Source organism: Lathamus discolor, chromosome 7 (assembly GCF_037157495.1).
Source record: "Lathamus discolor isolate bLatDis1 chromosome 7, bLatDis1.hap1, whole genome shotgun sequence".
Classification (NCBI taxonomy): Eukaryota; Metazoa; Chordata; class Aves; order Psittaciformes; family Psittacidae; genus Lathamus; species Lathamus discolor.
The window spans coordinates 10,715,482-10,785,927 of NC_088890.1; the positions used below are offsets into that span (position 1 = coordinate 10,715,482).

At 47.3% G+C, this 70,446-nt stretch overlaps 3 protein-coding genes and 1 long non-coding RNA gene across 5 annotated transcripts; all 4 read right to left on the minus strand.

The window, feature by feature from the left end:
- Window positions 1-1,147: 1,147 nt before the first annotated feature.
- EDEM1 (ER degradation enhancing alpha-mannosidase like protein 1) lies at window positions 1,148-15,577 on the minus strand. The gene is made up of 12 exons (XM_065687359.1): window positions 15,055-15,577; window positions 14,900-14,972; window positions 13,270-13,373; window positions 12,435-12,606; window positions 10,145-10,328; window positions 9,440-9,614; window positions 8,774-8,894; window positions 8,132-8,302; window positions 7,472-7,545; window positions 5,940-6,036; window positions 5,295-5,480; window positions 1,148-4,432 (listed from the first exon to the last, which is right to left on the minus strand). Exons 1-12 carry the CDS (start codon window positions 15,438-15,440, stop codon window positions 4,343-4,345), a joined length of 1,833 nt encoding a protein of 610 aa, XP_065543431.1. The 5' UTR covers window positions 15,441-15,577; the 3' UTR covers window positions 1,148-4,342.
- Window positions 15,578-17,600: 2,023 nt separating this feature from the next.
- On the minus strand, window positions 17,601-35,973 carry ARL8B (ADP ribosylation factor like GTPase 8B). Its single transcript, XM_065687322.1, has 7 exons — window positions 35,695-35,973; window positions 26,137-26,217; window positions 25,439-25,512; window positions 24,930-25,023; window positions 24,217-24,284; window positions 23,932-24,002; window positions 17,601-22,563 (listed from the first exon to the last, which is right to left on the minus strand). The coding sequence occupies exons 1-7, from the start codon at window positions 35,917-35,919 to the stop codon at window positions 22,514-22,516; spliced, it is 663 nt and encodes a 220-aa protein (XP_065543394.1). The 5' UTR covers window positions 35,920-35,973; the 3' UTR covers window positions 17,601-22,513.
- A 5,892-nt stretch (window positions 35,974-41,865) lies between these two features.
- Window positions 41,866-51,215, minus strand: LOC136018250 (uncharacterized). Of its 2 annotated transcripts, none has more exons than XR_010614315.1 (2): window positions 51,003-51,215; window positions 41,866-43,011 (listed from the first exon to the last, which is right to left on the minus strand). It is a non-coding gene; the product is annotated as an uncharacterized LOC136018250 (long non-coding RNA). The 2 variants fall into 2 exon arrangements; XR_010614316.1 differs by lacking the exon at window positions 51,003-51,215 and adding an exon at window positions 44,240-44,397.
- Window positions 51,216-55,109: 3,894 nt separating this feature from the next.
- On the minus strand, window positions 55,110-60,067 carry BHLHE40 (basic helix-loop-helix family member e40). Its single transcript, XM_065687483.1, has 5 exons — window positions 59,782-60,067; window positions 59,606-59,675; window positions 59,381-59,488; window positions 58,698-58,821; window positions 55,110-57,686 (listed from the first exon to the last, which is right to left on the minus strand). The coding sequence occupies exons 1-5, from the start codon at window positions 59,859-59,861 to the stop codon at window positions 56,827-56,829; spliced, it is 1,242 nt and encodes a 413-aa protein (XP_065543555.1). The 5' UTR covers window positions 59,862-60,067; the 3' UTR covers window positions 55,110-56,826.
- Between the last annotated feature and the right edge of the window lie 10,379 nt (window positions 60,068-70,446).

Sequence of the window (70,446 nt, forward strand, 5' to 3'; positions counted from 1 at the left end):
AGTCCGGTTATCCACAGACTGGGAAGAGGTTCACAGTGCAGAATTCCCACCTGCACTAGGTTCTTCACAGAGCAGCTTAAGAAAGCCGTATCAGGAAACACCAGCAGGTAGGTTAGTACTTACCCAGACTCAGTCACCTGCTCACAAGGCCAACAGCTTGGTCCTGCCATGCTTCATTTCTTCTTTCCACATCAAATCACCACTTTCAGCATAGGCTGTCCCTCCAGCCATTATGCAGGGAGAATGAAGGGGTGAGGGGGCAGGCTTTTTGTTTTGGGAGGTTCTTCTCTAGCTTTCCTGCAGTAAGGAGCCATCCCTTGTTCCAACTAGATGAAAACCCATCATACATAAGAAGGCATCTCATGTCTAGTAACCAAGGCAGATGAAGCTGGGAAGAAAGCCCACCCGAGAGAGGAAGCACTTCTGCAAACCATTAACTTATTTTCCGTGTTATTGCAAGGACATGGCTGAAAAGTATAATTTCTCTTAGGGAAGATAAAAGCTATTTCTTGCACACCTCAATTATGTTTTCCTGAGCTAACCAGGTTTAAGGTGAAGACACAGCCAAGCTATCCTTGGAGACAAAGAATTGTCAAGTTCCGGCTGAGACAGTCTCTTTCTTCCTCCCCAGAATACCCAGCAGTATGCCTAACCTCTGACAAGTAAAGTACAAATCATTACAAGTAAAGTAATGGTATTTGCTGTAACAGCAGCAGTTAGCAGCGACAGTTCATCACTAAGGCTGGCTCACAGAACAAGTGGAATTCCCAGCCACCCAACCCTCTCTGCAGCACATAGGCAGGGACTTCCATTCTTCCCACACAGCAGGACTGACACAGACACCTACAACAGCACCAGAGAACTCAGCAGGGACTTTCTGTTATTTCAAAGAAGTCAAGGTCTTGAGCTCTTCAGATTGGCCAAGTCACAGAGGACTTAAATGAGAGTCACAAATCTGCTTGCACACAGGCTTCAGGTTATGCCTTCCTTTACTCACCCCTACTCCCAGTTCTACTCAGCTGCTGTTTTTCTGACTGGTGAAGGGCAAAGATCAGGTATACACACTCCCTGTGTTTGGGAAATCACCTGCAAGCTTCACAATGACCTTACAAGAACTATACTGTAAGGAAAACACACACAAAAGTGATCAAATACACTATTTTTTTAATGCAGATTCATAAAATTTAAGCTCAGTGTTGAAAATTCGGGACATTTCATGAAAAGCATTTGGTCCTCTTAAAGATTTCCCATCCACAATTAAATACTTCATGGAAAAACAACAATTAAGCATACATTGCATTTTTAATTAGGAAAAGTTGATATTGCACATTATACCAAGAAATACGAAAGTCTGTTTCAGCAAGTTATTCCAGCAGTGTTACCAATTTCATTTTGACATCATTGACTTACACAGAAGGTTCAATTTTAGTGCATAGTATGTGCCCTGCCATTAGAGTAAAAACATATCAAAGCATTTTTAAAACAAGGAGGAAGACAAGTTGGTTCTGTAAAGAATCCAGAGTCTTTTACCATGGAGTCAGCACCAGTCTCCTTGTAGACAAAAGCTGTTCCTATGAAAGATGACTGATCACCTTTCACCTTGCACATATTCCAATGCAGTTTCTAACCATATACTATTTGGCTGAAGCTGACCATATGCTATTTGGCACTGTAACTAATGGTCCAAGTCACTAAGGGCTGAAAGGCTGTGATACCTGCTAATACTGTTCCATTTTAGCTACCTATCACTCTATTTCTGGTGATATACAAGAAGGGAAAATCATGATGGCAGAACAGTTGTGCAGCTTCATTACAGCCGTGTAATTCGCCAAGGACAACTCTGAAGCAGATTTCTGTACATAACACTCAGCTGGAACCCTCACCAGGGCTCAGGTGCTACAGAAGGCACAAAACACTGAGAGGCAGTTACAAGTGCAAATGAAATGCATGTTCAGAGAGCTTAACTGCAAGGCAGGGAAAAATCATGACCAGCAGCCACCAGCACACCTAGGGCAGCATCTGTCACGCCATGACTTTAAATGGCCAGTTGTGGAACACTGCATTAGGCTTCCAGGCTACCGGGTACTTGTCATTTTAGAGCTACGATTAGAAGATCTGGCCCAGTAGCAGCATTTCAGAAAGCCCAGATATTTTTGCCTCCCTCAGTCGGCAGAAAGCACTTCCCTTCATACAGCCTCCTGCACTTCTTTACACGATTACAGACTGAAGTGTACCTGCATGCCCAGGCAATGTTTACTGGTCAAGAAGTTCTACCTTGAACCTCTCCAATACCTCTCTGGATCGTTAACACACACCTTGAATTTAGGTTTTGCTTTTAAACAGGCAACTAAGACATTCCAGTAACAGGTCTGCAAAGCCAATTCTGCAGGAGTTGGAACTGCAGCTGCCCCAAACATCAAGGCAAATGACTACTGCAATGTTTTGTGAAATCTTATGGTTCCCTCTCCCCACCTCCAGCCTTCCCTCCCATTCAAACACACACAGTAAGACTAAGAAAACACGACTGTTATTTTTTTGCCTGAATACAAGATCCAACTAGAATGGAATAGAAGAATCTACAACGAAGTCCCTGAGATGCATCTGTACACTAAAAGATTCAAACAATAACCTCTTCATCACGCCATATTTATTAGAAATGCTTTGAGTTGCAACATCTGGTTGATGAAAACCAATGTTGTCATAAGAACGTGAAAATACAGCAGACCAAGTTTGCCCTTATGTTTAAGCCTTCATTTAAAAATAATTAACCCAACAGTAACATTCAGCTACTTCAACTGTAGTCAAAATTAAAAAGCATGTAAGCAGCAGGGAGTCACTGGAGAAAAAAAACACCACCAAACCCAATAAAAACCCAAACTGTTATATTTAGAATAAGTTGTTTTGGCCTCACTTAGTTTTCAATCCTCTGCTTAAATTTAACTGCTCTTCCTGAAAGTCTATAGCTATTCTCAAACATAACTGAGCTGCAGTTTAAGAAGGTAGGATGCAGCAACAGCAGGTTCTCACCATTCCTCACCAGAACGAGAAGGCACAGATCACAGGTACACTGCACAGGTAGCACAGCAGTCAGCACTGGCAGCTGCTGCACCCACAAACCCATTACAGTGGCATACACTAAGTTTAGTCTTGTGGCACAGGGAAGTTGGCACAATGCAGGCTCAGACCTCTACCTCCATCTCCAGGATGATGCAGAGGCAGCCCCTTTACTAACTGCACTGACACAGAGAATAAACTCAGCCCAGATTAATAAAACTCAGAAACACTCTGGGATGGGCACAGAGGTTGATATTCTTCCAGTATGTAAAAAAAGAGATATTTAAAAAAAGAGAAGCCATCTCATACACAAGTCACTTTGGGATCCAACTGTATTTTGTAACCAGCTGGTCAGAAATACTTTATCCGTTTTGCCAAACAAGCTCAATTTTTCCTGCTAGAAAACAAAACTTAAGGCACTAATATATTAATGCTGACAGGAATGTGGAATAGTTTGTTCTTCATGTACTGTTATACCAGTTCTTAGCAGCATCTCTCTGGAAAAGGCACTAAAAACATGGCAGACAATGCAACTTTTGGAACTTCTGCTCAGCTAAGCTGTATCAAATCAGCTGCTTGGAAAGCTAAGTGGGAATTTCCCCTTCCCTCCCAACCCACTCCCCTATAAAAAAAAAGGCACCTGATTTATTTTATTACTGGTTTCTATAGCTACAGGCTCTTGCAACCATGCAGTTCCATGTAACTGAGGAATATCATGACTATACTGATAGCTTTTTACATGATCAGGAGTTACATTTTCAAGATACTATTCCAGACAGAGTGATTTTTTGTTTCAACAAAACCCACTACCAGTGGGTTCCTACCTGAGTAGTACTTAAGGTTGTGTATTGCTAGTCAGAATAACTCAATAGTTAAAACTTGGTGTACAAAATTGCACTTTCCCATTCCTTCCCCAATCCCAAAATAATTTCAAATTAAATACTAGACCCTTTTCTAAAGGGACATTCGTAACACAGCTACAAAGAGGTAGCTAAGTGGCACATGCCAACTTTTTTTTAAACATATTCAGCCTTCATTTCCAACATTTTGCATAGGAGGTCTTAAAGAAATCTCTATTCAGGTGGCATGTGAAGTTACCGCAGTTCAGAAGACTGAACTTGTAAGAGAACTTGATCTCCCTTCACGTCCATAACTGAAAACTAACAAGCATGGGGAAAGCCCAAGTGACTCCAGCATATGCAGGTGTGTAGCTGAAGAGGAGAGGAATGTCTACAGTCAAATCCCATGCTCCTCCTGACATACAGTAAAAGTTACTCTGAAGAACCATTCAGATCAAGCCCACCATTCGATCAATCTGTCTCATGTAGTTACTCTTCAATGGCAGCAAGTATCTCCTCTCATCAGGAACTCTGTTACACTGTTAACAAAATCAGAATATATGAAAATAGGCAATCCCATAACCTCTAGAATCATTACAGCATCAGTAACCCTACATTTCCTCCCAGTACAGAAAACTGTACCCAACAGAGCTTTTGTTCCTCACTTTCTCTTGCTCTTTGCAAACTTACCAGCACAGACCACACAAATGAGCAGCAAGTGTTTCCCCAGTGCAGGCTGCAAGCTGCGAAATACATGCCAAACTACTGCAGCTTGTTATTCTACTGAGACTTCCTTCACTATGACAACTGTGAACATTTAAAATAATGCTCTTTTTTTCTGTAGGACTGGGGGGAGGAGGAAAGGAACCATGCTAGAACTTACTACTAGAGACTTGAAAATACTGTTGTGTATTAAAAGCGTATCTATTTTGGTTGGTGACAGGCACTGGATCCATAGCTCTGTCCTCAGCTGATGCCTAGCTAATAAAGGTCACCTTTACATGCCTTAAATCCATCTTGAGGGAAGAAAAGTTTTGTTAAATACCCTCTGCTTTTCTCTTTCCCCATCACAGCAACACTGGAAAATTTGAAGGGCAAAGAACAGGTGAAGGGAAAAATAATGGGAAATAAATTAACAAAGCACAAATTAATTGCGGCAAAATGCTTAAAAGGGGACAGGTTTCACCTTCAACATAATCACCCTCACATTATCCTAATCCATTCTTTCTGCTACTTAGAGTGTTTTTCACAGGGACCTTCTCAGACAGTTGACATTTGTAAGGCAAACACTGCTGAGCTTTAAAGTAACACTTCCAAATGGCTCTTTTTCTACTGCCTAACACAGTTCAACATACATCCCTCCTCCAGCACGCAACCAGAAACAATTTGTGTATTCCTTACATTAGAGCTGAAGTTGACTGCCTTTAACTCATTAGGTTTAATTTTTTCTGTGTCGTCCTCTTCTCCAGGGAGGATGTCTTGCCACAGTGAGTTACGGAAACGTTCATCCACAGACACAATATGCCCCTCAGTAGTAAACATATACTTATTTCCAGATTTATGCACTGGATTTTCTTCATCAAACAACTAAACAAGAGACAGGAGAGACAGCTACAGTATACGTGCAACATTCTTCACATCCCATCAAGTTACAAAGGATGCACTCATGCATTTGAAGGATCAAGCAAAAAGCATACCTCTTAGTGCTAAATGGCCAACTGCTGTTAGAGCAAATGGAAATAGATAGTTTTAATGCAAGTGATTTATTTTAGCAGTTAAAAGGGGAGAGGCACAAGACTTCTCACACAACTTAAACTGCCCTTATTTTTTTACACTGCACTATACAGGCATTGCTGGGCTGGCATTCACTGTTTCTATCCACTCACAGATTTATTTGCTTTTCTGCACTAAAGGAGATTGAGTGCCAAATCCTGATGGGGAGGAATGGGAGGCTGCTGTGAGGCACACAAAATGGCTACAAGTAACAATTTAGCTCAAAGCTAAGCAGTAGATGCAAAAGTATCCTTGAAATGAACATACACGTACCAGATATAAGTATTTACATGTTTCACTGAGAAAAAAGCTCTCCATTCGATCTTCCTTTGTCTTCTCTACAACGTGGTGCAATGTGGCATAGCCACACCTGCAAGATGTAAGATTGGTTTGAGTTTAGTTCCTACACATTCTGCTCTTGAAGTGTTCCCTAAATATTCCTTAACTTCAGACCACTCCAACTGTCACTACGGGTGAAGTTAAAATGAAACAAGTCTTTTTTTCTAGTAAGCACTGATTATTGTTTTCTGGTGTTTTGATGAGACTGCAATCACTGACCCTGTGGTTCACCTACTCCATTGTGCAGATTTGTTAAGTCTCTCAAAGAAGCAAGATACTCTCACAGTACCCAGAAGAAAACAGGGTATTTCCCCATTCTGAGCACATGGAAAAACCCAGGTCTGGAAGCCTCATGTCATAGAATCACAGAACCGTTAGGGTTGGAAAGGACCTCAAGATCATGTAGTTCCAATCCCCGTGCCATGGGCAGGGACACCTCACACTGAACCATCTCACCAAAAGCATTGTCCACCCTGGCCTTGAACACTGCCAGGGACGGAGCATTCACAACTTCCCTGGGCAACCCATTCCAGTGCCTCACCACCCTCACAGTAAAGAACTGCTTCCTTATATCCAATCTTAACTTACCCTGTTTAAGTTTTAACCCGTTATCCCTTGTCCTGTCACTACAGTCCCTGATGAAGAGTCCCTCCCCAGCATCCCTATAGGCCCCCTTCAGATACTGGAAGGCTGCTATGAGGTCTCCACGCAGCCTTCTCTTCTCCAGGCTGAACAGCCCCAACTTCCTCAGCCTGTCTTCATACGGGAGGTGCTCCAGTCCCCTGATCATCCTCGTGGCCCTCCTCTGGACCTGTTCCAAGTCCTTTATGTAAAGGTTTCTTCCCAAACTACCCACTCTTAAACACACACACACCCCCAACTTAACATATGAAGCTTGTAATTCTTTCAGTCAACCCCCTACACAGCACCTGAACGCCATTTAACTGCAGATCAGTACTGGTTTACACTCTCCTATGGTTAATACAGACTTGTCTACAAAATCAGTAAATACCAATAGTTGAATAAAAATTCTCTATCTTCCATGTGAGTCTCTCAGTATTACAGTCAGGATTCACTGCTACTGTCTTGAAATGAAAGCCAATATGCAACAGCATCTGCCTTAAAGGCCATCCTTCCACTTTAGTTATACATCATGGGGCCATGATGTGAGAAATATATCTGTAGGATCCATAGAAAAAAACACTAATTTGCCCGTTTTCAGCAACTGATCAACAGTGCATTTTGCAAAGTAGTGATAAAATTCTTAAGCCATAAAGTTGTCACTGGACTGTAGTTTCATTTTCAGGTAAGACAGAAATCATTACTCAATAAATACATCACCACTTGTGGCTTTCATGGGTTTTCTGGTTTACATACATTTGGCAGATCAGATTCTATAGAATATTTATATAATAAAATATATGTGCATAGCAGTGAGAAAAGACAAAAGAACATTGAAAACTGACTTTGCTTTTGTATATTTTTCCAGACTCTGCAGAATATCCATCCCCACATGAAGGTAAAACGGGTTCTTTGTGGCCTAAATAATGAAGACAGACATGAGTTAATCAGTAATTTCAACAAAGGCCTAGTACTATCAAATTCTCATATATTATAGTAAGCTTATCTTTATAGGAACATGACTTAGATTACTATCTGCAAGCTTCTCACACTTGCTTTAGTGCAAATATCAATACAATATGTAGTAAATTCAAACATTTTGGGTAGCTTTCTCGCAGCCACAGTTATTTTAGTTTAGTGTATCTCCTGCCATCTGGAGACTCTGCCTAGACTATATAGCAAGGAAAGCTATTACATTTACTTCAGCTATTTCTGTTAAGAAGTCACAAGTCTCCACCTTGTAAAAATCTGCCAACAGTTTCTTTAAAAGGTCATTTAGCCTCCTTTTTGTCTGTCCTATATGAGAAGTGTTACCTTTAAAGCAAACAACACAGGAACTACAGTGCGTAACAATCTAGTGCTGAAACAGAGACCTCTGTGTAAGAACAGGCAGACCCAAAAGCACCAGGTTTTAGCAGGCCAGAGGCTAGGGGTAGAAAAAGTGACTTTCTGAACAAAACCATTTTTGTCAAAATATGAGCTATAAGCACAGAAAAGTCAAGTACCTGATAAAGAAGATACGTGGATTCCACCAACTCTGGTCTTAGTGGATAAAAGGGAACATCCGGCGCTTGCAATTGCCAGTTGTATCTTTCTGGGAGAGCTCCGTATCTTTTCCATATAGCATAATAAAAAGCATGGAGACAAATAGCATCCTCCACATCTCCTATCAATACCTAGGCATAACAACAGCCATAAACATGCAGGCTTAATACTGCAAGCCAGCAAATTACTTTTCCCTCTGTATAAGAACATGCCATATAATAAAACACTCCCCTCATAAGGCGAGACAAAAAATCACCAACCCTCTCCCTCCCCACAAAAGAAAGCTAATACATTAGTTCCACTGCATCAAAAGCTCTAGCAGAGCTCAGCCTCACAGCATGGTATGCAAATGCTAAGGTTAAATGAAAAAAGATAAAAGTATCTCAAGTCTAGTAGGCAGCAGGCCAGGCCTTCCAATATTGTTATGCTGATGCAGAAGCTGAACTGCCCTAAAACTGCCTTATCAGAACAGCCAGATGTAAACCTGCAGGTTGAAGCTCATCTCAAGAGATGCTTAGATTCATTCCCAGCCTAGGATTAGAATGGGCCTTTCTGACACCTCTCTACTGTGTTGTGCTGTCCTGAACAGAATGGCAGTTTACCTGTAGTCCAGGAAAAAACGCTTGCAAAGAGTCAATCCACGTGTTCATCAGCTGTCCTGTGAACATGTTTACGTTAACGTACAAAGGAGGGTCACCTTCACCTTCATTGCAAGCTTCTCGACTGCCAAGTAACAATAAGCGCATGTAACTATTCACTATTTTAGAAGAACACAGTGCATGTTTCATTTCACAGCACTGCCACCAGCAAAGAGAATAAGCCACACATTTGTCATGCTAGGTTCAAACCCATTTTGAAAAGAACAAAAAGGTCAGTCACGCTCACAGACAAATTCATTCATAAAGGTACGGACATCATATCCTAAAGTTATGGCAGCAGAATCTCTACCAGAAAGTCAAGGTAGTCTAGATCAGACCTTTAGAATTACTAAACCAACCAATTTAATGTATTTCCTTTGCAGTTCTACAGCCTTATCTCAGCTTCACATTTACTAACTTGGATGGTAACCAGATTAGCTTCTTCACACCAATGACCAATGGAGTGAAAGGAACATTAAAATTTATTTCCACAGTGACTACCATGGAAATACGATTTTTTTAAAGAAAAAAGAGAACACTGATTTCTAGAGCATGCCACAAAACACTATACAATCATATCTCGCTTTGGGTCATTGCTTAAGGAATTGACACTCATATGAAATAACATACCCTCTTCTTAAGTGGTTCTGAATGTTCCGATAAGCATCATTGAACATCTCCAAGTCTTCCTTTTCTCCAAAGAGGATGTAAGACTTCAGAAGGTATTCATAGAATGAATCCGACCCTGCTCCCAATCCACTTTGCTTTCCAACCCAATGACCGGTCTGAATATTGACGACATTTCCTTTCAGAACAGACAAAAAGTTAAGATTTAAGTTGACAAGCACAGCACAGAAAAGTAATCAAGAACCAGCACTTGGAAATATTATCTTCAAATAGTCCTGAGGAATGATCAAAGACTACCATCAAAATGAAGTGTTACAGTGCATCCATTCAAGGACCTAGCACACACATGCAGTTGGTTTAAGTACTTTTAGTCATCTGCCAATCTAAATTATATTAATGGGGATATAAATGCAAGAACCTCAGTTTCATTTCCCAGTTTCACAAAAAAATGTGTCTTTGGAGACTTGTGTCCTAAGAACCCATTCAGATACTTCATTTTTCTTACAAAATTACACAGTGCCATTTGATCAACACAGACCACAAGTACACAGGGAGAGTATGACTTAAGAGCTACAGAGGAAGCAGACTGACAAGGTTTATGATACGTCAAAGAAACTCATAGCACGATGGCATTCTGCTAAAGGAAACTGAGGTAGGTTAAAACATGGAGCCAGTCAACACAGCATCTCATCAGAGGAGATTACCTACCTAGCAGCCCAGTGTTATTGCTCCTGAGACTCCAGAGTGCTTTGACAGCTCTCCTGGCCACCCACTCAAATGTGGAATCCCCAAGCAGCCTGCTAAGGATCCCAAATTCCACCAGCAAGGAACCAGCTCCTGCAGTACAGGTTTCATTATTGCTGTCTGGAGGTACCCCATTCTTCAGATTGACCTGTGAAGAGGGTGAGAGTGCAAACGGCGATAAGGCAGGCTGCACCTCGTGCAGTTGTGCTCTCATCTGCAGTCTTGCATTTATTAGAAAGCCTTTTCACTACATTTTGCAATACGTAACATGCAAGATGTATATATTTAGAAAGCCAAAGTATCACTGCTTGGTTAAAAAACTTTCCTGAAGAAATCCTGAAATTCATCTTACAGCTTTAACATCATGCTTAATGGGGGCAATGCTAATTTTGCTCCTCTCTTACTTGTTCATCATCCCAAAGTTCAGACCACTTTTTCATCATTTCTACTAAACGTTCAAGTTCTTCCAAGGGTGGTGGCAGTGCTGTTCCCCGTCTTTTAGTGCTCTTGAAACCAAGAGTTTCCTCACTGAACACTCCTGAACTTCCCCATGCAACAAAATGTTGAAGAGAAATTACACCACCCTCAACTGATTTACCAGACTTTGAACAGAAATGAAAACCACCCTCAACTGATTTACCAGACTTTGAACAGAAATGAAAATCCATGTTTCTACAGGCTGACAGCTCTGGAAGAAAAGCAATGCTGCTGTGCTCAAAAACCAAAAGCAGTCAGGTAAGTGCTAACAGTTTAGTGTTGTTCCACTAGAGCTGACATTCTTCTCCTTGCAAACTGTGTGTTCAAGGAAAAGGATACGGTATTCGAGAAAACCACAGTGGGACTGAGTGCGCCCTCAGCAAGTTTGCTGATGACATCAAGCTGTGTAGATTGGTTGACACACTAGAAGGAAGGGATGCCATCCAGAGGGACCCCGACACGCTTGTGAGGTGGGCAGATGCCAGCCTCATGAAGTTTAACCATGACAAGTGCAAGGTCCTACACCTGGGTAGGAGCAATCCCAGGCACAGCTACAGGTTGGGCAGAGAAGAGATTCAGAGCGGCCCTGCAGAGAAGGACTTGGGGGTGTTGGTCGATGAGAAAATGAACATGAGCCAGCTTCAGTGTGTGCTCGCAGCCCAGAAAGCAACCATATCCTGGGCTGCATCAAAAGGAGCGTGACCAGCAGGTCAAAGGAGGTGATCCTGCCCCTCTACTCTGCTCCCGTGAGACCTCACCTGGAGCATTGTGTGCAGTTCTGGTGTCCTCAACATAAAAAGGACATGGAACTGTTGGAACAAGTCCAGAGGAGGCCACGAGGATGATCAGGGGACTGGAGCACCTCCCACATGAAGACAGGCTGAGAAGGCCGGGGCTGTTCAGCCTGGAGAAGAGAAGGCTGTGTGGAGACCTCGTAGCAGCCTTCCAGTATCTGAAAGGGGCCTATAGGGATGCTGGGGAGGGGCTCTTCATTAGGGACTGTAGTGACAGGACAAGGGGTAATGGGTTCAAACTTAAACAGGGGAAGTTTAGACTGGATATAAGGAGGAAGTTCTTTACTTTAAGGGTGGTGAGGCACTGGAATGGGTTGCCCAGGGAGGCTGTGAATGCTCCATCCCTGGCAGTGTTCAAGACCAGTTTGGAAAGAGCCTTGGGTGGGATGGTTTAGTGTGAGGTGTCCCTGCCCATGGCATGGGGGTTGGAACTACATGATCTTGAGGTCCTTTCCAACCCTAACTATTCTGTGATTCTATGATTCTTGAGTACTCACTGAGCAAATTATAAATTCCAAGCCCAGTATAACAAATACTTCAGATTAGTTTTATTTTATCACAATTATCTTAGAACCAAGTCATTCTCAATAGTTATTTTCCCAGGCTATTTACCTTCAAAGTATTTCTTATTAACCTTCTTACTGACAGCAGTGTTTGTCACTGCATGACATATAGGAAGAAAGCATGGGGCAAGGGCACATTCCAACCAAACTGCACAGAAACAAATGACTAATGACCCATACAGAACAATACGGAGTGAAAGAACAGCCTAAAGAAAACATTTACTAGGCATAAGGAGCCACTTATAAGGTCCATGCCAGCATAATTTAGCAGTTACCCCCACACCTTTTTAATGTCACTTCGAGCAGGTTCAGTACCGAGCACACATATACAGGTACACACAGGGCACAGAATTTGAGTTACAGGACAGGTGAAATACTACTTTTACATTATTTATCCACTGTGTTCGTGTGCTCACTTACCCGAGGATATGGAATTCCAGTTTTGGTGTTCTCAAAGGCCGGAAGTAATCTTACTGCTAGGTCATGAGCCATATGCAACAGTTCATTGTCATAATCCTTAATGGTCATATCACCAAAAGGCTGTTTGGTATCTGTGATTATTATGTGGGCAGAAAGCAGGCTTCCCAAAACCCTATGGGAAAAGGAAAAGTTCTTCAGTTTTTATATCTGATCTGAACCTAGTTCTTCACCTAAACCCTTAGCAGTATTGTGTTTCACTGAAGTATTACTTTGTGCACAGGTACTACAGTGAGATCTGCTTTTTTCCCCACCAGCAGTGAAAGCATCTGGAAGTCACACTGCTCATCAGCAACAGTAATCCCAAAAACCAGTTCTGCAAAATTGGCCTAACCCAGTAGCTCCTTACAACATACCAAGTGTATTTATGAGCAAAGACTTCCTTGCCCCTGCAAATGGCAGTAAAGTTGTTACATACACTCAGTATCAGAAAAAAGAAAGCTTAGCCAAGGTAAGCAGCAATTAAATAAAGACTGTTTAAGCCATTCAGAAAATTAAGCCATTCAAAATCAGACAGTATTTTAATCTCATCTCCAAGGAAGACAGGCCTATTTTTTGCTTAAAACAAAAGTGAAAGCAAACAGCTCCATAAAAGAAAACGAAAATAGAGTATCTGTTTTTCATGAAAGGTTAAAAAACAGGTTATTTAAGGAACAATTATGGGGCAAAGCCTACCAAAGACATTTTTATCGATGATTTTACTTGGTTTCTGCCATATATGTACATGCAGTCTTTAACCTTTTCATTGATTTAAAGACAGAAACTTAGAGCCACATACCTGATTGTTGCCTCAAAAACTTGGACTGTTGAGTCTTTATCAAATGAAACCGTGTCAATCACCAACTTCACTGCTTTCTGGAATTCCGAGGAGTTTCCCATTACCTTGATATAAAAACAAGGCTATTTTGTTTAATTGCTTCAGAAGAGGGTTAGGAAACAGAATGACAAGTTTACATTTTAGACCAGTAAACATATTAACTAGACACAGAACTGAGTATTGCAAGCTCCCACTAAAAAGACTTTCTGGAAGTTACTCATCCTACTGACACGTAAAAGTGCATTTTTAAGAAGTATGTGAAAACAGGGAAATCAACAGATATATTTTTGTCTGTTTTACCAACCCATGCACTCACATGCTCTTCCACCCCCGATATTGGTCTTTTGGGTGACCTTTTAGAGCAGAAGTCTACAAACTTAAGATCTAGCACATTGAGTGTTTTAACTGCTTGAACTATTAGTTTAAGAGTTCAGTTTAGCTCAAAAGGTAACACAATTTGCAGAGCAATGAAGTCTGATTCATTTATTTGACCAGTGAAGACCAGCCTTTCGGGCTTTTTACTCAACACTGCACACCCTGCCCAATAAGTTCTCCCATGCCAGTTTTCTTTAGGTATACCTTAGCAATTGATTTCCACTATATCCAGAGACAGACCCAGCTTCAAGGAAACAGGAATATGGAAGAAAAACACAGGGTCCTGCTTGTATTAGTTCAGGTAAGGCTGGGTGTACAGAACTCCCGAGCACTTTAACCATGTGCCAGCATGCCTGCTCTTTCTGCTACCCAGACCCAGCAGGAAAGCATTCACATGCTTGATCTGAGCAGACGAAGAGCTAAGTAGGCATTCTCCATGCAGAAGCTTCCAAAACACAAGAGACTCTAGGAATCAGAAGTTTTATAGTTGAGAAAGTTATGTACTGTCCCAAAAGGTATGGATGGGACAATGAGACACTGGTGAATGAGCACAGGAAGGCAACTGTTTAGCCAACACACCACCAGCAACGCAGCATGGATCCCTACCCACTGCTTCAGTTAAAACCAACTTCCTGCTTTCGGTTCTGTTCAGTTAAACAGCTGAGACCTCCTCCCTACAAACTGCAGTTCCATGGTAGCAATGGCAAGTATTCCGTAACATTAAGCACACGTACAGTGCTTGCACACACAGGAAGAGAGAAACGCACTCTGGATCCAGTGCATCAGTGACACTCCAGAAGGCCAAGAGTCTGCCCTGGCTGCAAAAATGCACCCGTATCGAGGATTAACAGAGCAAGTGAAACTCATGCATGCTCAGTATGCGGGATTTCACGGCGCTAAAATCTCCCATCAACCGACTAGAGCCTTTCAGATGTTAATATCTATGCCCCCACCGAGACACGGCTTTCCGAGTTTAATTAGCAAAAGAGTTACTCTGCGGCGATGCATCCCAGCTACATTAATGCACCTTTGAACTGATCGGCAAAGTTCAGAGCGTCCCGAGCTTCCCCGGGGCTTAAACTTAACGGGGCGACCCCGGAGCCTTCTCGTACAACACAGCCCGGCGGTCGCGGAGGGACGGACAGACAGACGGAAGGAAAGGAAGCGTTCCCTGCAGGAGCAGCGCCCACCCTCCCCGGCCCGGCCGCGGACTCACCGCCAGCGTGTCCAGCGCGTCGATCAGCGTCAGCGAATAGTTCCCCAGGACATCGTTGATGTTGAGGTTGGAGCTGGAAGGGGAGAACCGGGCGTTAGGCCCCGCCGCGCCTGGCTCCCCGGTGTCCCGTCCCCCCCCTCCGCCCCGCCACTCACGGGTCCCGGCGGTCGGGGCCGCGGCCGCGGCAGTGCAGCGGGTCGAGCTCGTCCCGGGGAAAGGCGTGCTGCATGTAGCTGTCGTAGCTGAACACGAACATGCCGCGGGCGGCGTCGCGCAGCCGGGCCCGCAGCTGCGGCGGGAAGGCGCCGCTGTAGCGCCGCTCGTACTCGTCACCCGCCGCCGCCGCCCCGCCGCCATCGCCGTCCCGCCGCAGCAGCGAGCCCCAGTGCGAGGAGCCGGCGGCGCCGGGCGGCGGCGGGAAGGGGAAGGGGAAGCGGCGGCGCAGGCAGAGGCCGGGCGCCAGCGCGGGCAGCAGCGCCAGCAGCGCCTGCAGCGCCAGCCTCAGCAGCAGCAGCCCCAGCAGCACCGACCGCCATTGCATGGTCACCTGCGCGCCGCGCGCATAGTTTAAAGGGGCCGCCGCTCCCCCGCCCCGCGCTGCAAACCCCACGGCGCGGCCCCGCGCCGCGCCCCCTTTAACGGCGGAAGGGAAACTCGGGCCGCAGGGCTCCCATTGGCCCAGCCGGGACCGCCCGTCGGTCATAGGGAGAGCGCCGCCGTCACTCCAGGGCGGAACCGCGGCGGGGCGGGGACGGGGCGGCCCGGGGCTGTCGTGGCAGGGCCTGGCGGCGGGGCTGCCCTGCCCGGGGAAGGGCGAGGCCTGCGCCCGGCCCAGCCCCCGAGGGGGAGGTGGAGAACTGGGGGCCCTCCGCTGTCGGGGGAGCGGCGGCGAATGAGGAGTGAGAGCTCTCTGCAACGCCCCCCGAGTCCAGTAACGTCTGCAGCACGGCCCTCCTGCTGCTGCACAGCCCAGACCCCCTTACCCCGCAGGCGGCACCCGCGCGCTCGCCGTGAGCAGCTGTAAGCGAAGGCTCACCGGGGAGCGGACCCCCATGTGACAGGACGAGCTTTCCTCCTCACCCGCGGCAGAAAGAGGGGAGGAGCTCGGAGGAAGCCGCGCTGTGCTCCTGGGGTGTGGAAGTGGGGGAGATGGATACAGAGCCGACAGCTCAACTGCTCAAACGGCCAGATGGGGAACGGAGCAGCGCCTGCGGCTACGGCGGCACCGCGCACATGGTGAAGCAGTGTTCGGTGCAGCGCTGGAAGAGAGCAAAGAACAAGCTCCAGGGCAGCTGGGGCTGTCAGAAAGCAGTATAAATAGAAAACAAGACAAGGACCACTTGCAAAGTGTAGATATGAAAGTGAAAATAGACTCACAGCAGTACTGGTAAAAACAAAACCTCTCAAAGACAGAACAGGATCAGCAGTAGAGAGACTGGAGCTGGGGGAGGTAAAGAGGACACACATCTCGGACCTACCCGAGAAACTCTGACAGTAACACCACTAACTGTGGTTCTAACTGCAACTGTTCTATCGTTGAACTAAGGCTGTTGCCCACTCTGGTGTTGCAACCTGTTAGGAAGTTGATAGAGACAATATGGAAAATCCCTGCACAGGGAAAAAAAAAATAGTTAAGACTTACCATGCATTGTCAGACAACCAGGCATTAATGATTTGTCTTCAGCCTGTATTTTATACTTTCTATTTCAAAAACCAGATCTTGCTCTTTATTTTCCATTCATTGCAACAGAAACAAAAACAATTGCAACAGAAACGGTAGAATCGATAAATCGTAAAAAAGCCCCCAAACCAAACACACACACACACACAAACCAACAACCAAGCACAAAACCAAAACCACAACAAAACCCACAGAAAAAGCCCCCCAAACCTGTGGAATTCATCCATATTTTTAATGGGGGTTTTTCCCCTCTTCAGCACAAAAAAAATATTCACACCAAGATTAACTTATTGACTCTAATAAAAAGAGGAAAATTCCACATTGTTGGGAAGACTGAAATATCTTCCCACATCCAGAGTTAACACAATTGCACAGAAGCAGCTTCCCAGTTTACTTCACTGTGATGCTCTCCTGAGAGCCAAGTTTAGCTTACAGTTTCACACACGACCACATCTTTTTCCTTCTCTACCCACATATTTGCTTTGCTTGTCGAGTAACACTGTTTATGAATTTCTACCCAATAGGTCTTTTCAGAAGCACAAATGAGACCAACAAATGCTTTCAGCATCTAAAGCAAAGCTGTAATCAGAAATGAGAGTGCTTCACAGACCAACTGCTCAGAAAGTTGCCCCCACTGAGCACAAGGCTTATGGTCACTCTTGAGACGAAGTCACTTGGTTAACACTCCTACTGGTTTCCAGAGAAACTGCTCTGCTAATTCATGTTTAAAGCGTAAAGTTCCCCAATCAGGCCAGGAAAGACTTCCTGAATTTACTATTTGAACATACCTGCCTATATGGAAACAACACCACTTGCTCTCTTCACTGTTAGGGGACTGCTTCAACAAGTGAACCTGTTTGCTCCTCTCACAAATGATGTAAAGAATTACATGTTAGGATAGATAGTTTTAGGTTAACTTGAGTAGAATGGCATTCCCCACAATTTAGTAATGAGGGCTTCTTATACTTGTCTAAGAACAATAGAAGCAGCTGTACTACTACAGATGAACATGCAGAAGGATTGTTTTCAACAACACTTTATTGAAGCACTGCAAAACGATCACAATGATAGATGTTGCCTTTAACAGAATAAAGCCTGTAATGTCATAATTTAAAGGCACTAATCCTGGCACAAAGGTCTACTTACCCACCTTCCAATGTGACAGAAATAAACACACCCAGTATTTTACTTTTCCTTTAAAACAGTATGTGCATACCCCCTCTGAGTGCCATTCTGTGTTTGTCATTTAAGTGACGTGTAAAAGAAAACCCCAATGTTTCACCAAGGCATACTTTGACATTCAACATCTGTAGTCCTAAAGCAATGGACTACTCCTTAAGGGTTTACAGTCTAGTGAGACAAGTCATTCTACACTCACATTTTGGGAATAAAAGTCCTGAAGCACATACCACTCTCAGGCACACATTACTTCTCCTTTAGCAAAATTCACTGCTTTGCTGCTTGTGTCATTGGCAATGCACTGCTCTCAGCAAGACAAGTTTAAGTAACCTGATTTACACCCCCTGTTTAGAATTCGAACTGCTCTCTCAAGTCAGGGTCAGTGCAAGAGCAAGCCAGCAGGGAGCAGAGCTGGGGCATGCTACTGGGAGGAAGCACATCTCTTTCACATCCAGTAAACACACAACAAGCAAATCATGACATGCCACTGCACAGCCACAGTAACTATAAAATTAAACCTTAGAAAAGTTAAAAGCTTGATAATGCGGCTAAGCCATATTTCAAGTTATTATCGATCCCTGCACAACATCCCTATATTAATTTAATCAGAGACTGTTTAAGGCATTTTCTTTGGCCTCCTTTCTTCTACCAGAAAGTAAAGATTATGGAGCTTTACATGTCAGTATCCAGAAAGGGCTGTCTTTCCAACCTGTTTCCATAAAGATGCAAAGAGAAAACACAAATCAGTAAGAAACTAAATTATTAGTTCCACAGATCACAGAACAGCTCCACATTTGTGCATCTTTCATGTTGCCAAGTTGTAGGACAGAACTGCTCCGTGCAACTGCTAAGACACTCTGCTATAGTCAAGGTGATTACGAGAATTACACTGCACTGTAATTGCACTTAAAGAAACCACCATCCACACTAACGCTGGAGTTTTTCCACAAGGAAAACTCTCCCACAGCCTAGTGCTGCAGATGCATGCACAAACATCTCTTCCCAGTCTGAAGACTTGCTGCTCTATGATCAGTAAGAGCCATCACTTGTACTGATCAAAACCAACACCAACTATTTAGAGTTGACAGCTATTTTAAATCGAGACACCACACAATAGCAACACATCACAAAATCGAACATATGACTGATGTCCAACTCCCATGCATATTCATGACCAAGACTTCTCTCTGGCCCATATATGCCTTTTCACAAGACTTGCTTTTCTTAATATGCTAACAGTCAAGGCCTACTGCAGACATATCAGAAATGAGTTTCAGGACAATGGCTATTAAGTATAATAATTTATATTAGTAAAATGCATACACAAAAGCAACTTTTGTTGAGAATGGGAAATTACATCAGTCTTTGTTTGCTGTCTAGGCTCACTACAGAGCCTGAGACAAGTAATCATCATGAGAGATTAGACTGGCCCAACAATTTCCAGAAGCAGAACACAACTATAGCATCCAAGGTCAGCAGACAACACTGCTAAATATCTGCCTTAGGCTCCACACCTTCATTAGAACAGAAAAGATTTAACCTCAGACTTAACTGTGCCAGAGGAGTAAGCACTTTTTTAAGTCCAAGGCTGAATGGTGGTGAGAACAGCCTCACTCCTCTGGAAGGACTTAATACACTTTTCTGTTTCAAAATTAACTGTAGTTCTCTGCACTGGATTCAAGTAGTCACTTGAAGGTCTATACTTAAGCCACCTGAGTAACTAAGGGCATCTGGAAGAGCAGTACAGGAGCAGCTCTGAAAACCTAGTCACTTTGTGAAGTAATACAAATGTACTTTCTAGAGTACATGCATCACAGATGGCCATTGTAGCTCTCCCTGCTATTTACATTTAGTAGAAACTATTCCTGAAATACCATGTCAAGCAAAGAGCTGTTAACCAAATTAATACCCCAGCTGCTTTAAGTGATTAGTACTTGTATCAGACCAACCAGGGTGACAAATCTTGCAGCAGTAATACTGATTGTGTCTAGAGGTATTTTGCTTTGAATTTTCACTCCAGGTAGCTTGCTTTACATGCAGGAAACTTCCATCAACTGAAGAAATACACACATGATCTTTTACTCAACAGTTCATTAGTCCTTCCCACCAGACAACCTACATGTGATGGATGCTAACTGAACGCTACTCAAGCCTAAAACCTAACCTGTTACAGTTCAGTAAGTGTGAAAGCTTACATGGAGGGAAGCCCTGAATAGAAGACATCCAGTTTGTTACCATAACTTGGAAGATGTTGACATACGGTCCTATAACTTAATCAGTGACCTACGAGAAATTGGTGCAACAAAGCATTTGGAAAGAACCATCACTGTAACTTCAGATTAAAGTCACAAAAGAGATTTTGTTCAAGACCTTAGTCAATGAGAAACCTCACTTCCCAGTGGGATAAGAATCTTTATGCATTAAGTGGCAGTGAATGATCAGGAACTGCTAGATCTGACATTTGTGCTAGAAAAGCAAAGGTTTTACTCTACATTTGACAACAAGAAACAAGCTTGTAGACACATGCTTTTTTTTTCTTGAAAACAAAGCTCCAGAAGGCTGCCCCTACTTAAGACCCTTCAGCTGACCAGTGCTTTTCATACGCTGAAGTCTGCTGAGATTGACTAGCTAAGCTTGCTCATGTAAGCTGAGAAAGCCCCAGGCCTGACAGGTAGTTTTATGAATATTACACTTGAACAGTTGAACCACAGAACATAAAGAAACTCGGGTATTTATGAAGCCTTCTTCCCCCACTCTAATCTTGTGGGAGAGGAGACAGACATCCCATAACATATTTCCATGAGTTAAGCCACATCAACTCAAGTCAGTCAGTTAAGTGTCAATACAACCCTCAAAACATAAGTTTATTGAATAAAGCTGAAGAGCAGTAAACCAACATATGCATCCACCTAAATAAAAAAATTCACGTATTTACAAAGTTCAGTAATTGTATAAGTTGTTCACATGCAGAGAGTAATGCACAGGTTAACAATTGGTAGTGTTTGGATGCCATAAACGCTGAAAGCAGTGAAGTATATAAACACCAAACACATTGAGTTTAGCTATAGGCCAGTTAACTAAACAGTGACCTGGTCCCCCACAAAGATTCACACATTCTAGTTTAATTTCCTTATTTTAGGCACAAGCAAGTTTGCTAAATAGAAGTTACCTGTAGCAGTTCCTGGTGAACTAGGGACTACAGTAGCAAGTTAATATACCCTCTTCTCTACAGCACCAGAGTTTGAATTAATTGAAATCATGCTTCAGAGAACTGAAAGGGGACAAAAAGTTAAAACGCAAACTCAGACTGAAGGCAGGCAGCATGTAGTGTCTGTGCAACAGTGCGGTAGTTGGTACAGAACAGTAAGGCCATGGCAGTCTAAATTAAAACTGGCTTGTCATAACTGATATGGACTAAACTGTTTCCAACCAAAGACTCCAACATAATGCAAACCACATTTAGGTGAAGAATCACACACAGTGTGAGGCAACACAAGCAGGTGTACCATGTATTTGCATACACTAGTAAGCTACACTGACATTACTGTATGAACAAACCAGTCTTAACAAGTCCGTCCCTTTAAATATACTGAAGTCATTGAGAAAATAAAGCTACAAAAACATTACAATCTTTAGTTTATGCACACTTCCCTATACTGTAGGAGCTACTCAAGAAACAGGATCAATTCATTGGCTCTCTTGTGCTTTGACACAGTAGAACATTTCATCTTGCTACTTACAGACTTTGCACGTGGTTACATCAAGAAAGCAGGCAGGTCTAGAGTTGTCACAATAGCCTAGATATTCCATAGCACCAGGTGAAACTGTGCCCAGCCATTTCATGAGCAGGAGAGACACTAGACAATTACATAGATATTGTGCTAAAGGTCAACAACTGACTCTATACAGAAACATCAGTAATTTAAGTGTCATGCAGCTGCTCAGAATGTATGTTCTGGTTTCAGAGAGAGACCACCAGTATCTGCAGATAGAAAAATGTATTTGAACAAAGTCTGATGTTCCTAGCAGTTTGTTTTCATGCTGGAATACTCCATTTTTTTTGAAAGTTTGAGAGAACAGTCCATTCCCATTCCCCACATAAATGTTAAACAGAAGCAACAAAATGATTTTAAACAGTTTGACTCTTTCCTAATGCATCATGAGAGTTTTCCTTTTCAAGTGACAGGGTAAGATCTCAGCTGTAGATTAGTGATGCTGATCTATTATGCCTTGTGCTCCCCTCTGCAAACAGCTTCCATTTCTCTGCTTACATACACACATCACATGCATCTGTGAGATTAATCAGTATCCCACAACTCACGCTTAAATGTTTTCTAACTACTGTATGTGGCATCTTACAGAATCTTAATGCTGTCAAGCATCAGCATCTTCAAGCCACGAAACACTAGAAATAAAACACCTGCTGAAAATCATATAAAAACCTGGCCCTGAAAAACCAGAACAGAGTGTACCATCATAGTTAACATGGTAGAGAGATTAGGTTTTCTTAAAAAGCCCCCCCACCCCAACCCTCCCACCACAGATGGTGTAAAATAAATATTTGTGCTGACTTTATCATGACAACTCTAGTTGTTTTGTGACAGAATAGGAATACAAGTCTTCAGCAGTGCACATGAGAAATGAACCGTGAAAAGGCAGATTCTTGATACAGGATTTTGGGGTAGTATCTCATTATGGAGGGAAGTGGACAATTGAGATTATGGCCAACTGGTACTGGAGATTCCAGGAAGACTTCAGCTTCGTCTTGACTTTGAATGCTGAATAAGCCACTGAAGCGTGATATCTGAAGAGAGAACAGAAGGTCCATATTCAAGTGTCTATCTGTATAACTGGCATCGCTTTGGTATGCCAGTGTCCTCAGACATGACAAGAATATCCAAGTCCTTTTCTAGAGGATGATCCAAGACAGATCAACAGAATCATTTTTTGGAATGCTTTCTGTCAGTGCTTTGGTCCTACAGCTGCCCAGCATCCCTTAAGGAGCATTTAAAGGAACTGCCCCAGACAATCTTGTTCCTCAGTCAACTACACCTCTAGAAAAAAAAGAGATCTTTTAACCTGACACTTTGGTATGACTCACATAATTAGTTTGAGATCAACATTATCTAGTCAGTCTGTGTCTCCTTGCCTAACAAAGTTAGTTTAGCCCTACAGTATAAATCTTCAAGCTCCTCCATGCTTGAAAGACAGTCTCTTAAGGGAGTGAAATGCACTAACATCACACCAGCCCAATGCTTCTAGCAGCACCTTCCCTATAGCATCAGTGATGCTCAGCTGTGCTGTGAGGCTTGTGTGAGAGATACGAGAGAAAGGAGTATCTGCTGCTCCTGTCCACCACATTTTCGTCTTTAACTGATAGTAAGGTTTGTGGCTAAGAGGTCAGAAGAGTTCCAGAGGCAGATTTTTCTGGAAAGAAGTTGAGTCCTTAACATAAAGCAGTCCTGGTACCCTTTGTAGCTTGTTCCTGTGACCACCAGCCCGAAGTCTCCCTCATCAGTAAACTTGTGTTAGCCTTCCAGTGAACCAGTGTCAATCTCATGGCAGCCACAAGAAGGCAACACTTGCCATCCTTTTCCTGATAAGTACTGTGCTTTTATTCAGTTGAGATTACTTGGTTTCATTACAATACTTATGTCAAGTACTTGGTATTACACAGTACCATGGTTTCTGCCTTTGAACTTTGGGAATTCTAAAGCAATTGATGTCAGCACCAGAAAAAATTACTGTCTGGCTGCATGGAGGAGTGACTAGCATAGGCCACAACAGGAGCTGCTTTGATAAGACAGCAAGGGAAGATGATAATTTCAAGGTAATGACTGAGGAAAATCCTGCTTCAAGTACTTGCTAGCCTCATGGAGTGTGGCAGAGTTGAGAACACCCAACAGAAGTATAAAATCATTTAGGCCAAACTAATAGTGAGACTAGTCAGGTATTTGCTGCAAACTAAAGGCGAGCAGCAAATTTCACTTTAATACCAGTCAAGTTTCCTCACTGCCATCAGGAGTTATACAAAATTTAACCAGTGCACTGACACATTATTCCTTCATTTGTTACCAGTTTACTGAAGCCAGGAAACTTAAGAAGTTACAGTCCCCCAGATCCATCCCCTGACAGCTCTTCGTAATGTTTAACATTTTAGGTTAATAGTTACCTATATTATCTTTCTCTTTGCAAGAAATTGAGTAGCAGCAGATTTCTCTGTCTTGAATAGCAGCAAGATTCCTACAAGGGAGAGAACATTTCAACATACACTTATAACAAAGACTCTTACACTGACAATCTAACCTGTTCATCTTCAAATAACTTGGTTTTGTACAATGTTCCAGCTAGCTCCTGTTGCTGGGTTTTCTACTTACAAATACAAGCTTACTCATGTAACAACCTTATGTACACAAATTCATTTAAAGTACCCTTTCTTTGGAAGGGTTAGACTTACATCTTTTCAATTAGCTGTTTCTCATCCAAAGCATTAGGAAGGTCTCTCTTATTTCCAAGTACTAGAACCTGTAATCCAGAGTAGAAGGAAACAGTTGCACAGCTTTGCTTTTTAAAAACAATAACAACAGAAAACCCCACACCAAACCACACAGCAAACTTCAGGGAGTCTGATAAGTACTCTGCACTAAGCCAGTAAACTGAACAGAATGAGAAAATCACTATTAAGCCAGATGAAGGAAGACTGACACAGGGAAAGTGGGGGTACAAATAAACTGTTACATGCAAAAAGCAAGCATGAGAACACATCAACTTATAAAACCGAGAACAATCCCAGTAGACTTTACCTGGGATTCCCTAAGCTTACTCTGTACTTCTGTACTACACTTTGGTTAACCTCAACTATACCATACTCTAGAGAGCACAAACTCATGCTGTGGAATATTCTACTATTGGAACTCTTTTTTTTTTTTTTTTTAATTTTCTTTTTATTTTTTTGTTGCTGTTGGCACTGAGCAAGAGTAAGATCATTGAAGGACTGACTGAGGTCAACAATTTGACTTGAGACACAACGGGCACGTAATGTTCATGCTTATACTAACCAATAGGGTTAGGTCCTTCTTACACTTAACAGTTCAAGCCAAACTTCAGAGTTGCTAAAGTTATATGCATTCTGCAAGCAAGTTTAATACTGTGTAAGGCAACATTACTTACAGGGATTCCTTGTAACTGTGGCTTATCTAGAAGATTGTGCAGCTCATTTCGAGAGGCTTCTATTTTTTCACGATCTGCAGCATCTACCATGTAGCTTTAAAGAGAATTTAAGGTTAGGTCAGTAAGACTGAACTACTGCAGAACAGCAGTCTTTCCTTTACACTGTTCTAAGCACATTCAACAAGGCTTTAAACAAAGCTAGATCTTCTGAGCAAAGAATTTGGTTCTTTTAAAAAAATTCTCCAAGCTCAGAGTAGATGGAAGATTCTTTCAGTTAGCACTGCCATCCAATTCAGACAGGAAGCAGTTAGTACTCCAGATCACACACTGGTAAGAAAATAACCTATCTTGAGCCCTGAACTTAAGTGTAAAAGAGGTCAATATGGCTGCAGTACAGTTGCAAAATTAAAACAAGTACTACCAAGTCAGGCATGCACTGTTAGAAAGGGTACACACAGAAGAGGAGCAAATCTGAAGCTAAGTACTAGCTGAAAGAAGATGACACTTACACAATAGCATTAACTCCTCTGCAATATCGCTCCCACATGCTTCGGAATCGTGGCTGCCCTCCTATATCCCAAATCTTAAGGCAAGGGGAAAAAGACAATTTAGCCATGCACTATGTCTAAACATGTCCCGCAAAGAATAAGACAAGAAATCAAAACAGTTTTTCCTGTTCTCCTTAGGCCAGCTGCACAACCTATCACATATCAGAGCAGAAATAATCCCTAGTACAGCTGCTCAAAGCTTGCAGGCCCAACAGCATAAGTTGCAAATTAGAGCATCTTATACCAGGTGCAAGAACACACTTGTGTACCAAGTTTACACACTGTGCTATACAAGAAAATAAGATAAGATGTACTGACTTAAAATTGCTTTTTGATAAGCCTACCCTTAAGCAACACTGATGAGCAGAAGTGGAGAATCTTTGAAAATTAACTCAGATTAGAGCCAGACAGCTTTAACACAACATTGTTTTAACTAGTCTGTGTGTCTGGAAATCACACACAGATTCTCATTTAAGAAACCCCATAAACAAACATATGCATATCCTTAAGCTATCAGACAGATTTAGCTGAGCCTCTTCAGTTTTCTGTATTTGTCCCAATGGTGGAAGCAAAACAGAGCAAACATACATATTTTAAACTAGAAGCTGAAAACCACCTTGCACGGGTTTAAAAAGAGACAGACAACAATAGCAACATACCTTTATTGTAACATTACCCTTTGTAACTTTCCTCATGTTGAAGCCCACAGTAGGGATCATATCTTCACTGAATTGACCTGACTGAAAAAAAGAGAGGTGAATTTAGTGCTTACCTGATGCAGCTAGTTTACATAATAAAATATAATCTTTTAGTCTTTCAACTGAAGGCTTTATAGACAAGAAGTTGCAGATATTATATTCATGTGTATTGAAGCTTGTGTTAAATCTGTAGAGTCATTTCTTACAAGCACTGAAACATTTTTTTTCCAAGCCTTGAGGCAGTCAGGGCAGCAAAGTTACCTGTGGAAAAATGCTTTGCACAACTTAACAGATGGACAAGCAGGGCAAGTATAGGAAAACAGCCATTCACCTACTTCTGCTGGAGCCAAGTTTTGTACATCAGGATCTCCTAGTTACCTGGAAGCTAGACTTTCCTCTGATGCAAGCTACTCTATGGACGACAGTTAGAGTAATAAATCACTCCTATGGAGTAAGTCTCCAACCCACAGGTATGGGTTAACTCCCTGAGGAGTGTTAAAGGCTGGAAAGTGGAAGGACCTGACAGGTCTGCTTCCTGCTAGGCTACAGTGTCCAACCTGTTCCACAGTGAAAGAGGCAATTGGAATGCAACTGGAGAATATTTCAGTCCATTTCCACCAGAAGTTCAGCATCACTTTAAACTCTGACATAAGTGCCACAAAACAGTGCTGTATTAGAGAGGTTCTCTGGTGGCAGATGTTTTACTGTCTTACACTTTTATCTGTAACAGCTTGAAAGCCAAGTTCACAGCTATCTCCTGCAGCTAACCCAGGAGCCACAACAAGCATTATCAACAGCAGTACAGATTTCTCCCATGCTCCCTTAGCTTTTTGGCAGAAGGTGAATCTTGGCCACAGCGGTCATTATGTATCACACTACATCCATTATGTGTAATACAACCAGACAGTCAACCAGATTTGGAAAAAAGATCGACTCAAATGCATTCAGTTGTTTAATTAGGATCTGGTATCATAGCAGCAGAAAATCTGCTTCTCTTCCTTAATGTCGCACAGAGAAGCTAGCCCAAGTTAAAAGCCCTTTAGGATCTCTGAAGCAGATGTCACCTCACCCTGCCGTTAGGGCCCAACTGCTCACAAGCTGGAAGCAGTAACTAAGTCTGACGGGACATGCCAGGAAGGCCAACAGCATACAGGGCTCGTATTAGGAATAGTGTGGCAGGAGGAATAGGGCAGTGATCAGACTCTGTGCTTGGCACTGGTGAGGCCACACCAGTGTGCCAGTTTTGGGCCCCTCACTACAAGAATGAGGTGCTGGAGCTGGTCCAGAGAAGGGCAACAGAGCTGGTGAAGGGTCTGGAGCACAAGTGTGAAGAGGAACACCTGAGGAAAGTGGGATTGTTCAGCCTGGTGAAATAGAGGCTCAAAGGAGACCTTAACACTCTCAACTACCTGAAAAGAGGATGGAGCAAGGGGGAGGATCAGCCTCTTCTCCCAAGTAATAAGTTATAGGACAAGAGGAAATGGCCTCAACTGGTGACAGCAGAGGTTTAGATTGGATATTAGGAAAAATGTCTTCACTGAAAGGGTTGTCAAGCATTGGAACAGGCTGCCCAGCAAGCATGGTGGAGTCACCATCCCTGGAGGTATTTAAAGATGCGTAGATGTGGCATTTAGGGACATGGTTTACTGGTGGACTTGGCAGTGCTGGGTTAAGAGTTGGGCTCGGTGATCTTAAAGGCCTTTTCCAACCTAAACAATTCTATGCTTTGAGTAGATGCTGTTCAGAGTCTTCAGCCAGAAGATGATCAGTTCCTAATACCAATGCTTTGTCATTCACCTCTATGCCTAAAAGCCTGCATTGTCTTCAGCTTGTTCCCACTACCTCACCTCCAACCCCCACCATGATCTTCCCCTAGCATACCAGAGCTGCAAGCTTCACATAGTACAGACTCCAGTGTAAGTCTGATAAATATTAGAAATCATCTGAAAACATATAGATGATAACGGTCTCATTTGGGCTTATTGGGCCAAGCCCTTCAGTTAAATGGCATGTTGATCTTGCCACTGACCTCCAAACCAGAAATACATCCAGAGCCTAGACTTGAAAAGACAGCAGTCCCCTGAACAGGTGGTGATTTTTCACATTTAATATCTGCTTTCCAGATGCATGACTATACAGACTAATTGTGTTTAAAAGAAGCAAAAAAAAAAACCCTAAGTCCTTGAATCCAAGGAATGCAACAGTAAAAAGCAATGATCTGAAAAATGGACAGCTTAAACACCATTAGGCAGGTATTTTGCATTCTCATTTGCAAGCTGTTTCAGCTCTTTAAGCTACATGTATCAATCTCATGCAGAAGATTTCAGAAACTACTCTAACCTTTCTGATAACTTGGCAAGGTAGTTGCACAACCTGCATGCTGGTTCAGGAGCTTCCTGTTCCTGCCTTGAAAGCCCAGTGTGCAAGTTGCCCATCTCAGCCAGTTGGATTATGCATAGCTCAGCAGCAGGTGATTAACCCTGCTTTCCACATCTGATGCAGTTTAGTTCAGCTCATAAAGCATGCACTGCCAATCTTGCCTTTGAGGGGTCAGCTTGCAATAGTTGCTCAAGAACCACTGCATTCCTGCCTCTGCAGTCACACCCTACACCCACATCTTCTAACGAAACATCTCCCAAGCACTCCTTCAACCTCCATCTCTGTGCTACATTATATTACCCACCCCATATGCTGTCAGCTATCCCACTCATACTTCAAGACTCTTCACTCAAGTGCTGTTCCTACCAATAGCTCATGCTCTCTTCGGATACCAATAGCTCTGCCACTCTTTTAGGATAAGGATTCCTTCAGATTGGAGCAGCTCCTCTTTTGCCCCGTGCTTAATGTAATGTTGAAGAAATTTCTGGAAAGCTTCCTTTTGGTGCATCACAGTACCTTCAGAAAAGCTGCTGCACCATATACTACCTTACAAGTACTCTCTACCCACACTACACACCCAGGTAGCATAAGAACTTGTTCTGACTTGCTTAAAAACTGGACTACAGAGTCACACAGTTACAATTTGAGTTCCAGCTTTCTGTATGTCGCTTTGTAGGCAAAACAAACCAGCACTGACATACTTTCTGAGCTGTCAGAAACAGAAGAGAAGCGCAGCACAGCTGCTTTCACTGAGCTGCCTCCAAAACACAAGCACACCCATTCCCACTATAAAAAGTTAAGAGGCTGTGGATTCTGAGGTGAGGTGGGTACTTTACAGCTTCGAGAGGCACACCTGACTGCAAGATTTCAGCATACTGATCAACTCATCTCTTCATTTGAAAGACCTTACTCTGATACCAGTGTGGGTGTTCACACACTGTTCACAGTTTACATGAAGAAACCTTATATTTTAAGCCACCTTATATTTTAAGATAGATCAAAAATGGTAAAAAGATGGTACAGGATTTTGCTAGCAGGCAATGATCTCCTTTGATAGGTTCTGCTATTGTACCCAACCATCTTAGCCCTGAAACAGCTCTCTAAACCCAGAATTTAAAGGGCTTTTGTTTACTACCTCTACAGGGGGAAAAAAGCCAGGAATTCAGCTGCATCTTATTCATATGCAAAAGCTACTTGCTCAGCAGAACAAGAATATGCTTTTATTAGTAAGCAATTCTGTTTGAATCAGACTTCCCTCTGGCCCTCCTAGAGCAGATTACTCAGCCCTATCAGTGTGTGTTCACAATACTAGGGTTTCTCCTTCTAAAACAGGCATCAGCTTTCAAACAAGTTTGATAAGCACAGAAATATTTTCAGTTCCCGATCTCAAAGTGCTTGGCTGTTGTCATACACAGTAGCATTGCTCAAACACTCAAACACTCGTAGCTCAAGCTACTCAAGAGTAGCTGCTTATAAAACCAGCAAGAACATCAATTTCAGCACTTGTGAATATTCCAGTAGGCAGACCCTGCACTTCATCCAGGCCTCTTGGAAGATCAGCCTTGTGTACTGCAAGTGACAATGAATTAAGCCATTAGCTCTGAGGTCACACAGCCTAAAACTGTTCACTGAAGGTCACAAAATAAAGTTAACTCTAGCCCCTGATAAGAAAGAGGGAGACTAAACAGACCAAATTTCAGAGACCACATGCAGAAAAAACCTGCAGGACTAGTTGTTAAGCCTCCTGGTTTAAGACCCTTTTCAATACTCCAAGCTCCCCAAGAACCCAAGCATGTGATTTTAGCACAACATGAACCCATTTACCTGCCTGAGTATTTATGCTGAATAGGGAATTATTCAGAGGAGCAAAACTGCCTCCTGGCTGAACTAGGTCCCTGCATTATATTCCAGCACAGGACCAACACCTACTTGAACAAATCCATTTGCATTCAGCTCACCCTGCATCTAGTCAGAGTACCAGCTCTTGCACGGATTGCAGTGTTCATGCACTGTACTCTCCATCACCAACATTCCAGAAGCGTAAAAAGGATGAGAGTTCAGTCTTAAGCTGCAGCCAGCTTAACCCATAGACTACGGGCAGAAGACTGTCAGCTCCTAGGGAGTTAAGCTTACCAGACTGTCAGCACCAAGCCCTAAGCAGTTTGATCAAGTAATTGAGTGTAATACTGGAATTCCTCCTTCCTCTACCTTCCTTAAAAGCTCATTTCAATACATTAAAGAAGCCATTAAAGGCAGAACTCAAACTACAGCAGTAGAACCAGTGTTCCCTCTTCTTTCCAGCTAAAGCAATAAGCTTTCTCCTGCTGTCAGCAGAAAGCATGCTGCCTACAACCGTCCATCCTCATGGTCCTCAACCACCAATTCACAGCTACCGGATTTTGATTCCACAGCCTGCACAAGGAGATTCTTTATAAGAACAGAAAAAGTCAGGGCAGCCTTCAGCCTGCATCTCATAAAGCTAACATGATTCATTACTGTTACAGGACAAATTTCTTCATACAGAATTTGTTACTACACACCAAGGATTTCTTTATCTTTACTCATAATACTTTTCATCCATCTAGAAGAGATCACAAACAAGCTTAGCTGACAAGGAGACAATAACTTTGGGAGGATGCATCCCAGCCAGGACACTCCCAACTCACCTGAACCAGTATATAACCTTAAGCCCTGCTGCTCATCCCTAAACTTTTCTTTTCACACTAAGAAAATCAATGCATCTTTCGGAAATCTCTTCTTAAAAAAAAGAACCCAAAAAGGCAGGGTAATTTTAGCATTACATAAAGCTACCCCTACACTAAGCCTCCTCTGCAACATTCATAGCCTCAACCAAAAAGCACATCATATATGGACAAATCAATTCTCTAGTTTTTGTAGTCTAGCTGCCTTCTTGAAATACTTCAGTGTTTCAGCTACTTGTGAGCACATTCAGAAGCTTCAGCTCTAGTTTCAAAGCTTCAATCGTTGTGATCAAACAGTCCCTTGAAAAGCTTTACAACAGCACTTCTATAACTGATTGCTGCAGAAATCAAAATAGTGGTATCTGACAAGAAAATGAAGTTTTATTTCCCCAACCCTGACTTCAATGGAATGTTTAAAAGGACATGGCCTGCTTATCATGTACTACCACACAGCAGTTAAATAAGACCTAAAAAGGCACACTTCTATCTATAAGTCAGTCATACAAGATTTACAGACATTTCACGCCTTTCATGAAAGCATCTTTCTCCAGGTGTTACCACTTCAAGCTCTTCCACTGCTTAAAGAGTGCCATAACGGAACTTAAGACCAGGATGGAAAAACTAGATTACAATTTTAATCACCTTTTTTAGGCCAGATGGGATACAGCAAGCAGGACCTCAAAGAAAAAGTATTAACTAGAGTATGAGTCAGCTCATATTACCTTTATTACCTAATGAAGTGAGGCAATCCATTTCAAGAGACTGATTAAGAAACACTTCACTTAAAAAAATATATCAGCCTTCTCGCTTAACCACCATGTGTATGAGGTGACAACATACGTTATTTATGACCTACCTGGGTGTTTCAGAAGGCACTAACACAGCAGCAAAGCTCTTTAGAGCAATCTTTTTCCACACTTCTCTGGTGTGGCTTCTTTAAGTCCAAGTCACTTACAATAGTCATGAGGACAGAAGGAAGTCACAGCTCCCAGCTGGCCAAGGGAATCCTTTCTTAAGGCATTTCTAAAACTGCCTCTCTCCAGAAACCAAGGCCTCATTCAAAGACTTGTCAGATATCCCAAAGTTAAAACCACACCATGCTAATTTAGGCTTTGACATAAATCTTAAAAAGCGATCTTATTTGCCCTATCACTACAAACGGAACAGATTGAGTTTAGCTCTTAAACCTGACAACAGTATTGGAAAAGTCCAACTCCAACCCCTGTTATTTTCCTCTCCTGCCTGCTGAGGATCAGGCTATCAAGCTTCAGTGTTCCAGTGCCAAACTCCTGGATCAAGAACAAATCTACCAGGTTTCAAGCAACACAACAGGAAGCGCTGCTCTTCTATGAAGCACTTTTCTGAAGCTTAACAACTGTCCCTTTATTCACCAGCATGCACTGCCCACAGCCTGGAAGCAGAGTCAGTTTACTTGAGTCACATTTCAGTTGTGTCACGTGGCTGTGGAGCTCATTGCCTCCCATACCTCTCCACAATTGCATGGCTGGGACTCACAGCTTTGATAGCATGTCTGATGGAAACCTGTTAATAGATGCTGTCTGCAAAGATACAAATGACAGAAGATACAGACTCCAGTAACTAATGGGCATTTCAAGTCCTCAGACAAGAAGCTAACAACTCAAGATGTGATACTGGGATAACATGCAGTTTCTACAAACAAGAGCTACAGGCCATCTACACTATGGAAATCAGGACCAGGAAGAAATTATATCCTCCCTTGTGAGCAAGTTTACTCACACACATGGAAAGCTTATGCTTAATATCTAATTAGAGACAGTGACTAATACAGAGCCTCAGCAAAGCAGAAGCTGCATTAGTTGCATTCAGCTGTAACTAGATTTCACTGCTAAGGTCAGTTTTTAAACCTTCTAGTCAAAGTAAGTTTGGTCTGATCAGAAACTAAGTGCATGTTTACACCGAAGGAATAAATATGGTCAACCAGTTACCTACCTAGAAAAAGATTATTCTAGAATGGGACTGTCTGCCTGTCATGTCCTTTCTACTCCAGCAGCAGTTAAGCCTTGGATCAAGCCTCCTGTGTAATTGCTTGAGTTTTTCCTCTCGTTGCATATGCCTGATTTGATTGGCATAAATTACATTAGAGATTTATATTAGATTAAACTCACTGTTGTAAAGAGACTGGTAACAGCCCTCTGTTAGACAGAACACAACCTTATAAGCCATAGCAAGTTCCTGGTATGCAATCCAGCTTTTAGAGCTATTCTACAGGACTAGCATCTTGCTGTGTCATTCCTTTCATTTTGGTTTTAAGCAATCCCAATGCTTGACAGCTACATCCATCCAAACCATTAACTGGCCTGCAGAGAGCAGTTACTCTTTTTCTGCTCTTCTTTCTAAATGCATACTCTGTATTAAAGTCTGTCAAGAAGATAGCTAACAAGAAGTTAGCTCTTCATGCTATGGACAGCACTACTACTTCAAGGACTAATACTGCACTGATAACTGAAGCTTAGGGCTTTTATTAAAAAAAAAAAAAAAAAACAGTAATAAACCCCTGAGCAAGTCCCCTTACTCTCTCTCTTTGAAAAGTCACTAGATTTTTCTAATTAAAAACTTCAGAAAAGCAACTTGCTACTTCCAAACTTAAACCACCTAACTAGGCTGTGTCATTATGCATAACAACTTCCTTATTTCATTCAGTTTTGCAAGAGTGCTTGAATGACACTTACTCAGATAAATGTCTGGGTGTGATCCTAATGTGTGGTTGAAACCTTGCAAGGTTCAACCACTAGCAAAGCAAGCTGGATACAGATGTCAGCTTCACTTAGGTGTATTCTTCCCATTTGAGATGATTTAATGGAATAAACCAAAGTGCAGCTACTACAACAATTTGGTACTACTCCACATACCTGCAGTATAGTTTCACAGATAACTCCCTGAAAGAAATGTGCTGCTGATACTGCACAGACAGAACAGCAAAGTCAAGTGCCATCACCATCTAGGATTCCAGAAGACAAAACACCTGCAGAGTAACCTCAGTGCCCAAAACTCTATGAACACATCAGCTCAGCAGCCACAGATTGAGGTTGTTAAACAATTTCAAAGTTCCATTTTTAGAAATCCAAGCCCAGAGGTAGCAGCAGCTCTTACTGTGCTAAAGAAAAGGCTTCTAGCATTCTTGGTCCAGCAACTTTCACCTAACATAACTAGGCAGTTTCCTTTTGTGAAGGTAGACCCATTTCACAACATTATCATGAAGACCACCAAGTGCTAGAATCCACAGCTACACAAGAGGTTAGTTACATTTTGACAGCTAGTTAAATGTAAGGATGCTGTATAACTGCAAGAGAATGACAGTCCTTTTCCTATCCTGCACCTCATTTAACTGACAAATAAATACATTCATAAGAATAGCAATATTAAGATGACAGCTTCAAAAAAAAAAACCAAACCAAACACCAAAACATCCTGAAACTCTGCTGATTGTAAGGTTGAAGACACCAGCTTCCTTATTCTAAAGGCACTGAACTCAAGACAGTCATGCTCCTGCAAAACTAGAAGGTACCCTGGTTTCCCATTCCAGTCTCCCTAAAAAAGGCTTCCAAATTCCAGCTTGTCCCTTTGAATTGTCTTCCATCACATGCATCTGCAGAACAGGACACTGATGAAGCCAACACAGCATTCAAGCAAGCCATGCTTTGTCTTGTTCAACAATGGAAAAGTTTCATGTAGGAGGATTCCCACACCCTTCCTTCATCTGCTCCAGGCAGATCATCAGATAAGTAGGCCCAAGTTCAGCAGTGTGCTGCTCTTAGGCTTGGAAGCTGTACTTCTTAGCGCACACCTTAAGAGAAAGTAGATTATTTAATACAGGTTTCAGCAAACAGGATAAGCAAAAATCTGAGAGAAGGACCATGAGAGGGAAACAATCATTTACTGATGACCACTGGAAAAAAAGTCAAACGGAGAAAAGCCACTGAAGACACCTTACATTGTCTTCACCTTATGCTAATGCAAGCCTGACCAGACTAATACGCTGACTGAAACACGCCTTCAGAGCACGCGGCAGAGCTCCGACACAGCTATCGGTGTCATCAGGGTCCCATTAGCACACAAAGGTTTACGGAGGCCCCGCGCATGGCTGGCTCAGCCACCGCCTAGGAGCCGACCCCGCGACGGCCGCCATGCCTCCCACCCCGGGCAGCCCCGAGGGAGCGGCTGCACGCCGCAGTCGGGCTCCGCATGCGAGACACTACCGGCCTGGGGGGCGCCGGTAAGCGACAGCGAGGGCCGAGGCGGGACACCAGGCCGCTCCCGGCCCGGCCCGGCTCTACCACGGAGCCAGCCCCTTCCCGAGGGGCATGCACCGGCCGCGGCGTGCCTGGCACCGCACGGCCGCCAGGTCTACCCGCCAGCCCCGCCGCCTCCCGTCCCAGCCCCGGCGCGGCCCGCTCACCGCGATGACGTTGACGAAGGTGGTCTTGCCCGAGTACTGCAGCCCCACCAGAGTGAGCTCCATCTCCTCCTTCCAGAAGAGGGAGCGGAACCAGTCCAGCAGCCGGGAGAGCAACGCCAGCATGGCTGCGGCAGGCGGGAGGGCAGGCCGGGGATACTGGCGGCGGCGGCTGTCGGGCACCGGCGCGCTCCCACACGGCCCAGCTCGCCCCCGCGCCGCGGTCATATGACGCCTCGGCGCGGCTCGCGCGACGCAACCGAGAGAGGCCTCACCGCCGCCAGCCCCTCCGCTGCACCGCCCCCTGCCGGCGGCCGCCCGCGCTCCGCCCGGGGAGGACCGGCTCCGGCGGGAGGGCGGGGCGGAGGCGGGGCCGCGCCATCTTGGGCGGGAGCTGGTCCGGCCCCTCACGGCTGCCGAGGCCGGCGGCTCGGCCTCGCGGTCTGCCGGGAGCCGTTCGCTCCGGGCGGCTGTGCCCTGCTGCGGAGCGTACCCACGGCCCCCGAGCCATCCCCAGCCGCCTGCTCCATCTGGCCCCGCAGAAGTGCCCCAGCCGCCCGCGGATCCCCTCAGAGCACCCCCGTCCGCTCAGCCACCCAGCAGGAGCGGACCGGGGCTGCACGGAGGGCTGAGGCTCCAGTTACGAAGCACACCGGTTATGGGGGCTCTTGATGCATCCCCTGGTTTGTTCCTCTCTCGGGGGGTCTGTGAGAGCTGAACACTGAAGCATGGAGCTGCAGTGCGCAGCAGGCACATCCCGGGCTTGCAGAGCACCAAGGGTTAAGAAATACTAACCATGATGGTTCTACATGATACGTGCAGAGTGTTTTTTAAAGCAAGTGTGCTCTTAGAACTGCAAACACCCCTGCACATGATCTTACCCTCGCGTAACCAGATGTTCCCTAGAAGCTTTGCCAGGAATCCATGCGTTTCGCACAGGCTTTTTCAGGTGTTTTACTGAGGACCTCACTGCTGTGCTGGTGAGGGCACTGTAACTGGTTACGTTAAACCCTGGACATATTAAGCCTAGTTCTGTAAAGCCAATAGCAGGTGAAGATGAGAAATCCCCCAGCTTCGAAGAACAGCAGAACAAGAAAGCAAACCAGTGCACACATCTGCATGGGTTTAAAATGGAAGGCGATTGGGGCGATACAGATTTACAAGCTCTAAGCATCTTGATGTACATAATAAATACCACACATCTCCAAACATCTGCCCCCAGTGGGACATTGATGAGGATCCCAGTGTTTCTGTCATTGACAGATTGTGCAGCTCCAGCTTTCCAGGTAGCTCAGCGGTGACTTTTGCAGTGTGACGCCAAGGCAAGAGGGACATGAGCTGGGCCTATGAGATGCACAAGAAATGTTTTCCATTCACCTGAAGTATGATCTTTTTCTTTGGGATTTCTTATGATGTTGCTGAAAACTCTTCATTACTGAAATGAAAAGATGTTAGTGGATATTAAACAGGGTTTTTTTGTTGTTGTTGTCAATAGGGTGGAAAACAGCTTCTGTTTTGCGCTGTGCTGCAATGGCTCTCAAAGTATTTTACAACCAGTAAGGACCTCAGCCGCTGTGTGAAGAGTGAGAGCAGGGTCACAGCTCTCTGACGTGCTTTGTTAGCTCACTGTGCTTCAGTATTCTGCAGCATTTTTCAGGGCACCAATGTCAGGCTGAAGACCACCTTCCTCCGTAATGAGAACTGAAGTGCAAAGTAGTCTGGGCAAAGCTGGAAACCTTCAGCCTCCAGACACTCACCCACTCTTGGAGCACCCACTCCATGATAGTGCCAGCCATGCAACCTCCATAACCCCAAAGGGCTCACCCAACACAGGCAAAAAGCTGTTCCTCCCCACCCCAGCACTGCACCGGGAGAGGAAGGACCAGCACAGGCTGGTCTCTGTTCCCCCCTTGCCCCTGGCTGAACCTACCTGGTTACAGAAATCCCAGCTCCAAGGGGAGCAGGGGAAGCAGGTTAAGTAGTTTTGTGGAGGTTGATAAATGAAGAGACAGGGGGCAAGCAGCTCAGACAGTGCATAAGAGCACACAGTGAAGCAGCACAACCAGTACATGGCAGTTTTGGCGCTGTTTGGCGTTGCTCATATTTGTAAAGAGCAGCAAGTACAGCACCAGGTATGACCCATGCCAGCAGAAGCTAACAGGCCTTTTCCTTTTTTTTTTTTTTTTCTCAAAAATGTTATAGCTTAGTTAGTTTAGCCCCTCACTAACAAAAATCATATAGGAACTGCTTTTAAACACAGGCAGGCCATGATGCTAATGCATGCAGCTGGCAGGTTGCCTTTGTGCTCCTTGATGAAGAGAGAGCAGCAGCATATGCAGCTGATGGATTTCAGGCAGCCAAGTGCTGCGTGCGGTGCCCTCCCGAGGCTGCGTGCTGTGCCTGGGACACCTGCAAAGGGTTCTCCTCCTGCATCGCTGCCAAGGGATTCTCTAAATCACACTGCATTGTTTTCCTGAGCCAATGAGTAAGAAAAGGGACACACATGCACATAACTGTACCCTTCGAACAGTGGAAAAGAGGTGCAAAGAAGCAACTAGAATGAGACTGGTATAAAATCACTGGGACCACATGGTAGGCTGGCATCAGCTATGCTGGCCACATCAGAAGGAGTCATGCCACCCTGACTGCTCTTTTTCTGCTCAGCAGCTCCTGACCTTGGGAGAGCCGTACTAGTTGGTTCTTTCTGCACACAGGAGTAAGTACTACACGCAGAGAAAAAAGCCTGTTCCTGTCCTCGGCTTTGTGGGCTCCACAGCATGCTGCAGAGCATTTGTGGAAGGTGCCTGCCATCAAATGCCACTACCCTGTGGCACTGCAATTAGAAATTACCCAGCTCCCCGGTGGCAGGGAAGGCGGCTGTGCATGTGCTTTTCCACCCCAAAACATGGCTTTCTTTTGTATCCATAAAAAGCCAACTAACATTCTCCTTCCAATTAAGCTGTGATATGAACTGCACTTTGAAAGTTCTTAATCCATTTTATGGTTTATTAACTCAGAAAATTTCATACCAATAGCTAGCTGTATCAAAGAGGATGGAATGCCTGGCACCAATTAGTTCTAATAACGAGCTAAATTGTGCACAGAGTTTTGAGTCTGTCATTAGTACGAGAAAATAGGACAGCTCCTCTCAAAATAGAATATCTTACTGGACGTTTCTTTAATTTGTCTTTGGCTACAGACTACTCCCACTGGCTGATGCAGATGAAGACACTAATTGATTTGATGAGTTACAGAAGCCTGCTGTGTGGTACTTTCCCCTGCTGCTGAGCAAGGAACCACAGCAAAATAATAATGTTAATATTGCTCCGAGATTTTGCATTTCTGCTCATTCATGTTTTGTACTTTAAGGCGGCAAATACACACATCCTGTTAGTGCTGTCAGTTCGTTTAGAAGTTCATTTTCTTCCCAGAAGGACTGAGATGGCCATTTGTAAAATGCCTTAGAAACTGTGGGTGCTTTCAGGTCAGGCATCCTCCCTTGTCAAGGGGAAAAGCAGCTCTCTGAGCTGTGGAAGCTAGGGAGGACCCGGGTGTACGGCTACCCAAGAGCTTTGCCCCACAGCACCGGCAGGTGGGGTCTGCTTCCAGCTCTGCATTTTCAAGTCCCGTTTAAAATATTAGCAAAAGAAACAGAGGCAGGTGATAGCGTATATGAGATATGTGTTATTCCTATGTTACAGATGCTTAAAGGAAAGGGTAAGATTAGTGGTCGCCTCTAAAAAGATGGACATTAAAGTAACTGATGATTTCTAAATCCACCAGACAGCCTATAACACTGTGTCTTCTGTAGTTTTACTCAGGGCTTGCTGTTTTGCAAGACTTATGGGTACTGCCACAGTATAAATACTCACTAAAGAACCTGAAGAAGAGAAGGAAGGATTTCACTGTGTCTTCCCCCCAGCTTTCCTGAAGAACATGTCTATTGTGCTGTTACTGCTGGAGCTAAACCAGAAGTATTCCTTTGCCATTGAGGGAGACATGCCTTGTAAACTAAATCATAACTTATGCTCCTAGAGATGTTTGCATGCTGCTAGCATGCCTTTCAGTCCTGCCTCTTTTCTGCGGCCCAAGACATCGTAAGGTCTGAGGAGGAAAGACACAGAAGGGGAGGGAGGTGCCAGTGAGAGAAGCACAGCTTTTCTTCCCCAGGCTGCAGGCAGAGGCATGACTCCTGCGTGAAACCTGACGTGAGCACAAGTATCTCATTTCCCAGTGTCATGGGATCATAGAAGGGGTTGGGTGTATGTCAGAGGGGTGCATGCTTGGCCCCTAGGTTTTCCAAATCTCCAAGAGGACTGCCTATACGTGAGCCCAGGGGAGAATCCTCAGGCTGTTGTGGCACTGAAATGATCTGGTGTCAGGTTTGTTGGGAGGCATTACCTTTCATGCCCCAGCTTTACCTTCTAGTAGTCTAGCAGACTGGAAACGTGGCAGCGATGAGGCTGGCAAGCTCTAAGATTTTCCATCACTGACAGTGCAAATATAAATGATCACAGTCATTTTAGCATTTTGATTTTGTAGATGCTGGCAAACACTTTGCAGTGTGAGCTGCTGCATGCAAGTGATGACCTTCAGGAATGCTGGCGTCTACCCGTGGCGAAGCAGCAGGAGCATGAATCAGCAGAAGGGAGCAGGGAAAAAATGATGGTTAAAAAAGAGCCTGCTGTTCACAGTAAGTTAAAAAAAAAGTTTCCTCCTGGTCTTCCAGTCAGATTTATTAGCAGAGACCTTGGCACTTGCACAGACCCCTGCGTAAAAGCCAGGCCCACGCTTGCAGATTTATTGCACTGTCAGAGCCTTTGCCAGCTCAGTCACCACATTTCACCTTTTCTGTAATTTAGATTTTAAATCTAAAAGGAAACAAAGCCATTCTTCCAGTGCTAAGTCTAATCCCAAACAGTCTCCAAGTGAGCCTTCCTGAAAGAAGGGCGTAGAGCCTTGAGCCTCCAGCTCTGTGCAGACACTTGTACTACCAAATGTAGACCAGCACCAAGGCAAAGCCCATAGCAGCAGCTTCTTAGAGATCCTTGGGGCCAGGGTGGTGAGCTTCTACTGCTGCCAGAGTCACTCGCCCCACTTCGGATATCATGAGCCCTGTGTCCCAGCCTGCTGGCCTGGCAGGGAGGAAGAACGAGCTCCAGCAGCAGTACTTGGGGTAAGGGAGCTCTGTGCCCTTGCAGCCTGGCAGGAGAGGGTGCCAGGGAACTGCCTGTATGCCAAAGTGCCTTCATACATCTGTGCCAAGAAACGAAACCCCCTCCCTGCTCCCTGCTGCTGCTTGGCACATCTCTCGCTGCTGCCTGTTTCCCCAGAGCACCTTCACCTCTGACACACTGCCTGACAGCCACTAGTATCTGCCACAGAGGATAAGAGGTGACCCATCAGGACGAGCCAGCGAGGCATTCTCTCCAGCCTCTGGTTCGAAGCATGGCTTCCTACCGTGACACGGCAAGAAACCATGGACTGCAGCACCCTTCCTGACAAATTTAAGTGCCTATGGTTCAGCTTTCCTTATGTATTTAAGTCCCTCCAAGGTGTTTTGCATCTCAGTACCCATCAGCCATGGCTTCTCAGTACCACCTGGGCTACAAATCCAGCATCAAAGCACTGACTTTGTCTATGCAATTCTGCTTAGCTATGCTCACGATTTTCTGCCTGCTCTCTGAGTTCGTCACATAGTCAGGACCTGCCTGACCCATTGTGTCACCCAGCATGGTGTCCCAAACCCCTGCACAGGTCACTCCCATGGGGACACCCAATGCCCAGCTTCTCTCCATCCATCTCCCCTTCGGCTGAGCAGCCTCTGCCCCTGCCCGGCTTTGCCCATTCCCATGATGGGGAGTGGGATTATGCCTGATACAAATGAGACGGGGGGACCGGAGCTCACTTCCTTTCTTTGCACATTTATTTCCTCTTTTTCTCAACCCAGTTTTCTCCCTGGCCTGCGGGTGCACTTCTGCTTTTACTTGGATTTTCCAGCAGAGGGGGATGCAACCTCACCAAAACTGTCTTCTTGCCTAAAGCCTTCATCCTTGCTCTCACCTACATCCTCAACCTCACCAAGGGCTGGTTCCCTGCTCAGCATATTCCCCAGAGCCTGGCAACGCCGTCACCCATACCTCAGAGCTCCCCAGGCACATGGGCACCGTGAGGTCCAGTAAATCTCTTTTATTACATGTAAGAAATCCAACGCAAGGGATTTGATCAGCCATAAACTGTTAACAAGACACAAATTAACACAAACAGCGACACGATGTCCATGTGTCAGCCACCACAGTGGGAACGTCTTGAGGTGTTTTTCCCAGTGTTGTCATAGACAAGGGAGGAGGATAATCTTGGGAACTGAGTGTCACTTTGAAATGGGAGACGAGAGGAATATTTATTCCCAGCCACAGTGGCTGGGTAACATACATCAAGCTAGAAGGCCAAGATGGTCTCATTCAATGATTTTTAATCAATGAAATTCAAAGTCCTTCATACTTCATAAAGCATTGTACAGTCAGGGAAGCTGAGGCAGAGATGGAAGAAATGATGTGCCCAAAGGTAGCAAGCAGCCAGTCAGTACACATCCTAGGTGCTAGGAGCTGTAGTTTCACTTGCAAGCTGCAGACCAGATACTATGAAGTGATGTCCAAGGAGCTGTGAGTGCTCAGGTATCACTCTCTGCTGCAGTCCTACAGCATCAGTGTGGAGAAGCTGCCCACTCCCAGATGACATCTTTGCTTTAGTGGAGGAAGAAGCAACACATCTACAGGTACAAACATCCTCACATGAACCAAGTCAGTTGAGCTGCACTGAGTTACACCAACCATAAACTGGACTTATTGCCTCTGCACCTTGTAGAGGTCCTAAACTGAATTGAAGGAACTTTATGTATGTTGATGCTGAAACCATTTCTTGATCAGAAACGTACACAGGGGAGTGCATCAGAAAGCACCCAGCCTGCTCTGCAGTCTCTCTTGGATTGGATTCTGCATGCTCTGGTTGTCCCTTGTTGTATCCTTTGGAAGTTACATTCCTTGTTGGCATTTCATGGAGCACGATTATCTCAGGAAGCCGAGCACCTCATATGCCATCATGTCAGAGAGCTGCGCTTCAAGGTTTTTTTCTATCAAATGTTCATTGTTTCAGCCATCCAGATGTTTTTTCCTTGGCTAAATCATCTGAAAACAGAAATAGTCTGCAGCCACCCTAGTTCTTCCTGCTCTATATGCATGAGCAGGAAAGAAAATTTAGGATTTTACTGTAGTGCCATACACAAAAGTCTGCTGGAGAGCATCACTCTGATTAGCTCTTATCCTACAACCAAGAAAACAGCAAAGAATAAAAATAAGGGAGAGCCCAGCATGTGGCTTTTGAGCCTCACTGCTTCAAGGCTCCTCGGAAAATCTGTCAGGTCCCTCATCAATGGCATATTTGTGCATATTCCAATAATTGGTTGGACTTTATCCTCTTTTAATAATGAGGAAAATGAGGACACAAGCAATGTAATGAGCTGCTCACTAGCACATCAGAAAACTTTGCATTTGACCATAAACCAGTCCACTGCCTAACCTTGAGGCCTCCTCTTCACTCGGTCATTGCTATTGCAGCCAGGTAAACATCTCCAACAGCTCAATATGCAATATAGGGCATAGGGAAGCTGTGACAGTTTCATAACTGCAAACAATGCATCCCAGCTTGTGGAAGGCTGAGATGGAAAAAATTTGATTTAGGTCTGGGAATTAAATTAGTAAAAGGGATAAAAAGGAAGAAGGATACCTCATATCCAAGCACACATCTTTGGCAGAATTCATGACTGGAAAAAAAATGTTAGGATGTGAATTCTGCAGATAGCTCTGATGTGTGATGGACTGGACCGAACTCCTCATTCTGAACTCCTGAACTTTGAGGATTTGATGTAGATCCAGATTTAAAATTTCCATTGGGGACTTTCTCATTAAAACCAGAAGGACCTCATTTCCCTACAGAGGCTATATTAGATATTAATTTGCCCCTTCTTCCTCTGTGCACCATCCATCCCCCTCTTTATCTTTCTTCAGTTTATGTGAGTCTTGACATAAGGCACCTGCAAACCAAGCTGTCTTGGTTCTCCCTAGACATAGGACACTGGTTTCTCAAAAACTAGGCTACAGAATTTAGTGTGAGTATCTGCATACAGATTCCTTTAATAAACTTAATCCCAAATAAAGCTCATCCAAAGCTGTAGGCACTCAGAAATAGTATTTAAAAACACAGGAACACAGGAGAGACAGAATGCAAACGATGCATCCCTTCTTCCCACCCCACTAGGCACCAGTCATGAGACTCACACAGCTTAAATCCCACTGTTACACTTTCCCACCAGACAAATCCTACTTTATTAAATTAAAGTGCAAGGGAATTAGCAAACCCGCCTGTTTCCTTCACACTATAGTATATATAAGCAACCTAATCCATACGCCAAAGCTCCCACCGCTCTTGAAACCCCTCAGCTGGGAATTCCCATCCGCAGCTCACAGGCTCCCATCTGTCAGCTCACAATTACCTTTCCCTTCTGGGGCACGGGAGGGAGTAAAACGTGTGGGTGCCTGCCAAAATGCATCCCTGCGGCTCTCCTTCCATAGCATCTGGGTGACTCCTGCCTGCAGGAGAAATGCAGGGCCTGGGAGCTAGGTCAAGGAGTTAGCCACCCGGCTAATTAGGGCTTGGCTTTGCTAGTTAAACAGGCTCATTTGGCTGACCTGACCAAATGCTTCCCGTTGTTTCCCTGTGCCCCATGGCTGCTGGGGCTGATCAGCTGCCTGGAGGAGGGGGATTGGGCTGATCAGATGGGGAGGGCTCCCCAGTCCCACTGTGTGACCTGCCTTTCACCCCTGCCTGGCAGGGCAGCCCAAAACTCTGATGAAAGAGAAAGGAAGTGCGAGTCAGTGTGAAGACAGCGTTTCATTTACATGAGATAAGCGCCTTCATGTAGCGACTAGAAATCAAGGGTAATTGGTGTGGTTGGGAGGCTGGTGTCTTTTGTTACACAAGGCATAATGGGCCTCTTCGGAGGGAGCAGAAACCAGAGTTCCTGTGAGCGAATATTGCAGCCTGGAATAGCGATGTGCTACATCCTATTTCTCAGGAGGGAGGAAGGAAGGAAGGACACGTGTAAAGAAAAATAGCAGTAAATGATCCCGCTTCATCATTCTTTTTTTTTTTCCTGTAACCCTTCTGGCCTTACAAACAGGAACTTCATTTTAAACTAAAAATAAAGCGTGATGCCTATTTCACAGTTGCAGATGGGTGTTCCCAACTGCGCTGCTAGGTTTCAGCCCCTTTCTGTATGCAGCCTGAGTAAGGCATGGTAGGAAAGTGCCTTGCTTTGCGTTTGCTATATTTACATATCATCAGCTATCAGGAGAACAGGATGTCCCAGGGGATCTGAAATAGGATACACCGTGCTCTCCCTCTCCTGGTCAGTTCAGCCACGGGCCAGGTCCGTAAGACTGATACTGTTTGCTTGTCTGCCTGTGGCCCTGGTACCGCTGGCAGTGCCCTGGTGGGTGTTATCCATCCGGGCCCGGCTGGCACACGGGCCAAGCTGCTCTGGCATCCCCAGCCTTCCTCCAGACCAAGTCTGACACGTGTGGCTGAGGCAGAGGAGCGCTGGGGAGGGGGGGATGGAAAGCTCCTATTTCTCTTTCTGCCACACTTCTTTTTATTTCACAAGGGCAGAGGAGATTTACTCTGCCCTCCACAAAATCAGGTCTGTATTTTGTTTTTCAGTATAAATCCCCAGAAGCCATCAGAAGTGTTTCACTATGGGGTGACGGAGCATAAGCAAGCTCTTTCCCAGGTGGAGCAGTGCCAGGGGGAAAGCAGTACCCCTAGCACAGCTTCCCACAGCCCTGTGGTGCAAAGTGGAGAGCATGGGTGGGCAGATGGAGGGTGTCAGTACCCAGTTCTCTGCTAGAGAGGTTACAGACCCTGAAAGACAATAAGCTGGCTCCCTCAGAAGCACGCTGGATGCCCTGCCCACCTTACCACCTTGGATTTAAGTGCCTTTCTCACACGTTGGGCGTAGCTACCAAGTATTGTGCCTTCTGTACATCACTCCACCTTGATTTCAAACCACTTCAGCTTGTGTTTGGGAGTGGTTTCCAAGCATTCAGCTCAGCCATATCTTATCCACACTGGTTTCCTTTATGAGCTGCACCCACTACAGGTCCAGAGCTTTAAATGTAAACCCAAACAAATATGTGGTAGTGCTTCCCATTCCCACTTGACTGGCCTGGAGTGGGAGTCGAGTGAGTCAGGAGTACCATAAAGGAAAGTGAAATAGATCCACCCTGAGCAGATGATAGGATCAGGGCAGATTAGTAGCCTTGGATCAGATTCAAGGGTCAGCATAAATCTTTAATCTTTGCAAAGTCCTAGAGACTCCCTCCCCTACACTGTGTCTCACATGCACACACACCAGGCATGACTAAACAGCTCTCTGCGGGGATGGCAGACACTTCAGAAACTCCCGGCTGGTTTTGGTTTGCAAAATAAAACAATAAAGCTGCTCTCTGTTCTGTAAACGTGAGAACTTCCCTATGCAGGCAGATTGCAACTGATGCAAGCCCTGCTCTGGCCATGCTGCCCAGGGACCGGCATCACACCACAGCCACAGCTCCTGCTAGCAACGGGGGGTTCTTTGCCCCACAGGTCCCTTCCGGTTTGCTCTGATCGCAGCGTCAGACTGTAAAACACTCGGCTGCTTAATGTAGTTGGGTGAGAGCCGAGTACAACCCCTGCACTGCAACTTATTAGGTCCCGACAACACAATCTGCCAGGATGTCATTTCTTATTATTCCTCTATATTTGCTCCCCACTGACGCAGTGCTCAGTGGATATAATCTGGATAGTTCCCAGGTTTTACATGGAGCTGAAAGTGGTTTGTTTTGGGGTGGGGGAAACACCAGGCTGCCCTAGGAAAGGGCCATCCCATAGGGGTGCACTGGGCTCCATGGGGAGTGCAGGGGCTGGAGGAGAGGCATGTGCCAGCTTTGCACCCAACTGATGCACTAAGGGAAAAGATAGAAGAAGAAAGAAAAGAAAGGCAAGAGCAAAAAGCCATGGCCTAGTTTTTGTTTCAGTGTACCGGGCTCGGGCTCGAAGGATGTGGTTTGGTGGTCAGTGCGTAAGACAGCAAATGAAGAAAAAAAAATTCCTTTGATTTAATCCAGATCGGGCCTGTGCGTGCTCTTCCTGCGGCCAGCACAGGGAAATCACACGAGGGAAAACCCTGCCCATGCTGCCTGCAGCTGTGCACCAGGAGACGCAGCAGACATCCCACGGTAGCCTTGTCCTGCTCAGAGAGAACACTTCATCCCACTGAGCAAGGTCTCCCATCCTGGTGCCTGAAGGATGTCGATCCCCACTGGGGCTCCAGGACATCCATCTCCTTGCCATGCAGCAGGCTCCATCACAAGCTGTCTTGATAGGTTTATAATAATTCAAGTCACTCTCTCCACCACTCTATGCGCAAAGGGCCAGGCAAGCTCTGTATAAGTGAATATTTATATATTCCCATAAATGTTTTTAATGGGAAATTGCCTAATATGCCTTATTAAACAGAAAGCACGAGCAGCTGGCCGAGGGTGCCTGGCTGTGCTGCTGATGGTGGATGCATCGGTGCTGCTGCACCTCGCTGCTGTAATTGTTCCAGGAATCCTTTTACTCATCTTCCAAGCGGCTTGGGATCTGCCCAGAGATCTCAGTCTTGCCACTCTCTTTAAAAACACCTTTGCCTCGCTCCTGGATTCAAAAAGCTTATGTTGCAAATGCCTCCTGACCTCAGGTGCCCGGGTGTTTGCTGGAGCCTGGCTGCAGCTGGAAAACCCCCCTGTGGTTCATGCCTCACCAGTGCGATGCAGCCAGAGCTTGTGCTCATCACACTCTTGACCTGGCTTTGCCAGAGCAGGTGCCTGGCTGGCTGTTGGCATGGCATTTGCATCAGAGTGCCCCAGCCACAGTCACCTGCTGTGGACACCAAGGACAAGCCCCTGCCACCAGCTCTGGGGACAAGCATCTGCCACCAGTAGCCATCCCTCACCATGTGCAAGCTCCTACAAGGTCCTGGCCAGCCCCATGCCTGTGCCATCCTTTTTGGCTCTTTCCTTTTTTTCCAGGGCTGCAGAGACACAGTGAAAACTTGCCCTGCTCAGAAGCACAGGAAAGCTGTCCTTGGGACTGTGTGTCCCACTGAAGTGTTGGTATATGGCATGGGCCTCACAGGTCCTCAGTCCCTGTCTGAGGAGCAGGGATGTCACCGGGTGCTGCAGTGCCAGGCTGCTGGGTTGCTATGGGGATGAGCACTGCAGGACAACAGGAATAAACACAGAAAAATCCCTGGCAGCTTTGCTCCAAGGGTGGCAGGGGGCTACCATAACCTGTGCTTCCTCCCTGCTGGTGCCCAGCTCCATGGTCACCCACCCCTTGCAACACCCGGCTCCTTTGTTATCTTTTCCCAATCTGCAAGGCTGACAACTCAGAGCTTTCATGCACTTGTGGTTACGCTGGCCTGGAAATGCCTTGCAGCAGAAGCAGCATGCCCACTGCCCTGCCTACTGCCCTGCCGGGACACCCCAGCTGTCCCAGGAGCATCCCATGTGCCGGGTGAGGGGCTCATGCAAAGCACAGCATGGTGGGCAATGCATGTGCTCCGTGCTCTCACCAGCACAGGTTTTGCAGCAGTCGTGTGAGCATTGGATGTAAAGCCCCCAGTGGGTTTGCACACAGGAGTGGATGAGTCAGGCATCACGAACTCACGCCTTATTCATTCAGCTACGTGAGCCGCCGGGCAGAGGTTGAGTTCTCCATGACCTTTGGATACTCATTTAAACCATGGAAAAGGGTGATGGGCAGCCAACGGGCAGGGAAAACAGGCACATGGCCTTCATGAGATGGCAGAGGATGCTGCTGTCAGAGCCTCCATCCTGGGGTGGTCCCTAAGTTGAGGCGAGCATGGTACCTGTCACCCCTAGAGCCTTTCAGCACCCAGTGTAGGGTGACAGATGAACCAGCATCCTCTGGCCTTTTAGCCTTCCAAACCGAGTGTGTGGCTTGTGGGACACCTCAGTTGCTAGTGCCCACTTACCTATCCCTCCTGAAGAAAGCCCCTGCTGTAGTCTGCAGACCAAAAGCCAGGCTCAGCCCCCAAGCTGAGCCCCAACCTGTGGCTTTCAGGGGCTCCTGCACTCCTGGACCTGCCTTAGCTCATCAGACACTGACATCCAGCCAAACCCAGCAGAGATGCTCTGATAGAAACCGGCCCAAGGAGAGACCAAGACCAGCTGTGCTGCAGGGAGAGAGCCACCAAGCCCTGGCCAAGGCCAATGACGGCTTTACCAAGGGCATCATCTTAGAAAGCAGCTCTTTGGGGCCGGTGATTCAAGAGGAAAGCTCTGCAGCACTCATTCTGGGAAGTTTCCATTTGAATTGCTGCAAAGAGCAATTTTTCCATGATAAACAGATTGCTTCAGTCCCCCAGCAGCAATGGGGGGGGTCACTGCCACCCCCTCCCTCCACAGCCCTTCCTGCATGGGGCCCTGACTCATCCTCCACCCAAAGGCTTGGCCACTGGGGCCAGGCACGCAGTGAGGACAGGGATGGGGACAGGCAGGGCTGTGGTGGGATCCATGCTGGCAGCTGTCACGGTGCCTTGGGGAGCCCTCCCACACCACAAGGGGAATTCAGCCCCAGAGCAGCTGGTACAGCTTTGAGGTCAAATGCCTGTTTGAAATCAAGAACCAGAGAAAACCCCTCCCCAACCGACTCCTGACCAGAGCCAGGGCCTCCTCTGAGGCTCCTGGGGCGTGCTTGGGCTTTCTCATTTGTGAACCGGCGCTCTGGTGTGCTGGCAGGGCCAAACGCTTTGACTGTGCAGGCAACGCTTACAGGAATCCCTGCCTGCCTTGTCCCAGTACCAGGTATGCTTGTGCAAGGTGGGTTGTCCAGCACCTCACATTTAACCTGCACCCCCACAGCACCACCACATCCTTGGCTGACCTTTGGGAGCGTTCTATCTTGGCATTGCTGCAGCTGCTCACACGGCTGTTGCAGGCACAGCAGAGAAAACACCTCTCATCTGCTCCCTGGGGTAGACACTGAAACCAGGTCAGGTGCCTCGTGTCCCAGCCAGCTCCGAGGCTGACATCTAAGCAGCAGGGTTCAGCGAGGGAGAGGAATTCCACTCCCTGTGCCTCTTTAATCCTATGGAATAATGCATACTATGAAGTGAAACCTGGATCCGGTCCAGCACTCACTGAAGGCAATGACAGACCTCCCACTGATTTCAATGGGAGCAAGAGCGAGCTGGGGTTTTTAATCAGTGTGGTACCAGAAACACTAAGAGCTCGCCAAGCCCCGGCATTCCCCGTGCACCATAATGCAGTTAGCTAGAATACAATACAGTGTGGTTGCCTATGCCTATAGCTCACATTTCATCTCAAATCACACCAATTTCACAACGACACGTGCTAATACCACGCGATAATCGTCAGTGACTGCTTCCATTCGGGGTGAAATACTACCCCTGCTGCACACCAATCGATAGCTGAAGTAAAGCTCTGCCAGCAGGTTTCCAACCCCCTGCTGCAGCAGGAGGAGAGCTCTGGGAGAGGCCCTGAACATGGGCATAACCTTATTAATGATTCGGCGTCAAGAATAGAAATTAGAGTTAAATCTTCCATAAGCTGCTCAGCTCCACATTCATGTTGTACACATCCTCAGGCAAAAGTGCAAATATGAGCCCCGTGACAAGGATAAGTAATATTTCAGGCCTAATTGTTTGCATATTAATCAGTACTTTCAAAGCAGAATATATTGTTGCCTTTTTCCTAGCTGCTGCTAGAAGGAGGCACGGAGAGAGGCTACCAGGAGAGCCCCACACAGGAGATGGGAACATTGCAACACTTCCAGCAGCACCACATGCTGAAGGAAAGATAAAGCTGTATTGGAGAGAGAAAACTAATTACTCCTTCTTGTGTGACAGCTCCGGTGACCACAGTGCTGCCACCATTCTTTAGCCTGAGCTGCTGTTCAGAAAACAATAAAGCAGAGTCCCATCCTGCATGATGGAATAAAAGCAGAGGTCAGGAGAGCAGGTAAAATGGATCTCTGGGGACAAGCCTGAGGCTGCAGACAGCTGACCCAGCTCTCTCCTGGTCTCACCCCACAGAGCAGGGTCCTCTGGCCATAGAGGAGAGACAGACACGCACGGGCACAGGGCAGCACTGGGCTGACTGAGGGTCCAGTATCCCACAGCAGACACTCACCTGCCTTAACAGACTTGCCTTAACCCAGCCATGCCACAGGACTGTCAGCATCCCAAGCTCCAGGCAGGATTGTGACTCCATGTGGAGGTAACAAGTGAGGTACAGGGAGGCCAGGAGCATCCAGTCTGGGACAGACCCCATCTAGGTCCCATTTTCCCAAGGGCAGCAGCACACACCAAAGGAGATAAGGGATCTACCTTGTTATTCTCATGCATTCCCTGGTGCTGCTTCTTGCAAACTAGCCCCAAACTCCTCTGTTTTCCCTCAGCTGTGTGGTGTTACCCAGCCTTCCCCAGTTTTTAAAGAGGCACATGCAGTGAAAAGCCCTTCACAGGCAGAGCTTTACTGTTTCTGAAGGCACTGGGCATAATGGCAATAACTGACTCCACAGAGTGATGCGCCCAGAGCAAAAACACACCCAGGAGAAAGAGAAATGTATAAGAAATAAATTATTTCAAAGTGCCAAGTAGAAATATTACCTTCCGTTTCTTAAAACCCCAGCATGGCAGTGCCTTGGGAATGTGGACACGAGAGTGCAGGCATCATGCCCATCATTTCTAGAGGCGCAGAAATACTGCTGCCCCGCCACCAAGCCCAGGGTGGTAACAGACTTATTCAATGTAGGGGACAATCAGCCCCCTTAGTGGGCTGGCTGGCACTGAGAGGTGTTTGGGTATTTCTCGAGTGCCATGAAACGCCTGGAAAAGGGCAATGGGAAAAGTCTGGAGCATGGGGGGAGCTGTGAGAGCCGCGTCTCCTGGCTCCAGCATCACGCCACGAGTCAGAGCTACAAAATATGAATAGCCCGTGTCACATAAGCGAGGGTCAGCGTCACCAGCTCCGCAGGCTATGGTTACATGACCTGAGCACAGCACAGTGATTTCCCTCCAGCCCTGGAGAACAGACTGGGCTCATCCCGCCTCTGCCCAGGCATTCCCGACCCTCTCCTTCCATCCCGAGCATCTCACCAAAAATGTCTAAAAGGGAAGAAAAAGACTTGCTCAAGACCTGCTGCTTTTTCCACGATGAAGCAGCTAAGGCAGAAACAGCAATTATCCGGTTCAGTCTGGTGCTGCTGGCCTGGAACATGCCATGACAACGTGTTTCTTGTTTCAAAGCCTCTTTTGTACTAGGACACAGTTCAAGGGATCTTGCAATGCCTGCATTTGTAAACACGCGGCACTTGCAGCTACACGCTTTGCAGATGAAAGCCAAGGCAGAGCGCAAGGGCACTTCTCCCCGCCGTGGCCGTGTCACGGCCGGGGGGGGGAGCGCTCCCCCTCGGCTCCGTGTCTGCAGGCGGACGTGCTGATTCAGGGGCTCGGGAGCCCTGGGGCTGGTTAGCCATGCATGGTCCTCAAAAGTCACGGCACGTTCAGGAAAATGGAGCCCTGGAAAAGCAGGAAAAAAGAAGGGGGAAAGAAAAAAATCACCGCAAAGAAAAAAAAAATAATGTGCGTCACTGCAGATTATTTTAGGCCCCGGTCCATGCATAATGCAAATAAGCAGCTCCCGGGGTACATGCCTGTAAAAACCATCCCGTCCCATAGCACTGGGTTATAGGAGCTTTCCAAACAGGTGGTGAAAAGCTAAAATTATGTGTCCGTGTGTCCTCGCCGGGGTTAGGAAGGGCCCTCGCTCTCAGGAAGGCTCTTCCCCTACCTCCATGGGGCTGCTGTAAAACGGGACCGAGACAGTAAAAAATTCGAGAGCATTTCTTTCCTTTTGAGGCAATCCTGCACTCGGGTTATAACCAAACCACGCTCAGCATCCCCACGACACCCTTTGATCTGCTCCGAACCCGGCTGCCTCCTCGGACTCACTTTTCACGCACTCTCGCTCCCTTTTTTTGGCCTTTTTTTCACCAAAAATCATTGTATCCTCCTTGCCTCACTTCAAGGAGTCGCTCGGGAAGCCCTATTTATGGGTTGAAATGCTGCTGAAAGAGTTATTGCCATGTTATTCAGCTGTTGTGCCAAGCCTGCATGGGGATCGGGTTTCTGCTGAAAGGGTGCCAGGCACGTCTTTTTCCAGGAACCAGCAGCCGTATTTAGCCTCCGGCTGCACATGAAAGACTGCAGTCGGAAACGTGACATTGTGTCAACATTTGAGGCAGGTCAGAGCTGGGTGAGACCGTGAAAACAAGTCCGGGGAACTCAGCGCACCCCGCCGGCGCGGCGCGGCACGGGCTGCCACGGCCTGGCGCCGTGCCGGGGGGCTGCCCCGCCGGCACCTTCCACGCAGGCCGCCCGCATCGCCCCTGGCCGCCTCGCACCGGGATGGGGCACGGGGGCTCTGCCCCGCTGGTGATGCCGCGGTGCGATGGGGCAGCGCCGCAGCGGGCAGGGCAGGGGCTGCTGGAGGCGCGGGCAGCACGGGGGTCTGCAGGAAGGGCATCCCCCGTGCCACGCTGCTGCCAGTGCATCCCCTGCTCCGTGCTGCCAGCCAGGGACAGCCAAGGGCTGCTGGACCCTGCTCTGCCCCGCAGAGCTCATCTGTCCCGCTGGAGCCAGGCCAGGGCGGCAGAGAAAATCCCCAGCCCGTAATTAGCCACTGCTTCCTGTATAAGCCTTATCTCTTCCACTCCCTTTTTACGATTTTCTTCTTCCTCCGTGACTAAGGATCTGGAGCTTCTGTGAGTCCTCCCACCAGACAACGAGGTGGGTCAGAAGATGGAGACCAAAGGGGAGCAAGAGCCGTGGAAATGAGCCAGAAATCCAGCCATTAACGAGGGTGGAAGCACTGCTGCGCTGAGCACCAAATGCTGTCCCCAAAATGGGGTTACTTACAGTCATCTTCAGTGAGATCAATATTTAGCCCTAATTAAAACAAACACAACATAAACGTCAGGAGTTATAGAGGCCCCAAACAAATTAATACAAGCAGCCTTATATGTTTTTTCCTAACATTTGTTAAGCTAATGTTACTATAAGTTGATGCTGACTGTAGTCTAAGAGCAGCCCCTCGGTGCCTGCATCTCCTCCAGGGGTGTCCCAGAGATGCTGCGCCCAGGACGGAGCAGCACTGTCCCAGCCTGGCATTTAACCGCACGCCACAGTTTGTGATTCATCTGCATTGTGAAAACCTGAAATATCCTGCAGAAGTGCCCATGCCCCATCCACACGTACACAGCACCGCCGGGAAACCGAGTCCTCCCACCCATCCCTCATGGGCCAGAGACACGCTGCGCCCATCCTTTGCCTCTGGGGAGAGGTTTGGGATCATCATCGCTTCGTGCAGAAGCCAGAAAACGTCCATCATTGCTGGAGAGTCTGGGCAGGAGCCTGTCAGTGGTCAGATCTGTACCGTGTCCCCTGTGCCTATTCTATAGGCACATATTCTATAGGCACCTATATCCCCTATGCAGCAGCATAAGAGGCACCAGGCATCTCACCACTGCCTGCAGCACCAGCAACAGTCATGGGAGCACATGGGAGCAGCGTGCCAGGGTGCGCAGGGGGTGGCACAGGTTCCTACCCAGCAGAAGCAGGATCCAGCTCAGCAGCAGCACTGTGGCCATTCCTCCCAGCCAAACAGGGCCACCACGGAAGCCACTGGGGCTTTTGCCAACTGAGACAACGCAGGCAGAGCAGGGCACCCCTGATCCCTGCCAGCCAGGACCGCCATGCACCAGGATCCCCTGTGCCCCTCAGGGAGGGTAGGCACCATCCCTATCCTGCAGCACAGAGGCTTTGCAAGGCTCCATTGCAGGTCTGAGGGACACTGGCAAAGCAAACCCACTGTTCATGGAAAGCCCATCCATCCTTCCTTCCTCCAGACAATGTGCAAAGCCTGTAAGGAAGATGCAGCCTCTGCAGTGAGGGGCTGCCTTCTCCCCACTCCCCACAGAGCTTGGGGAGGACGAGCCATAAGACCAGGCTCAGGGAGTGTGAAGAGAAGCCAGCCAGGCTCGCCTGGCACCTCCCGCTGACTGGGAAGGCAAAAAATCCCTGAGGATGCCAAGGGAGTTAAATAAATAACCCTGGGGACATGGGTAATGGGACCCTGCAGGAGCTGTCAGGGGAGCCACGAGATCACCATTGAGTGCTGGACCAGACCACACGGAATGACCCTGCACAAACACTGAAAAGCACAGGAGGCAAACCCTTATCTTCCACAGGAAAAGAATTATTTTATTAAGCATTTTTAAACAACTACTTAACATTTACTCAAGATAAAAATATGTACAATAGCCCACCTTGAAGGCAGCTCCAATATATAAACACTGTACCTCTCCCTAGAGAAAAACAAATTCTTCTCTTCAGAAAAAAGACAACCCAGAAACAAGAATACATTCATATTTATCACTTCTTTATGCTCAAGTAGTTATACAAATAATAGACATCTGAAACATTTTACCTTTTAATATATTTATATAATATATATATTTATAACAGGATTTTACAAATAAAGGCAACAACTGTATACCAAAAAAAAAAAAAATCCAAAAAAAACAATGACAAAATAAACGTCAGAACACAATCTGCAATCAAGCATAGTGCATCTCAACAGCTGGTGCAATGGGAGGGCGAAATGGAAATCCATACAACAGCGTTTCTGGACACGAGTTCTCCAAACCAGGAAGAAAAACCGAAAACCAAACCAAAACCCAACCCCAGCACTGCATTTTGCAGTGAAGCTCTTTTTTGACTTAAAAAAGAAGCCAAAATGGGCATAATGTTCCTCTGCGGAGAAAGACCCTCGCAGTTTTAACGGGACAAGTGTCAACACCCTCACCCTCTTTCTTTAATACAGTAACATGGGCCAGGGTTTGCCAAGGAGACTAAGGAATTTAGATGTTCAAACCCCACCGGGATTAGGCTCCTTTGAAAATCCCAGCCTTTTCATTGTCCAAAGGCACTGACAGGGGCACATTCAGCAGGCATCGCGCTGCCGACCCCAGCTGAATTGCTCCCTCTTGCATGAAGCTCTCGACTCGCCCCGGTCGGGAAGCAGCTGCTCACAGGCTGGGCCCCTGCTGACAGGGCTCATTAAACCATCCTGATTTCCAACACAGACCCGGTGGAACTGTACAGCAGCAACGAGAGAGGCCTGGAGTCAGGTGCAACAAGCCAAGTGATCCTTGGGGTATTTTCTCCCCTACCCGGCCCAAACTAGCAGCTCCAGTTACAGGAAGGGGCGCATGTTAATTTATTTATTAGATGTACGCCATGTAAAGCTTCCAAGCAGCATCTACCTTTTATTTCTTTAAAAAAAAAATTAATATATATATATATATTTATCAGCCAAAGGTGTGGAGAAAACCCGTCTTAAGTCTACCTGACTGTGCATGACCAAGCAGTGTCCGCTGCTCCTGTGCTTTTGGTGGCATTGCCACCACTGCTGCACCAACCGTGCCACTCACTTAGGCACTGGTGACTGCTGGGGCACTGAATCAGTTCAGCTCAAACTACCAGCAGTGGGGCTGCTGCCTTAAAAGCCTTTTCATGAGAAGTACCGTGGTTTTATATTCACAGACCCTAAACCCAAGTCTGCCTAATGGAATATTTCTTCACAGCTTTGCAATATAGTCGCAGCTGACCAAGTCAACCGTTGTTCTGTAGATGTGGAGAGGGAAGAAGGTAAGGGGAAAAGCACAAACCCCTTCTTTTTCTGTATTTCTCCTGGAAGTAGTTCTGAATCGCTAACCTGGGCGCATCCTTCATCCTCCTCCAAGCTACCTGACAAGTCAGAGAAAAGGGGATTTAGCTTCCTACGTGCAGTGAACCTCATCCCCACACCTCAGTCCAGCCAATATAGAAAAGTGAAAGTCTCAAACTAAAACAAAACAAAAACCAACTTAAACAAAAACGTCACACTGCGCTTAGTCTTTGGTTTCCAAGTTCAAAGGAGGAATCTGCTTCAAAGCTTGAAGCAGAGCCGAGGAGTCGATAGGGGAATGGGCTGGTATGGGAGAAGGGAGTCTCTGGGGCATCAGCAGAGGTGGGGAGATTTTATCGGGGTTCATGAACCCCGTAAGTGCTGCGGCAGAGGCTGGGAGGCTGGGGTACAAGACAGGTACGGACGCTGGGTACCAGCACTTCTCCAGCATGGGCAGATAGGCTGTTGCCGATGGTGGGATCAAATAGAAAGGCAGGCACAAGGGAGGCTGGTGAGCATGAGGCCCCAGGAAGCTGCTGGAAGAGCCCATCATGTCGCTGCCAAAAGGGCTCTCGTCCTCCGGTGACTCCAGCCTGCTCCTTTTGGCTGGCGGGTCCTCAGTCTCTTGCTTAATAGAGCTTATTCTCTCCTGCACAGCGTACTTGAGTTCGGTATCCTTTCTGAAATACTGCTGTTCGGATTTGGAGTCACTTTTCTCCAGCTCTCCCCCGTACCCGCTGTCCGTGTCCGTGTCGCTGCCGCTCTGCTCCCCGCTGGAGTGGGCAAATGTCCTCTGGATCACAGGCACGCAGTTTTTCCCATGTCCCTCCGCCACCGTGGCCAAGGAGACGGGCTTCTCTTTCAAGTCCACCATTTTAGGAGGGATGTCTCCGGACTTGCGGCCGGCTCCGCCCTGCAGCACCTCGGAGGCCATTCGGTGCAGATGGCTGACCAGCTGGGACGACTTCAGGTCCTTGCCGTTCTCGTGCTTTGCCAGGTATTGCAGCATTTCCTTGGCACACATCTGGAAACCGGATCGAAACATTTCCTGGCTGGAATCGAGGTTTCTTGATGACAGGTCACCTGAGGAAACATTAACAGAAAGAAATTAAAAATTAACAACGTGCTAAATAGCCCCATTACCATCTTCAAGGTGGGCTGGAGGCAGGATTGAACTTCAGCTACAGCACGGCTAGAGTGGCGAACCTGACGGTCAGCCTGAACTCTGCATGCATTCCCCATGCATTTTTATCCGAGCATCCATCTGTCCGCTTTTCCATAGTAACTTTAAACTTAAGTTTTTAGCTCTGCATTTACCATCTATGCCACCATCAACAGGTGCTGGAGCAAGGAGCACAAGAGTGAGTCAAGCTGGTGTGTCCTCTGGGAAACACCCTGGGGAAGGCAGAGCGCACCTCGCCCTTCACCTCCAGGCACAGAGCTCCTGGGGCACATCTACCCACCGGCAGCTCCCTAACCTGGGGCGATTCTGCTTCAGCTGAAAGCTCTATTGCACTCCCTGTGGCTGCTGGAGCAGTGGAAGGCCCTTCAGAAAAACTACACTTTACTTTATCAGATTCACGTGAGTGCCACATGTGAAAACAGGAGGAGGAAGTGCATCTAAAGCATGATAAGCTGATGCACCGGGTCCCCTCTTTGCCTGCCGAACACAGACCAGCTCATGTATAAAGACAGACACCTAAGAGAGGTGTGCATAAGAAGCAATTTGTGTGTACGTTCAGAAAACAAACCAACCTGGGTTTGATCCAAAGCTTGTGAACTCAAACAGAAAGATCTGAATGGCTTTGGAGAGAACCTCACAGCAAACCCGGGCTTTAAATGAAACTACTTAAAATCCAATTTATTTTCAGAACAGCTCCACAGGGCACTCACTCTACACTGACCCTATTGAGAAACGCACCTTTTTTTGCCAAAGCCCATAAGCAAAGGAAGAGAAAATGATGGCGATTAAAGGCAAGAACTCCTGCCTCCTCCCTGCTGAGGAACGAAGTGTCACAACTGCATTTCAAAGACTCCGGGAGAAAGTCCATCAAGCACACGCAGGTTCTCACACGATACAGTCTGAATACTCACCCGCTTGTAAACCATTCTGCAAAGCAATGATTTTCTGCTGCTGCTGCTCGATGAGATTGGTTAATGCTTTCACATGCTTCAAGGTGAGCTCGAGAACCACAGCCTTCTCCAAGTGACCTAGAGTCTGAAAGCAAAGGGACAGGCTGGTGAGTGCTGTGGGGCTGGCCACACACGCAACAGCCTGACAGGGCTGCCAGTGCTTCCCGAGTGACAGAGGGAGGATCGACACAGGTTGGGTTTTTTTGGGTTTAAGGGCAGCGCCTTGATTCTGAACAGTACAGGACTAGGAAGGATGATATTCCATGAAAATAAGTTAAAAAGCTGCCTCTAGACAAGGCTGTCACGGAGTCCTATGCGCGTTTTTGGACTGGCCACAAAGCTCAAAGGGAAGTCTTTTATCTGTCTGTCCCGCTGCCCTGCCGGCATCATGGTCTCAGTGGAGGGACCCAGCTGGGGAGCCCAGCCCCGCAGGAACCTGCCACCACAGGAACCCACTTGAGGGCTCCACTCCCGGGAAAAGTTTGGGATGGGCTCACAGCCGAGCGGCACCACGGGGCACCCGGCACAACAGGCAACGAGAAAGAGGACAAGGAGACAAGCTAACGCCAAGCCCCGGGCACAGACCCAGCCGCGGCAGAACCGCTGTGGCGGGCGCGCTGTCCCCGTCCCTGCTCCCCGCGTACCGTCAGCTTGAGGTGCTCCGGCAGCAGGTCCTTCAGCTGGGCGATGCACTCGTTAATCCGGTCGCGCCTCTTCTTCTCTATCAGCCGGTGCGGCAGCTTGTAGGTCTCCTGCAAAGCCGGCGGGAGCGGGTCAGCGCGCCCATCGCGCCCGCCTCGATGGGGTCCCCCCGCTGTCCGCCCCCCCGAGCCCTCCCGGGGCGAGCCGCCGCGCAGCCCCCGAGATACCTTGTTGTCCTCGCTCCTCTTTAACCCCCTCCTGGGCTTGTAAACTTGGTACATGTGCGCGAAGTCCAGCCTGCACGGGCGAAACGAAAGCACCGGTATTAGCCCCGTTCCCCGGCGGGCCGCGGCGGGGCCGCCGCTCCTCCTTCTCCTCCCCCCGAGCTCCCGCCGCCGCTTACCCCGGCATGTCGCCGCTCTCCAGGGCGGGCAGCTTGCCCAGGCAGCCCGGCGGGGGCTGCGCGCTGGGGATGCGCTCCATAGCGGCGGTGCGGGGTGCGCGGAGCGGAGCGCGGAGCGCGGAGCGGGGCGGGCTGGCGGCCGGGGCTCAGGCCGGGCTGCTCATGCCGCGTCCGCGCCGCGCGGGCTGAGGAGCGGCGGGCGGCGGCGGGCCGGGTTAAATGCGGGCGAGTGGGTGGACGGGAGCGACGTGCGCTACCCTGTGACTGCCGGCACGTCTGGCGGCCGCCGGGGCGGGCCCGCCGCCCCCCGTCACATGAGCCTCACGTGTCGGCAGCGCCGCCACCGCCGCGCAACGTGCCGGGGGGGGCGGGACCGCACCGGGACCGGGGGGGGAGAGGTGGGGGGGGGGGCGGAGCGGCGGCGTCCCGGAGGCAGCGCATCCCCCCCCCCCCCCCGTGCATCCCCCTCTTCGAGCATCCCGCCGGGATCCCCGCCCCGCCGAGCCCCGTGGGCCCGCTGCCCTTCCGGGGGGAGGCGGGGGGAAACCGGTCTTGAATCCGCGCCGAGGGCGCGCAGCGGAGCGGGGCGCTCCCGCTGGCGCAGCGGTGGGGTCACGGTCGCTGGGGTTTAGCGAGCTCCCTGTTAAACACCGTCATGTCCCCCCCCCCCCCCCCCCCCGCCATGAACACAGACCCGAGTTACATCTGCAGCCCCAGAACTTTGGAAACATGGGGGGAAATAACCGGGAGTCGCTCACGAAATGGTTATAGGCAAGCGGCAGCATCGCACGGAGAAGTTCAGGACTTCCCATGCTTTTGCGAAGCATCTGTGATTCCTGCGCGCCGGCTGCTGCGAGACGTGGAGCGCTGTGGTGGTTACAACAGCGTGTGTCTGCCAGAGCAACCCCCTCCCTGCAAGGGCTGTGGTCATTTTCCCCACGGAAGGAACGCTGAACAAGTAGAGGCAAGCTCAGCAGATAAATGGTGCGTTTACCAAGATAAGGTAGTAGCAGAGCTCCAGCACAGAGCCTCTGCTGTCGCCTGCAGAGCCATGGCTGCTCCACGCCCGGAGGAATCTGAGGTCAGGAGATGCTATGTGAGAGTACAGGGAGATTTTACACGGGCGATGGAGACAGGCATTTTAAGGCTCGATGCCATCTAAAGGTGCGTGTTGGTACCAGGAGGAATCCTTGGGAAAGTCATTGCCATGCAGAAACCCACTAGCCACAAATGTAAGGTTTCCAAACCCCCAAAACCTCTTTGCAAGATCCCAGCTGCCTCTCCAGCATAACCAACATAGCAGTGACGCGGAGCTCCCAGAAAGCCAGTGCTTCGGCTGTCCCACTGGATGCGGTCTCCTCGGTATTTGTGTCTGAGCCTGCAAACCTGGCGATTATGGCCATGATCCGCTCATGGGCCCTGAGGCTCTGCTGCAGGGCCAGCTTGCCGCAAGGAGAGGGCTCACGGACTGACATGGAGCACTGAGTACAAATGATCACAGCGCTGGGCTGTGGACTTCCCAAAGCACAGATTGTCTTCTATACAGGTGCCGGACAAACCCAGCAATATCAGGAAAAATGGAAGTGATGTGTTTGTCCCTTTCCTTCAGCTCAGTAACCAGCGCTAGGAGCAGGGACTGAATCGGATGGTTCCTTCTCTGTCTGCCCTGAAGGCCCAAGCTGTTACTTTCCGAACAAAGGGTGAAAAAAACCCATACAATTTTTAACCTTTCCCATCACTGACCCTCTATCCAAGGCACCAGAAATAATTAGAGCTTGCTGCAGCTGATTGCTGATGAAAAATGAGGTGCGGGCCAACCTGCTCTGCATTTTAAGTTCAGACTTCAAGTGTACGTGGACAGCTTCATGCCCATGGATTGCCTGACTCCTGCATGCTCTTTCAGATATTCGGTGCATTCCTGCAGTGGGTGGTGAGCTACAGATCAGGGTCAGAGGTAATCCCCAATTATTTAGCCCTTTTACTGTTCCCATGCTTGCCAAACAATTCTCCGTATCAGGATTTGCTCATGACCTTAAGGGACGTTGCCAAGGGTTTAGGAGTCCCCCTAAAAAGAGGATCCAAATGAAGTTATTACATTCTTGTGTATCAAGTTAGATTGCTGGAGAGTTGAATTACATTTTCCTAGGGATCAGTTTTCATAAGCTGGGGCTGATGCAATCGTCAATTCGCCTTCTGGACTGTGTTTGCCGAATTATTTGTACATGGAGGGTTCCTTTCCAGTGCACGATTAGGGCAACAGCAAAACGTGTTAAAAGGCTTTATTTTCTAAAGCCATTCATGGAGCAGCACGTCTCCTGAGAGCTTCTTTCACAAGGGCTGAGAGTCACAGGACAGCGGCAGCTCGTGTCCAAGTGGGATTTGCAGTTATTTACAGGCACAGTCAGGGGCGAGGGTTTGGGGTCGGGTTCTTTGAAGGTGTGCTGAAGGTGGCTGGAGGCTCGAGCCCCAGGACCTGCCCCTTCCCTGGGACTGTCCCCTTCTGACCACAGCAATCTGAGGGGGAAACACTCCGAAAATCCCTGGCACCGACATCTGATCGAAGCCTATGTGGGCAGCGCCGGGAGTTAACAGATGGGTTGTGGATTCAAGCTTACGATAAGGTTACTGAGGGTGGTTTTGTTTTAAAATGTCTCTTACTTAATATATCCATGAAGGCCAGGCATGTGCCTGTGGCCTGTAATGAAATCGCTGACTCTCCCTCTCCCTCATTTCCAGCAATCCTGTGTCAGGTTACTGGCACCGGAGGTGAAAGAACAGCCATGTCTTGGCCCAGCAGCCAGGGCTGGATGCTGAGGCTGGGCCGTGCGGGAGGTGCTGCACGGATGCGGTCAGCCCTCAGCATCTGACAGACGGCCTTGAGGCCTCGGCAATTAATACCCATTACTTTTTGCAGAAGGAAAAGTTTCTGCCGGAGCCAAACTGTCCCTAGGACAGCGGGGTGCACAGCAAACGGGCTCTTCTTCCGAGATGGGAAGACCTCCAGGCATGGCACCAGCCTCTGGGATGGATGTGAAAGCACTCGGTGGGCAGCACGGTGCTGTCAGCTACATGGCATGGCACACATCAAACACCCACCGCCTTCCTGCAGCCCTAGGTCTGTGGCACTGCAGCAGCTTGGGCGGTGCAGGATGTACAAAGCCAGGAGAGCCCAGGGCGAGCAGCTCACGTCTCACTTCCCAACCACAATGTCTAAGGCACGCGAAGGAGAGCCTGCACCCACCACCTGAAGGCAGGGTCCCAAAAGGGGCAATGTGGGACTTAACAGTGTAGGAGGAGCAGTCTGACACCCACCAGGGCTCCGCCTCCTCCTCCTGGGAGCCTGCAGGTAGCTGCAGAAGCTCAGATTGTGAAGAAGCTGAAAACTGGTGGTTTCAGTTGCATGTGTGACTCACTATCTCAATAGCACAGCTGGCCACACTCGCTGCCACGATGAAAGGAGTCGTCCACAAGCTAGATTAAGTCGAGATTTAATATTGCAAGTATGTGCACCCATCGCTGCTTAATTACATTGGTTTAGGCTGCCATGGATGCTGCTTGGATAAAACACTGGGAAAACCTATTGAGAGCTGTTGTCTCTGTGGAGACCTGGGCAAGCGAAGGGCCCTCCCTCCGGCACTGCCCTGGATCGCTGCCGGGCACGTGAGAACTGCGGGTATGATGCTGGCACCGCTCAGTGAAACTTGCCTGAGGACTATTGAAATGAAAGCCATTCCCCTCTTTGAGCAGAGATGTTTGCCAGCACCCAGCGCAGCAGTGGGAGGAATATGTAGGTGGAAACTGTTTGGAAGTGGCAGCATTTGTGGACATTAATAAGAGACTTTAGCCCACTTTGATACTCTGTTTAATAAAACATGCCGGCTTCCCGGTGACATCCTGCCCTGCCTCGCGCCGCCAGCCAAGCCCAGGCAGCCAAGGAGCTCACGCTGTTTAACCAGTTCCCCGCCAGCTGGTTGCACCATCTCGTGAGAAAGAACTCCAGGCGTGCACACCCGTGCACACCCCTGCGGGCTGCAGCCTCTCCCGCACCGCTGGCTGACCCTGCCGGCAGGAGCACAGCCCTCCGCCTCTGTCTGCACGTGGTGTAAGTCATCCCCAAGGTGATGTCTCCCTGCTGTCTCTGCAGAGCTCAGGTGGCGATGGCGAGGGGTTACCCATGGCCTGAGAGGGGCACAGAGCCAGCTGAGGGCAGGACAGCGGGGCTGCCAGCCCATCCTGCTCAGAGCTGCTTCTCCTGTGAGTGACAGAGTTGTCTGGTGGATGCTTTGCACAATGGTATCTGATCACATTCCTCCTTCTGCCTAACATCAAACAGTGAGTCAGCGATGAAGCCTCATCAGATGTCTCTCTGCTTCGGCTTTCATATCTGAAAAGCAGAAAGGACGGTGTTCTGCAAGTATGCAAAGCAAAGAAAGTAGGGTGCCTTTAGGTCTATGACTTAGAAAATACCACAGCTTTTAACAACAGCGTTACTTAGTTTTTGCTGGCATCCACGTCCCCCAGCAGGAATCAGCACCACTGGGGCGTTCAGTCTAGGGAGATTTTGTTCCTTCTGGGAGATGCAGGTAACAACAGCTCCAGAGCCAAACTACATTACATCTGAGTAAATAGTAACATAAAAAGTATCCTGGACTTGCTAACTGGATTAAAAAAATTACACACCCCTACAAACAATAATAAAATGAAGCCAGAACAGACAAAAGAATAGACCAGGAGTATGTTCCTGCTACAGTTCATCTCGGGACATGGATGAGTTAAACCTTGTCCTCTGAACCTCGAGCCTCTTGGACAAGGTCTGTGTGATCTGCATGCTCATGGTGTATAAGGCGCCCGTTGATCAGGTCAGGGGGACTCAGTTCAAGCTGTAAATATCATTAAGCAGTAGAGCAAAGGCTGTTTGTCAGGGCTGGTGGCAGAGGTGAAGAGCTCAGCACTTGGCCTGGGAAGCTGGCTGGGACAAAACAGGGCAGGCGGCTCAGTCAGTGCCATGGGAGGAAGCACACAGAGGAACCCGGCTGAACTGCATGAGTGCTGTCAGCTCCCCTGGCTGGAGATGAGGGAGAACAAGCCCATATACTGTGTGTGGGCATGTTTAGCCCAGCCTGGTCCCTGTAGGCTTGTGTGATCGTTCGGGATCAAGAGCCTGTTTGCGAGGGATCAGGATGTCCATCCCCATATGGCTGGCTGAGAGCTTCAGTTGTCCTGATTGACCGGGGGCTGCTTAAGATGTGCCAATGCCGACTACACTGAAAGAGGAAAAGGGATTATTTGCACTCTTAACTTGCTAGGATTAACAAGCATTTGGCCCCTTTGAATAAACGGGATGCAAAGGAAATGCAGGCGGTGGGGGAAATGCAGGTGCACAGGCTCCTTCCTAACAGGCCAGACAAACCATAGACATGAGATTGTTTCCTAGTCACGCAGACTTAAAAAACCCTTGGATGTGAATATCATTAAGCTCTGGGATAGTCTGGAGCAGCCGTGGGAGAATGTAACCAGTCATTTTCTAAATAAGAAGCCAAACCTCTGCATCCAGATCCACCTCCTCCCAAACTCCCAGTCTGATCCCATGTGCATTACAAGCCAGATGTGGCTTGGGCATTACTCCTGCTGCAAATTCAGCTGAATTAAGCACAAGCAGGAATTAAATGGAATAGGAAATATTCATGGTGGATTTGTGCCTAATCAAGATTACATACATACTGTGCAGTTTGCTGACTGCGTTTCTCCGTCACAAAATGGGACCACTCTGCACCGCATGACAGCCCTGATGCCATGCTGCAGTCAGGCTCCTCATCCAAACAGCACCTGGAGGGGAACGTGCCCATATTTATGTAGAAAATAAAGCCCACCAGGACAGAGAAGGCAGCAAAGTCTACCCAGGGCATCCCTACGAGAAGTACTAGTTGACAGGAATGTCTCTCATAGTGCCCTTCCCTCTGTATCAGAAGTGATCTGGCTGAGAAGTCCTGGAGCAAACCACAACTGAGGATGTTGCTGTCTTCCACAAATACTTTCTCTAATGAGGTTTTCAAATAGTTTTGCCCCTCCTACACTGGCAGCCAGAGCACTTTCATCTCCAGGTGAATGGGAACCGAGGTGGGACCCTGCTGTCTGCTGAGGAGGATCATTTCCATACTGCAGCCGAGGCGGCGAGGCTGGCAGGCAATACCTGCACACCAGCAGGGAAGTGCTTGTTCTCATCTCGGAGATGCCTGCCGATCGTGGCGCAAGTATTAACTGCATGCATCGGTGTTTGAAATGCAAAGCGCACCCCGGCAGTGTGGGTTCTCAGGGGAGGTGCGTTTCGGCTATACCTTCACACGGATGAGAACTGCTCGCCAGCCAGCAGGTAGCCACAGTAGAAATGAGGTTCATTAACAGGATTCAATTTGTTGCAACCTGTACCTACGGTGCTCTGAGTAACCACACACCTTTCATTCTTAGGTGGCAAAGATCACGTCTATCCTAGAGGGGTTTTGGTGGGTGTGGAAGTACTTTCCACATAAATGCATCTCGCCCCCTTCTCCTCCCCTGCACTGGCTGCCGGCGGAGCAGCACTGACGTGCAGCCTTGGAGGCGAGCGCTCGCCCACCCTCTTGCACACAGCTGAGAGGACTCCGAGACTTGCCTTGTGCCTCCGCGGTTCGTCTCCCACAGGGAAGCCAGAGTGGGCTTCACACAACTGCTCTGCAGGGTGGAGTATGGGATGCGAGAGGTCAGACGGTGCTCCAGCACTTTTTTCTAAGGGAAAAAAGGATAATTTCATCACAAAACGTTCACATGGACTGTATCCCAGTAGTCTGGGGAAATACAAATGGCCACACAAGCTCATTGCAACTGTCCCTTCTGCTTTTATAAACTGCACGTCCGCCTAATGAAAATAAAGGCCCAGCCCTAAAGAGCTGCGAACATCTGCAGCTGCTGCCCAGATGTGGTTGCCCAGAACCTCTGCAAAGGTTTCAGGGGAAAACCCCTGTCTGCCTCACACATCACGCCAAAAGAGGACAGAGGTTTCGTTTTATAGACCTCGACCAAGGAGACATTAAATGCCTTTGATCTCCAGATATAAAAATGATCTTTTGATTTAAGATTATGAAAATGAATAACCATCTGCTAAGAAACAGCTACGGACCCACGTTTTATTGAGGCCATATGGTGTCCAGAGTTTCTACGTATGAATTCAATTAGCTGCTTGTGTCTGCGTCAGTAATTCTGTATCCACCCAGTCATGTTTTTGGAACAAATATTATAATATTCCCATGGATCCTCCAGACAGTGGGAGGTGTTTCCTTCACTGTGAAGGTTTTGGGAAGTGATGACTTTGTCTCATTTTCATCTTACCCTACTCTGCATTTCTAGTCCCTCACTTGGAGCTTTCCCTGGGATGTCTGAGCCAGCCTGCGGTGCTGAGTAAAGACATCCCTGATTCCAGCTTGGCCGTCGGGGCTCGCGTTTCAGCTTTCCTCATCGGGGAACCTCTTCTGTCCACCTCTCCTACACTGGGACTGAGTTCACAGTGTTACTGAGGATATAGCCTGTTTCTAACCTAAGACAGACCTACTCTAGTCTCCTTTCCACAGTGCTTACGCCAGGGGTTTTACTCAGGGCTCAGCTCAGCTGATATCTCTTGCCACAACCTTGCAATCCGGCAGGGTGGCAGGATATAAAGGCACATACCTTTCCATAGGGGTGGAATTATCAGTTGCCTGACCAGCCCCCAGCCCCAGCAGATGGGCAGCTTTCCTGCCCAGGAAGCCAGGCTATGCAGAGCCCAATCAGCTACTGTGATCTTTCAGATCTAGTAATCTGGAAGTGCCTTTCTGTTTCTTTTTTCCTAAGGTGTGGCTCAGCACCACACATTACACCCAGCAAGCTGCGTGTTTGCACTGATTTCCCTCTTTCCACTGTTGGAAGTGGGAAAAATCCTGTTAGAGGAGCAGACTGGGCATAAGCCCCGAGAGCAGCAGGTTGTAATCAGGAGCTGGGAGGGCCTCACTTGCAGGCTGCACCTTTCTCTGCATCCTGATAGCTCATCTGCACAAGAGACAGTCTTGAAAAATGCTCCTGAGCAGAACATATCCATAGGAAAGGGATGGTATTTGTTGTTTTCTGTTGACTTTTTCGTGGGAGGGACTGGGTTGTCAAGCTAAATTGCTATTTATAGACATATTTCTCAAAAGGTTTTCCCTTTTCCCTCCTCTTTCTGTGCAGCACAGACATTGCAGGGTTTAGCTTAGGCTAAGAGAAATCAGCAGTTGTAGAGCCCTGCATTATGCCAGAACACCTCAGAACAGAGACTGTCACACACACCCCCATGCAGACCAGGGCCATCTCCTCCCACAGGGACATGCTGCAGAGACCCCTCTGCACTGCCAGTTCCTGGGTCCAGCTGAGAGCTGCTGCCCTGCATCCCCGATGCCGGGAGCATCGCCAGCGGTCTCTTCTCTGTAGGAAAACACTTAATCCCAGGCCTGACAGGGCTCATTTACAACTGCCACAGGCTCTGTGTCACTGCTGCACCAGACCTTGCCTGGAGCACCGTGCGGCCAGGGACCCGCAGGGCTCCTGTTCCAGCTGCTCCTCATAGCTCAAACACCCATTCTGGGTGTCCAACCATCCTCAGGCTGGGCACAGAGTCTGGAAACAGGGTTTGCTGCCCCAGCATGTACCTGGCCTTTATTCATGTTTTCTTTCTTCCTTACAAGCATCTTTAAAATCTTCATACCATACAGTTTGTGTCTGCTATAGCTGATGGAAGGGGCTGGCCAGCTGAAACATCCTTTGCATGTGCAAAACATGGTCTTATCACCAATCTGAAGACTGGGACAGGCACCCCTCGGACTGTCTTCCTCCCTCTGCTGCACTGAGAACATCTGAACCAGGATGACACATTAAAATCTGTGTCCTGCATTGCTCTGCTGCCCAGCACAGCACTGTCCTGCAGCAACCACCCTTGAGCAGCCCACAGCAATGCCTTGTTTCAGGGGTTTCTCACCAATGATCCATGTTTGATTCTGTTCCAAGAATGGCTTTACATTATTGGTGATGCCAGAAGGTGCATCTCCTCCCTGCCTTTCCTGGGGAGCAGCCATGGAATGAATGGTCCATCAGAGCATGCTGTGGCTGCTGTGCCTGGGAAGCCCGGAGGGACACCTTTCCAGGCTGGCGCTGCTCCTCATTCCGCATGGCTATGATTAGAGACCTATTACCAAATTAGAGGATTATGAGCATAATAATGCACAGCAAAACTACCAATTTCCAAAGATTTCTCTTTTAAAAAATAAAATATAAGCCCTTTGCCAGATGGGTTTCACAAAGAGAAGCTCTGAAGAAGCAGCTGTGAGGAGAGAGCAGCAGAGCAGAGGGATGAGAAAATGGAGCAGGTTCTCATTAGGGCGGAACACATGTAATAATTACTTGAGGAAGCACATGGGGATGGCAGGGCTCATTTCATTCTGGATCCCACAGCGACTGCAAGCTTGCTTGCGTGTGCAGATGCTACAGGCCTGGAGTATGATTTTGCAGCTCTGTCTAACTCAAACAACCCTTGCCCCTTGCTTCCCAGGAACTCTTGGGAACCTGTAGCTGATCCAACATGGCACTTGGGGATTTTTCTTCCCCTTGGTGCTGAATTGCTTGATAAAGCAGTTACTGCTCAAACCCAGGATTTTAGGCAGCTAGTTCAAATTTGACACTCATCAACATGGATAAGTCAACTTTACGCTGCAGTCATCAGTCTGGCTTCTTCAGCCTCCATTGACAAAACTCATACGCATCCCCACAGTGCTATTACCAGATGTTCTGGTTTGCCATCCTCACAGTTTGTTTTATTCAAGGGACCCACCAAAGACCCTCTCATCTGCTGGCAGGTCCTATGGGACTCTCTTACCCAGCCCAGACAGGCAGCAGCTTTTGGGTGCCCAAACTTCGATGCAGAATCTTCCACAAATGCTAAACCCGCCCACCCCTATCCAATGCCATCACACGTTTCTAACATCACCCATTTCAAAACGTTTGAAGGAAGACTAAGAGGTGGCTAGCTGAAGCCAAAATTGTGACTAATATTTTTTTGGGGAAAGTACTTTATGTCAAAACAAGTGAATAGTGAAGCGGAGACATGTGGTACAGAGATGTGCGGAGGTAGGGAGGGGCTTTTTTGTGCCAAATTTCCCTTTTCCCTAAAGGGAGAACCCAAGTTGCCTTATTTCTAATGTAGAATGAGACAGAGAAGGAAAACTTCCTTCTTTACTTCTTTTAGATCCTCACATTTCTAGAAAGCCACTGAATCACACCCTTATGATCCGCTGTCATGGAAAGGGGCCCCCTTGGCTTTTACTTGCGGTCACAGTCCACCCCTTGGGTTTCATAGCTGTTGAAGCCAGAAGAGCCCCTTCGGTTCATCCCACCCGACCCCTGTGTAGTACAAGCTGTAACTGCAATTGCACTACAGCAGTCTCTCTTCCTCACTGCTCCTTCCCACAGCAAGAGGCTCCAGGTTTCCGGGCTTTCCAAGTCTTGCCCCAGCCAGAGGCAGCACACAGAAACCTGTAAGAAAGATCAGGGTTGCCCAGGCCCAGGGGCAGCTGATGAATCAGGTTCATTCTTCATAAGCTACAAAGACAACGAGCTGGAGTCAGGTATGTT

Coding starts and splice junctions, on each gene's coding strand:
- EDEM1 (XM_065687359.1), bottom strand. CDS start 15,440: ATGCAATGGCGGTCGGTGCTGCTGGGGCTGCTGCTGCTGAGGCTGGCG. Junction 5,481..5,939: donor CATGTAAATACTTATATCTG/GTACGTGTATGT, acceptor TCTCTTGTTTAG/TTGTTTGATGAAGAAAATCC. Junction 4,433..5,294: donor CAGTCAACTTCAGCTCTAAT/GTAAGGAATACA, acceptor TTTTGTTAACAG/TGTAACAGAGTTCCTGATGA.
- ARL8B (XM_065687322.1), bottom strand. CDS start 35,919: ATGACCGCGGCGCGGGGGCGAGCTGGGCCGTGTGGGAGCGCGCCGGTG. Junction 25,024..25,438: donor AGAGGAGTTAATGCTATTGT/GTAAGTGTCATC, acceptor TTCTCTTTAAAG/CTACATGGTAGATGCTGCAG. Junction 24,003..24,216: donor AAACAGCTAATTGAAAAGAT/GTAAGTCTAACC, acceptor TCTCCCTTGTAG/GAATCTTGCTGCTATTCAAG.
- BHLHE40 (XM_065687483.1), bottom strand. CDS start 59,861: ATGGAGCGCATCCCCAGCGCGCAGCCCCCGCCGGGCTGCCTGGGCAAG. Junction 59,676..59,781: donor GAGAGCGGCGACATGCCGGG/GTAAGCGGCGGC, acceptor TCGCCCGTGCAG/GCTGGACTTCGCGCACATGT. Junction 59,489..59,605: donor AGAGGAGCGAGGACAACAAG/GTATCTCGGGGG, acceptor CCGGCTTTGCAG/GAGACCTACAAGCTGCCGCA.